Consider the following 72089-nt stretch of genomic DNA (forward strand, 5'->3'; position numbering starts at 1 on the left):
TCACGAGATTGCTATTATGTATATATATATATATATATATATATATATATATATATATATATATATTATTTTGATAGCCGAGAGGCCATTGTATATAAAAGTATTTATGTTCCCCAATGAAATATGATTTTCTTATGATTTGACTATGAATTTGATAAAACGGCATTATATGAGTATGATGAGTAGCAGAACGAGCGGTGCTGGTTGGTTAGCCTCGGGTACCCGTCACGGCCCCTAGTCGGGTCGTGACAAAAGTGGTATCAAAGCAGTTCAGTCCTAGGAAGTGTCTACGAGCCGTGTCTACTGGAGTCTTGTTTATGGTGTGTTGCGCGCCACACTAATAAACAAGTGGCTACAGGGCATTTAGGCAAAATGACCATCTTTCATCTTAAGAAATCGTGCGATAGAGCTGTCTTATAAGATTTTTTTCCCCTCCTAATAGTGTGTTATGATTTCAGAAATGCCGTCAAAAGGAAAAGCTACAACTGCCCAGAAGGGCATGACTACGATAAAAAAGCGGGTAGAAAGAGAGCCGCCCATGAATGTAGAAGAGGGAGAGTCACATAATGAGGCCCTATCTAATACTTCCTCTACCTCGTCTAATGTGGAAGAACAAGGAGGAGCTTCAGCTCCAATACCTCCACAGGTTGCTTCGGGTTAACAAGTGACCGAGGCCATACATCTATTGACACAGTTGTTTGCCGCCTAGTTATAGCGGCAAAATGTGAGTTCAGGTGATCAGGCAGCTAGTAACAGAGCCCATGATTTCATGAGTTAAAATCCTCCGGAGTTCTTCGGTCAAAGCTGGATGAAGACCCGCAAGGTTTCATTGATGAGATGTTGAGGACATGAAGATTATTCATGCCTCCAAGACTGAATCTGTGGAGTTAGCATCGTATAGACTCCGAGATGTGGCGGTATTATGGTATAATAATTGGATAGCATCGAGAAAAGAGAATGAGCTTCCTCCCGTGTGGCAAGAATTTGTAGATGCTTTCATTCACCATTATTTGCCACCCGAGGTCCGCCGAGCTAGAGCGGATAGGTTCTTAAATTTAAAGCAAGGAAATATGAGTGCCTGAGAGTATAGCCTGCAGTTTAATTCTTTGGCCAGATATGCCCCGACTATGGTGGCCGACATAGGAGATCGGGTACATAGATTTGTGAGTGGCTTAGGGCCACATTTGTAGAAAGATTGCTTGACGGCTTCGTTGCAAGACGGGATAGATATTTCCCGAATACAAGCCCATGCCCAGAACTTAGAAGGACGATAACAACCACAAAGAGGTGATCGTGATATTGATAGGAGACAAGGTAAGCGGGCCAGATCTATGGGAGCAGGCAGTGATTATAGAGGGGGATCGAGGCAGAATTATTCCAGACATTCGGGCCAGTCAGTGACTAGTGCACCTCCTCGATTTACAGGTAGAAGATTTGACCGCTCCTTCCACTCAGGACAGGGTCAGAGTTCGAGGGCCACAGATTCTCAGGTCAGGGAAGATTATAGTCAGAGGAGACCCCCTGTACCGCGATGCAGCCAGTGCGGTAGGTTACATTCCAGACAGTGTCGCCAAGGTTCGGATACTTTATTTGCCTGCAGTTAGGTTGGGTATATGATGCGAGATTTCCCGTCGATGAGCGGTAGAGTTAGGGTTCAGCCCACAGGTCAGTGGCTGGTTCATCTTCAGTGCGCCCGGTAGAGCAGATTCCTCAGATTTCAGCAGGTAGAGGTAGAGGCAGAGGGGTAGCTCTAGTTCAGGTGCCACTCAGCCCTGTGTATATGCTTTAGCCGGACGACAGGATCTCGAGTCCTCCCCGGATGTGGTTACAAGTATATTGTCCATATTCTCCCACGATGAATATGCATTGATAGATCCGGGTTCTACTTTTTCTTATATTACTCCATATGTTGCTGGTCGTATTGGGGTGAAACCCGAGCCAATTAAACCTTTTGAGGTATCTACTCCGGTTGGTGATCCCGTGATAGATAGACAAGTGTATAAAGATTGTGTAATTGTGATATGTGATCGCCAGACCGAAGCTGATTTAATTGAGCTGGAAATGTTAGATTTTGATGTGATTATGGGTATGGATTGGTTGGCATCGTGTTATGCTAGATTGACTACCGAATGAAAGTAATTCGATTTCAATTTCTGGGAGAGCCCGTGCTTGAATGGAAGTGTAATACAGCATCTCCAAAGGGTAGGTTTATTTCCTACCATAAGGCAAGGAAGATAATAGCCAAGGGCTATATTTATCATCTAGCTCGAGTTCATGACACTGAAGCAAAGTCGCCAACTTTCAAATCTTTTCCGGTGGTGAATGAATTTTCGGATGTATTTCTAGATGAACTTCCAAGTCTTTCTCCAGAAAGAGAAATTGATTTTGCCATTGATGTGTTGCCGGACACCAAGCCTATTTATATTCCTGCTTATCGAATGGCTCCAGTAGAATTGAAAGAGCTAAAGGGACAGTTCAAAGACTTGCTTGAGAAGGGGTTTATTAGACCCAGTTCATCACCGTGGGGAGCACCAATCTTGTTCGTGAGAAAGAAAGATGGTTCTCTACGAATGTGCATTGATTATAGGCAGTTAAACAAGGTGACGATAAAGAATAAATATCCTCTCCCAAGGATAGATGATTTATTTGATCAACTACAGGGTGCCAAGTGGTTTTCAAAAATAGACTTGAGATCGGGTTATCATCAAGTGAGAGTTAGAGAAGCGGATATTCCTACAACAACTTTTAGAACGAGATATGGCCACTATGAGTTCCGCGTGATGTCGTTTGGGTTGACTAATGCTCCGGTAGTGTATGAATTTGATGAATAATGTATTCAGGCCAATCTTGGACCTATTCTAATAGTATTCATCGATGATATTCTAGTGTACTCTCGCACAGAATCAGAACATGCAGATCACTTACATATTGTTTTTGGAATTCTTCGACCCCGAAAATTATATGCGAAATTTTCAAAGTGCTAGTTTTGGCTGAATTCTGTGACATTTCCGGGCCATGTTATTTCAGATGAAGGCATTCGAGTTGACACTCAGAAAATTGAAGCTGTGAAGACTTGGCCAAGGCCTACAACGCCTACAGAAGTTCGTAGTTTCTGGGATTGGCAGGTTATTATAGAAGATTCGTAGAGGGATTTTCCTCCATTTCAGCCCCATTGACGAAGCTAACCCAAAAGTCAGTCAAATTCAAATGGAATGAGCTTGTGAACGCAGCTTCCAGGAATTGAAGGACAGATTAACCTCAGCTCCAGTCTTAACACTTCCAGAAAGGCTAGATACTTATGTCGTGTATTGTGATGCTTCCGGTGTTGGGTTAGGGTGTGTATTGATACAGCACGGTAGAGTTATTGTATATGCTTCGAGACAACTGCGGAAACATGAAAAGAACTATCCAACTCATGATCTCGAATTGGCTGCAGTTATTCATGCCTTGAAAATGTGGAGACATTACTTGTATGGAGTGCATGTCGATATTTATACAGATCACAAGAGTCTTCAGTACATTTTCAAACAGAAGGAGTTAAATCTGCTACAGAGGCGGTGGTTAGAGTTATTGAAAGACTATGATGTGAATATTTTATACCACCTTGAAAAAGCAAATGTAGTAGCTGACGCCCTTAGCCGCCGATCAATGGGCAGTTTAAGTGATGTTCCTCCGGAAAGGAAAGAGATGGTTCATGAGCTCCACCAACTAGCTAATCTTGGAGTACGTGTAGTCGATTTGGGTAGTGCAGGGATTATCCTTTATGATCCCACAGTTTCGTCTCTGAATATAGAAGTGAAAGAGCGTCAGTATGAAGATCCTCGATTGTGCCATTACAGAGACCTATCTTATGAGAAAGAGAAGTCCCCATTTGAAGTTTCCACGGATGGAATTCTCAGGTACCGAGGCAGGCTGTGTGTGCCGGATGTGGCAGAATTACGCCGACGAATTCTAGAAGAAGCCCATTACTCTCGATATTCTATTCACCCAGGTGCAACCAAGATGTATCACGATCTTAAATTGATATATTGGTGGGATGGCATGAAGAGAGACATAGCAGAATTTGTAGCCCAATGTCCAAATTTCCAACAAGTAAAGATCAAACATCAAAAGCCAGGAGGCTTATTGCAAGCAATGGAAATCCCTACTTGGAAGTGGGAAGTAATCAATATGGATTTTATTGTGGGGTTACCTCATTCCCGAGGCAAGTATGATTCTATATGGGTGATCGTGGACAAACTCACAAAAGTAGCTCATTTTTTTCCAGTCCGAACCACATACTCGGCTGAAGATTATGCAAGGTTTTATATCAAGGATATTGTGCGACTCCATGGTATTCCACTATCCATTATCACAGATAGAGAAGCGCAGTTTATAGCCAAGTTCTGGAAGTCCTTTCAAGAAGGTCTAGGTACCCAGGTGAAGCTTAGCACGGCATTCCATCCGCAAACCGATGGGCAAGCTGAGCATACTATTCAGACCTTGGAATATATGCTCCGAGCATGTGTGCTGGATTTCGGTGGTAGTTGGGATGATCATTTACCCCTTATTGAGTTTGCATACAACAATAGCTACCATTCCAGCATTCAAATGGCTTCGTATGAAGCTCTATATGGAAGAAAGTGTAGATCCCCAATCGGATGGTTTGAAATAGGGGAAACTCTGGCGAACTTTTCATAGAATTTCGGAGTTTTTAACATTCGAGGACGAATGTTCCAAAAGGGGGAAGAATGTTACACCTTGGAAAATTCTCCGTTAATGTACAGTGAATAGGATAGAAAGGAACACGAGGTATACAGTGATTTGGATAAGTAAGAAATAGCATTTGATGACCTTAATCGAGATTCAAAGACATTTGACTAAAAGGAAGAAGTTTGACAAAAAAAGTAAAGGATATGTTATGTGCCGGGTAGGGATTATGGACGACGGGTTAATGATGGCATAATGATGTCTTAGAGACGAGTAATGACGTCCCTTAGATTGGTATTGAAGTGTTAAACAAGTGTCAAGAAGGTTCCATAAGGATCGGAGATCAAACGAGTCGATGAGAACAAGTCCCGGATAGCTGTACATTATACGGCCAAACATACTGGCCGTATAAACTACACAGACCATATGTCTAGCCACAGGTTCAGCCCAGAATGGCACACCTTACTGGACCAAACATACGGTCCAGACATACGGTCAGTGAAAAATATACGGACCGTATGTTGGTCCATATGTTCTGGTCGGGACAGATTTTGAATTAATATAAGGGACCTCTCTCTCATTTCATTTTAATTTCATTTTCACTCCACAAGTCAAGAAACCTCCAGAATATTCTCTCCACTCTTCATCAATAATAATCCAAAGGAAATTGATGATCAACTTCATCAAACCAATAAGAATCAAGAGTGTGAAACCTATTAAAGTCATCTAAGCCAAGAAAAACCCAAGGGTAGTGAAATAGGGTTTTGGTGCTAGAAGAGTATTTCCATTCAAGGCTTGTTTCTACACTATCTAAGGTAATTTTTATGGTATTTTCATGATGTTTGAAGTATTGATAAGTTGAAACACTTGGATTGTAGAGGAGTATAGAAAATGGGTCATAAATATGTGAATAGTATCATTGTTGAGTAGTAGTTGGAATGAATCATGAATATGGATATGTTGAGATTGTGAATACGTTATAAATGACACTGAGAACATGGAATAAGTATTATATATGAGAAAGCGCGTTAGTGAGATATAACCATAATTGTGGAGAAATTGAAGAGAAATGGTGAATTGTGGTAAATGTGGATAAATGATGATTGTTGTTTGCGATATTGTGAATGTTGTATGAACGTTTGGGAGTTGATATAGAATACGGGAAAAGTAGTATAAACAAAGGAAATGCTGCCCAATTTTCCATAGAAATAGTAACACGTTCCTATAGTCGATTAACTAACGTTAATGTGAATCCTCTTGAAGGTTGAAACGTGCATATTGGAGAGGAACGTCCAAGCAATAGAGTAGCTAGACGAAAAGGTATGTAAGGCTAGTCCTTTATTTCTAATGGCATGAATCTTATGGCATGTATTTCCTCCTTCTTCACGAATTTTCCTATCTTCAAGAAAACTAAGAGCCCTTGTTCATGAATATCCATATGAAATAAGAGATACACTATGAGTGCGATAATGATGATGATAAGTTGAGTCCAAAAACTCTAGAATCCATGATACGATGATTCTGTAAAGCTAATGAGGCTATCTATAACCCATTGATGTCGTTATTGTATACACTCACCTTATATGCTAATTCCTTCAAGGTGAGGCAGAATGTCAATGAATGCTCCATAATGAAATCGGGGGATCATGACCTTACGTCACCCCGATAAAGTATAGTTGTCCTTGAGTCATCATGCATATATTATGATGAGAATATTATGATGAGCATATTATGATGATGATATAACACCGCGCCTACATGCCCGGGCAGTCACCGCTAATGCGGGCAGCGTATACACCATGGCCAGATGGCATGGGCAGACACCACTAGTGGGCGGCATGAGATGATACCCCGGATGTGGGAGGCCTGGACGCATGCTAATGCTAATGATTATCACACCATACCTATATGAACGGGCAGCTTATACATTATCACACCGATCCGATCTGGACGGGCAGCTTGTACATTTACATATATGATATGATGATGAGTATGAGTGAGACAACATGATTTATTTTCTTTATATTTGACAATCAGACACAGATGTTCCTTATTGATGCTTCCGTTTATTTCATTGATGTGTCGTTATTGTTTATGCTTCTCATACTCAGTACAATGTTCGTAGTGACGTCCGTTTTCTTTAGACGCTGTGTTCATGCCCACAGGTAGACAGGGAGGTGAGCTTGACCTAGACTCGTAGGAGCCCGTAGCTGATTTGAGAGCACTCCATTGTTCGGATGTGCTTATGGTTATTCTTTTGTGTACATGTATATTTTGGGCACGACGGGGTCTTGTCCCGTCCTTATGTCTAGCACTCGAGTAGAGGCTCGTAGATATGCAGTGTGGGTTATATGGTCTCACGAGATTTCTATTATGTATATATATATATATATATATATATTATTTTGATAGCCGAGAGGCCATTGTATATAAAAGTATTTATGTTTCCAAATGAAATATGATGTTGTTATGATTTGAATATGAATTTGATAAAAGGGCGTTAAATGAGTATGATGAGTAGCAGAACGAGCGGTGCTCGGTGGTTAGCCCCGGGTACCCGTCACGGCCCCTAGTCGGGTCGTGACACATGTTTCATCCATATCAGTTCCTATACGCCCTAAAACTCTCTCTAAAGGGTTCTCACATAGTTCAAGAGCTCTCCTAAGGTGCTCAAAGTTAACTAGACACTAGAAACCTTGGGAGATTTGGGAGATTTCTTCATGGTGAAGTAAGCTTGAGTTGGAGCTGTTCTTGCTCATTGAAGGTGAGATTATGACTCTTCAACTCTTTCTTTGGATCATCTATGTCATAGCTATCTTGTTCTTAAAGAACTTGTATGATAAAAGGAGTAAAAGCCATGTTTGATATGTTGTAGTTGGTGGACAGTTTTGGGATATTTTTAAGCTATATTATGGTTGGAAAATTACGTATAACATCTTGGATTTGTTGTTGTTGATCTTGTTATTATGATTATAGAGAAAGGAAGGTGCTAGTTGTGGCTATGAGATGAGCTCGTAACTCATTAATTTATATTCTAGTTTTTCTTTTCGGTTACGAAAGTTCTATTGTTGTTTAGTGTTGTTGTTGCTGTGACACTGATTGACTGATTATGAACTTAATTCTAAGTTAAATTCATGGTTGTTTTACGTGGGAAGGGGGCTGGTTATGTATTGTTGGTTGAGTTGCTAGATTTGAAAGAAAATAGAAGTTAGAAACTTGTTGCTTAGTAACCTGAAACCGATCTTGTCGCTCATTACTCTGTTGTTGAGTTGCTAGTTGGTTATAGTCATTATTATGCCTATTTTAGGCTTGGGTTAAGTACTAAAATCAGGGGAGATGCTGTATCACGACCTATTTTGCCTAAGTCGTGCGGGCACTTACCTCCCACCTCGGTAAGCGAACCCTCCACCCAACAATGAATAAATACAAAAAAGGATGAAAAATAAGCAACGGAAAAGAACAAATGCGTAAGTCTCACGAATATATATATATATATATATATATATATATATATATATATATATATATATATATACACACTCTGCATTCATAAAAGAATGCAGCAAGTGCATGTCAGTACAAACAACAGTACTGGTAGGGATCATCGGCGGACTAAGCATAGCTAACACAATTCAGATAATAAAGCAGATAAGCAAATAAACCAATCAAGCATAAGATAATATAATCAATTCCAAGTATCCTTCATCGCCTATGTAAAGCATCTAATCTCAAATATGTCAAGTCAGAATATATCTGATCCAATCAAACATCACAATACAATCAGCAAGCATCTCAATCAAATCATAATGCAATGCAATGCCATGCAAATGAAGTGTACACATGTACTCCGAACGAAAATATCGACGTCTCGATAACACAACCCAGTGTGACTTGCGAAGTCAAAGTTCCACCTCTCCCGGATCTTTGCCCAACAGACAGACGGAACCCCAGATCTTTTCTTTTGGGGGTTCTCATCGGCACCACTCTGGGGGACCCGCGGAGTCCATGTACTAACAATAATTCTGGAAATAATCATCGGATATCGGCCATGCAATCCATGATTTCAGGATGAACATCGGATATCGGACTCTCACGTCACTCAAGTAAAAGAGTTGTCTCAAATATCAACTTCACTCATCAATGATTCCGGGATGGACATCGGATATCGGCCTCTCACGTCACTCAAGTAAAACTAAACCCAGCTCATCAAGTGTTTCATTCGTGTCATCAATACCACAACAATGTATCATGAAAATGAGAGTGCGTGCAATGCATGAATCGCATCAATAATCATGTTCAATATCACAAGTACCAACAATGGGTATGCCAACCATATATTCGAATCACAAATATCGACAGTGTGTATGCCAATAATATAACCGAATCACAAGTACCAACAGTAGGTATGCCGACAGCATATCCAAGTACAAATTCTAGATTAGAAATCATGAAGAATGATACTGATATTGCTACTATTTAAATTAGGTCAATTCTAGCCCTAGAAATTGGGAAAACGGGCGCACGAGGGTAAAACAGAAAATTCGAAAGCAAATTACTAATTTAAGTACTATGTGATCATAACCCAACCCCTAATTGGAGATTTAACTCAAGGATTAGCCTAATTCCCGATTTCAATCAAAAACCCCCAAATTAGGTATAAACCCTAATTCCTTGATTCTGAAATTCAACACTAGGAATGCAAGATATATGATTAATAAGCTTAGATTCATTAAAATCTAACATAAACATCATCAATTTATCATTACCAAGACTAGAGAAAGTGTTCATCCAAACCCTCTTCAACATCCATTACTAAGGGGTTATTAAAGGATAGGAGGAAGTCTAAGATGATTATGATTTAAGGAAGAGTAAAGGAATGAGCAAGATTTACCTCCAAGAATCTCCTCCAAATATCTTTAAGAACAGTTCCCTCAAGCTTAACTATCAAGATGGGAAATAATGAGGGTCTAAGGGCTTTTAACAATTCATTAATTTTACAAACTATCCATCACCCGCTTTAGCGGCACTGGGACCCCCCAGCGGTGCCTCTTCAGTGGTCACTTGACCGCTTCAGTGGTAAAGGCAAAAAGCCTTGGATTGCTCCAGCGGCAGGGTTACAGCTCTAGCGGTACCGCTGCCGCGGTTTGGCGGCACCAGACACCAGAAAACTTCCTAAGTTTCACAATTTGATCCGATTTTCCGACTAGTTTCCGAGGCCATCTTCTCACATACCATATACAAAGACACACATAAAAATGCACTACGGACGCGTCCGTGGCCTCAGAATTCCCAGTGGAGGTCTCGTTGACCGAGTCAACCCCAATGCCTTAATTCTAATCCAACCCAAGTCCCGAAATGCATCTGAGTGCATTGGGAATCGAACCATATACACACCCAAGTTCTAAACAACTATCTGAACCTCTCGAAATTAATGAAACTTCGAAAAAGGTTCGTTTACCCAAAAGTCAACGCTGGGTCAACCATTTTTCACTTAAAGCTTATATTTCACAAAGGTTGCTCGAATCCGGTCTAAACACCTCCATAAGCGTGTCAACGGTCCCCTCGGGTCAAAATTGAGATAATTAATGCTCGAAAAAGGGAAAAATGCCGAAAATACAATAATGACCAAACGGGTCGTTATATCAGATACCAATTGAACCGTCACTCGTCCTCGAGCGAAGAAAAGAAAGAAAGTAGGGAAATACCTAATTTCCAAAACAACTAGGGATATTGGATACACATGTCAAACTCGATCTCCCAAGTAGCCCCCTCCACAGGACGGTGCTTCCATTGCACCTTCACAGAAGCAATTTCATTCGACCTCAACTTCGGTACCTGCCTATCCAAGATTGCGATAGGCTCCTCCTCATAAGTCAAATTCTCATCAAGCAATATAGAATACCAACGTACAATGTAGGTGTCATCGGCATGGTACTTCTTTAGTATCGAGACTGTTACACCTCGAAAAAATTTCATGTCATCGTGTGGTAGATAGACTAACGCAGGGTGAGATGTATGCGATGTACCTACAAGTAAGGAGTGGTAATTAACAATTATAATTAAGATTCCAAAGACATTTGAGGCAAGAGAAGGAAGTTCATTGAAGAAGGTAAAGTATTAGTTGTGTTTTGAAAAGGGTTTGCAAAGTACCGAGCTAATGTGATTTAATAATGTCTTGAGGAAAAGTTATAACACTCCTTAGATTATTAATGAAGTGTTAAACAAGTACTAAGAAGGTTCCATAAGGATTGGAGATAAAACGAAATGACGAAAATAATTTCAGCAAAGTGTAGTTATACGACCACTTATACGGTCCGTATAACTTTATACAGTCCGTATAACCTTAACAGGAAGTGAAATTTCTTGATGGTGAAATACGATCCCTTATACAAACCGTATAATGTTATACAGACCGTATCAGTGTCCGTATAACATGATCGGGACAAATTTTTCCAAGATTTGCTCTTTCTATATATATATACCCCAAGCTCATACTTCTCATTTTATACATTCTCTACACCTCTCAAGAACTCTAGAATCTTCCATACACTATGCTAACATAAATCCAAGGAAAATCAAAGATCAACATCATCAATCCAAGGAAATCAAGTGCAAGGAAGCTTTCTAGGGTTGCTAGAAATCAAGAAATCTCTATGGAATTGAAGTTAGGGTTTTCTCCAAGTGAGGCATTTCCATCCAAAACCCATTCCTACACAATCAAAGTTGAGTTTTATTATCATTTCAAGTTATTTAGAATATTGAATGGTTGAAACACTTGGGTTATGGAAGAAGGAAGAATATGAAGCTCAATGTGAAAATAATGGTGTTATTGAATAGTAGCTGACATGAACCATAATTCTTGAGATATTATGAGTATAATCTTGTTATAAATAATATTAAGAATGTTGGAGAACCATTATATGTGTATGAATACGACGTTGGGTGATAACCATGGTTATGGGTGACCTTGAGTGGAAATTTTGAGAATTGAATAAAGTCGAACTTGTCGAAGTTATTGATTATGGTATTATAAATGTTGTTATTGATGTTGGGAGTTGTTATAGCATATGGAGGAAGTTGTAGAATCAAAGGAGATGCTGCCCAATTTACGTTAGCTTTAGCTTAAGCTTAAGTATGTTTTCGATTTTCTAACCTTACTATGAATTCTCTTGGATGTAGAATCGTGAACATTGGAGGGAAGCGTTTAATTGATATGGTTAGAGAGACGTAAAGATATGTGAGGCTAGTCCCTTCTTCGCTAAGGCATGATTCCTATAACGTGACTTGCTTTATCTTTTCATGACTTTCTTATATTCTGGAAACTATGAGTTTATGATTATTAAGAGCTTTTCATGAAACAAAGATAAGAGATATATTATGATAATGCTGATGATGAGTCTAAGTCTAGATATTCTAAAAGCTTATGATACGATAGTCTTATAAAGCTAATGATCTTTATATGATTTCTTGATATTGCTTATTGTTGTTGTACTCACCTTATAATGCTAGTTCCTTCGAGGTGAGGCATGATGATCATGACTACTCCATAATGGAAATCCGGGGTTCTCGACCTTACGTCACCCCCATAGAGTTATAGTTTGTACTTAAGTTCTAATGCATACTCTATGATAAGTATATAATGATTAGATTACACCGCGCCTACATGGCCGGGCCTGACACCGCGAAGGCGGGCGGCTTAAGATAACACCATGCCTAGATGGCCGGACATGACACCACTAGTGGGCGGCGTGTGATATTTACCCGGACGCGAGTTAACGATGATGGTATATTTGATATGCATTACATGTGTTTCCCTTTAAAACCTAAGCAGGTTATACCTTCGCCTCATGTTTCATTATTTCTTTACTATGTCAGTATTATTCATGCCTTACATGCTCAGTACATTTTTCGTACTGACGTCATTTTCTTTGGACGCTGTGTTTATACCCACAGGTAGGTAGGGAGACGGCCCAATTTATAGGAGCTACTTAGCAGACTTACAGGAGCACTCCACTATTCCGGAGGTGGCATTTTTGATGTATTCTTTTGTGTATATATTTGGGCACGACAGGGTCCTGTCCCGTCCTTATGTCTCAGTACTCTAGTAGTGGCTCATAGATACGGATGCGTGGGTAGTAGTTGTCTCATGGATACATCAATGTATATTTTTATTTATCATTTTACAGTCGTGAGGACTTATATATATGTATGTGTTGCCTTCATGATTGTTTATGTTCAGGCTGGGTATGATGATTAGCATAATGAGTGGTGCTCGATAGTCAGGTCCAGGTACCCGTCATGGCCCCCTAGTCGGGTTGTGACAAAAGTGATATCAGAGCAGTTCCGTCTTAGGGTGTGTGTACGAGCTGTGTCCAGTAGAGTCTCGTTTATGAGTGTGAAGCGCGTCACACTTATAAACAGGAGGTTGTGGAGCATTTATGAAAAATAACCATCCTTCCTCTTATTTGATCATGCCGTAGAGCCATGTTATAATATTTTATTTTCCCTAATTGTGCGTTATGATTTCAGCGATGCCGGTAAAGAGAAAAGCCACAGCCGCCCAGAAGGGCAAGGCTACGACAGAAAGGTGGATGGAAAGGGAGCCGTCAATGAATGTATAATAAGGCGAATCCCATAATGAGGCTCCATCCAATACTTCTCACACTCTACCTGTCCTAGAGGAATAAAGAGGGGCTTGAGCTCTGGCTATTATGCCTTCGGTTCCTCCACCGGGTGCTTCGGGCCAACAGATGACCGAGGCCATTCAGTTATTGACCCAGTTGGTTGCCGCTCAGGCTCAACGGCAAGGTGAGGGTCCCGGTGATAGAGCCATTAGTGCAAGGACCCGTGATTTCATGAGTTTAAATCCCTCAAAATATTTTAGGTCGAAGCCGGTTGAAGACCCGCAAGGTTTTATAGATAAGGTATTGAGGACGTTGAGGATCATCCATGCTTCGGATGCTGAGTTAGTGGGGCTGGCATCTTACAGACTCCAGGATGTAGCGGTCCTATGGTATAATAATTGGATAGCTTCGAAGAAGGACAATGCACCTCTCCCAATTTGGCAGGAATTTGTAAATGCTTTCCTTCGTCACTATTTTCCACCCGAGGTTTGAAGGGCTCGTGCTGACAGGTTTTTGAATCTAAAGCAAGAGAATATGAGTGCTCGGGAGTATAGTCTCTGTTTCAATTCATTGGCCCGGTATGCCCCCACTATGATAGCCGATATGGGAGATAGAGTATATAAGTTTGTGAGTGGCTTAGGGCCACACTTGTTCAAAGATTGCTTGACAACTTCATTACAAGAGGGGATGGATATTTCCCGTATTCAGGCCCATGCCCAGAACATAGAAGAGCAACAACATCCGTAAAGGGGTGAGCGCGATATTAATTGAGGCAGAGTTAAAGCGCCAGATCTGCTAGTGGTGAGCATAGAGGGGGTCAGCAGCACTATTTTAGATATTCGGGCCAGTCCGCGACTAGTACACCTCCACGGTTCGCGGGTAGAAGATTTGACCGCCCCATTTATTCTGGTCCGGGTCAGAGTTCGAGGGTTTCGAGTTCCTAATTTGGAGGTGATCCTAGCCAGAGAAGACTACCAATTCCACGATGTAGTCAGTACAGAAAATTACATTCGGGCCCGTGTCACCAAGGTTCAGATGCTTGTTATGTTTGTGGACAGACTGGGCACGTGATGCGTGATTGTCCATCGAGGTATGGTAAATTTGGGGTTCAACCCATAGGATCAGTAGCCGGTTCATCTTCATCTGTGCGCCTCGTAGGGCAGACTCCCTAGGTTTTAGCAGGCCGTGGTAGAGGCAGAGAGGTAGCATCCATTTCAGGTGGCACCAACCCTCGTATTTATGATCTAGCCGGACATTAGGATCTTGAGTCCTCCCCGGATGTGGTTACAGGTATACTATCTATATTCTCTCATGACGTTTATGCATTGATAGATCTGGGTTCTACGTTGTCTTATATTACTCCTTATATTGCTGGCCGCATTGGGGTGAGACCCGAACCAATTAAACCTTTTGAGGTATCTACTCTGGTTGGTGATCTCGTAATAGCTACAAGTGTATAAAAGTTGTGTGATTGTGGTATGTAATCGTCAGACTATTGCTGATTTAATTGAGCTGGAAATGTTAGACTTTGATATGATTATGGGCATGGATTGGTTGGCCTCTTGTTATGCTAATGTGGATTGCAGAACAAAGATAGTTCGATTCCAATTTCCAGGAGAACTAGTGCTTGAATGGAAAGGTAATACAGTGTCTCCAAGAAGTAGGTTTATTTTCTATCTCAAGGCGAGGAAGATGATCGCTAAAGGCTATATTTATCACCTAGTCCAAGTTCATGACACCGAAGCAAAGCCGTCGACTTTTCAATCTGTCCCGATAGTGAATAAATTTCCGGATGTATTTCCCGATGAACTTCTAGGCCTTCTTTGTCACGACCCAACCCCGTAGGCCGCGACTAGTGTCTGACCAGGACACCCGTACGTACCCAATAACCCAAACCAGCATATAAACGAAGTATACAGATATAGAAGTTGAACGGCATTGTTAACTATCGCAGTTAAACAGATATAGCCCGTGGAAGCCGATAAGGCTGTCACAGAATATATCAACCCAAAACATATACACAACCCACATGTATGTCTACAGACCTCTACGAATAACAACAGAATCATAAGACGGGACAGGGCCCCGTCATACCCCCGAATAACATATACATGTGCAATAGAAAAGTCTGTACCAAAATATGGGCTCCGGACAAGGGAGCACTCCAAGACAACTGAGTAGAAGTCCTAAGCGGGCGGATCAGCAAAACGAGCGTCTGTACCTGCGGGCATGAAACGCAGCCCCCGAAGAAAGGGGGTCAGTACGGAATATGTACTGAATATGTAAAGCATGGAGTACAGTAAACAGAATCATAACCGGAACAGAAAGTACAGAAAATGAGTGCAATGTCCAGAATATCAAAATGCATATTTATAAAACATAAATAATGTATGCAAAAACATATGCCATATCCGGCCCCATTATGGAACTCGGTGAACAGAACGTGGTCGCCACCCCGTCACTGGCGCCACAACACATCATACTCCAGAGTAGGGAATAGCTCCGTAACATATCATAACATATCAGATGGCCATATCATATCATATCATCAAACATCAGAATATATGTACATGGCACATCATACTCTAGAACCCATGTACATGTCATACCTGCCCCCTCACATCGAGGCACGGCGAACAATGCAGTGGATTACGCGTGATAACATATCCTGGCCCGGGCTCAGTGAAGGAAGTATTGAGGCATCCACAAGTATAGTAGTGAGAAACTAAATGAAATATGAAATATAAATTGTTTACGATGACTCGAAAGAACAATCCAAACGATAGCTCATTTAGAAGGAAATCGGACGATAGTAATAGTATATACCTTTCGGATGTCACGGTGGATTGTGTCAAAACAAAACATCTGGGTTCGTTTGTACATATCAGAACATGTCATAGGACTCAATGGAATAGGTAAAACACTTTCTTTTGATAGTCGGAACGATAGTCAAAAGTTTCCCTCGGATATCGCTCGAAAAAAAGTCAAATACGGCAATATGAAAAGGTCTCGGGAATTGTGGGCCCACCTCGGGTCAAGTCGAGGTGGCGTACGTGAATTATGGACATTGGGCCTTATGGAGTCGTCTACGAACGTTTCAAGGTAATCCGATTCTATTTGTAAAAGTTACGGACGTTTTATGGCACAAGACTCTTTTAGAAGTAAAAAGTGTTTAAGCTATTTTTCATCAAAGCATAAAGTTCATAATTCAATTGCATTGAAATGAATAAGGGTCATAACTATGCTCTGATTTCTAAGAATGGATTTTTCCCCAAGACTCGTATCATAGCCTATTATGACTAGGACATGCCAAAAGAAAGAAAGGTAGGCTTTACATACCTCGTTCACTCCTTAAGCTACTCCAAACTCAAGTTTCGGATTTTCCAAGAACTACAATATGTCCATAGATATCAACATTAGCCATAGGCACTTAGGAGTTTAATCTTAAGTTAACATTTGTCTACAGAAATTTGGGCAGCATCTCCCCTATAAACTCAACATCCCCTTCAACTCGGCCAAAACATCAACAACAATACCAACAACCATACTAATAACATCACAATCAATTTGGAACACATTATAACGTTAGTACCCTTCTTCTCCACATAGTTCATCAACATTCAGTTCAACTACGTATATTCATGTCAATATCAACGCTCACATATCCATTACTAATCCGAGATCATTCAAACACAATTCAAGAGCATTTCAAACTATCTACCCAACATTCGAACAATTCTACCAAACAACCCTACTCCACCTGAAACCTCTAATTTCCAACAAGGATAATCACAACACATTTTTACCTTCCACACTCATGAACTACGCTAACAATTCACACGTTAGCAATGTTATTCCCGTGACAACAAGAAACGTTATTAGAATTACATTGGCCTCAAAATCAGCCCGTAACAATTCCAACATCCATTTAAGTTATCAAACTCTCATTTTCATCATAGAATACATATCAACAATAACCAAATTGCTAGATAAAATAATTGGTTCATTGCTCCTACACACACACATGCACACGGCCACCACACATACACCCCTATTTTCATGATTTTCATTCTTTTCTACATACTACAACATATATGAACCATTTATAACATATAAAACAGGATTAAATCTTACCTTTTTTTCTCAACTTCACAACATAGCTAGGGTTGTGATTTTGCGACAAAGAGCGGTTTTCTTGTTTCAACAATTATACCACGTTGAAGAGGGCCTTTGAATTAGTAGGAATACTAGAAGAATCAATTTTTTTGATCAATATTTTTGATCTTCTTTCTCTCCCTCTCTTGGCCGAAAGTTGGGGTGGTCTTTTTTTCTTCAAGCTTCTTGATTTTTCTATGAGTTGAAGATGACTTAATCTTCTTTTAATTATATACACTAAACTCCCTCATGGGCCTTGGCCCATTAAGGGGCCGGCCACCCTTGGCCCAAGGTTCAAGCCCACTCTTTTTTTTTTCTTTTCTCTTCTTTTTTTTTCCCAAGCCCAATTAGTTCATGACTAGTTTTTTGTAGTTCGTGAAAACTATTTTTCAAGTTTCCAATTTTTCCCTTAGCCTTCCTCAACATTTCCGCATCAATATTTTCATGAACAACTTATGTATCAAACAAGATCAAAAATATTGCCTTATCTCTTACTAGTCGCAATTATCTCAAATTATCCGAATGTGCAAAATACGGGGTCTAACATTCTTCCAGAAAGATAAATTGATTATGCTATTGATGTGTTGCCGGAAACCAAGCCTATATCTATTCCCCCTTACCGAATGGCTCCTGTGGAATTGAAAGTGCATTGAATGATTTTCTTGAGAAAGGATTCATTAGGCTCAGTTCATCACTGTGGGGATCACTTCCCTACTTGTGAGAAAGAAAGATGGTTCCCTACGGATGTGCATTGACTATAGGCAGCTGAACAAGGTGACGATAAAGAACAAATATCCGCTTCCAAGGATCGATGATTTGTTTGACCAATTACAGGGCGCCAAATGGATTTCAAAAATTGATATAAGGTCGGGGTATCACTAAGTGAGAATTAGAGAAGAAGATATTCCCAAGACAGCTTTTAGAACAAGATATGGCCACTGTGAATTTTGGGTGATGTCATTTGGGTTGATTAATGCTCCGGCGGTGTTTATGAATCTGATGAATAATGTATTCAGGCCCTTTCTAGATCTATTTGTGATCGTGTTCATCAATGACATCTTAGTATATTCTCGGTCAGAAACGAAGCACGCAAACCACTTGCGTATTATCCTTGGAATTCTTCGGACACGAGAGTTGTATGCAAAATTCTCAAAATGCAAGTTTTGGCTAAATTCTGTGACTTTTCTGGGCCATATTATCTCAGCTGATGGCGTTCGAGTAGATGTTTAAAAGATTGAGGCCATGAAGACCTGGTCAAGACCTACAACACCTACAGAAGTCCGTAGCTTTCTAGGATTGACAGGTTACTATAGAAGATTTGTGGAAGGTTTTCCTCTATTTCAGCACCATTGACGAAGTTAACTCAGAAATCAGCAAAATCCCAGTGGACTGATGCTTGTGAACGCAGTTTCTAGGAATTGAAGGATAAATGAACTTCAGTCCCAGTCCTGACACTCCCAGAAGGGCTAGATAGCTATGTTGTGTATTGTGATGCTGGTGTTGGTTTAGGCTGTATGTTGATGCAGCACAGTACAGTCATCGCCTATTCTTCCTAGAAGTTGTGGAAGCATGAAAAGAACTATCCAACTCATGACCTCGAATTAGCTGCGGTTGTCCATGCACTAAAGATATGGAGACACTATTTGTATGGTGTTCATGTTGATATTTATACAGATCACAGGAGTCTCCAATGTATTTTCAAATAGAAGGAGTTGAATATTCGGCATAGGCGGTGGTTAGAACTGTTGAAAGATTATTATGTGAGTATTTTATACCACCCCGAAAAGGCGAATGTAGTAGCTGATGCACTTAGTCGCAAATCAATGGGTAGTCTATGTGAGGTTCCTCCGGGAAGAAAGAATTAATCCGTGAGCTTCACCAGCGAGCCAGTCTCACAGTTCGTCTAATTAATTCAGTCAATGCAAGAATTGGTATTCACAACCCAGCTATTTCATCCTTAGATATGGAGGTGAAAGAGCGCCAATATGAAGAACCCCAGTTGAGTCACTATATAGATACATTTCCAGAGAAAGAGAAGTCACCATTTGAAGTTTCTACAGATAGAGTTCTTAGATACCGACACAGGCTATGTGTTCCAAATGTTACAGGACTACGTCGTCGAATTCTAGAAGAAGCTCATTACTCTCGGTAGTCTATTCACCCAGGAGCGACAAAGATGTATCGCGACCTCAAGTTAATGTATTGGTGGGATGGAATGAAGAAAGACATAGCAGAATTTGTAGCTCAATGTCCAAATTGCCAACAAGTGAAAATTGAGCATCAAAAAGCCAGGGGGATTGTTACAAGCCATGGAAATTCTAGCCTGGAAATGGGAAGTGATCAACATGGATTTCATTGTAGGATTGCCTCGTTCCCGATGCAAGTATGACTCCATATGGGTGATCGTGGACAGACTCACGAAATCAGCTCATTTTCTTCCAGTCAGAACCACATATTCGCTAGAACATTATGCAAGGTTGTATCTTAAAGAGATTGTGCGACTTCATAGTGTCCCGGTATTTACTATCACAGATAGAGGAGTACAATTCCCAGCTAAATTCTGGAAGTCTTTCCAAGAAGGTTTGGGTACTCAGGTAAGGCTTAGCACAGTGTTCCATCCATAAACTTATGGTCAAGCCGAACACACTATTCAGACCTTGAAGGATATGTTACAGGGGTGTGTTTTAGATTTCGGTGGTAGTTTGGATGACCACTTACCTCTTATTGAGTTTGCATACAATAACAACTATTATTCCAGTATTCAAATGGCCCCGTATGAAGCTCTATATGGAAGAAAGTGTAGATCCCCACTTGGGTGGTTTGAAGTAGGAGAGATACAACTAATAGGTCAGGAGTTGATTCAACAGGAGGTGGAAAAGATCAAGGTTATCCTAGATCGATTATTGTCAGCCCAAAGTCGCCAGAAATCTTATGCGGACAACCGTCAGCGAGACTTAGAATTCCAAGTTGATGAATGGGTATTCCTGAAGGTATCGCCGATGAAAGGCATGATGAGATTTGGCAAGAAGGGAAAATTAAGTCCTCGATACATTGGACCTTATAGGATTGTCTGCAAGATAGGCCAAGTAGCTTATGAATTGGACTTACCCCAACTTGAAGCAGTCCATCTAGTTTTTCACGTATCAATGCTCCATAAATGTGTCGGAGACCCCACTAGAATCGTGCCTGTAGACGATGTTCAAGTTACAGTAAAGTTGACTTATGAAGAGATACCCATTGCAATACTAGATAGGCAGATGCGGAAGCTCAGGAACAAAGACGTAGCTTTAGTCAAGGTCTTATGGAGAAACAATAACCTAGAAGAAATTACTTAGGTAGCAGAGGACAGCATGAAGTCCAAGTACCTGCAGTTGTTTCCACCCCCAGAGGAGATTCAAGATGAGACGCCGTTATCATAAGGTATGTGATGCTTTCTTTTAATGTTTTTGGTCGTGTGTGGCCATATTTTCTTACTAGTGTGTTGTAGCCCTGTGAGGCAATGTTATTATGGGCTGTTGTGATAGGATGGTCGTGCCATGTTACGGGGGAAACTCTGGCGAAATTTTTGTAGAATTCCCTAGAACTTAACATTTGAGGACGAATGATTTTAAAGGGGGGAAGAGTGTTACACCTCAAAACAAATTCATGTCGTCGTGTGGTAGATAGAATAACGCAGGGTGAGATGTATGCAATTTCCCTACAATTAAAAAGTGGTAATTAATGATTGTAATTAAGATTCCAAAGATATTTGAGGCAAGAGAAGAAAGTGTGTTGAAGAAGGTAAAGCATAAGCTGTGTTTTGAAAAGGGTTTGCAAAGTACCGAGCCAATGTGATTTAATAATGTCTTCAAGAAATGTTATGAATCTCCTTAGATTGTTAATGAAGTGTTAAACAAGTGCTAAGAAGGTTCCATAAGGATTGGAGATCAAACGAAACGACGGAAATAATTTCAGCAAAGTGGAGTTATACGACCACTTATACAGTCCGTATAACTTTATACGGTCCGTATAAGGGTCTGTATAACCTTCCTTAACAGGAAGGTAAATTTCCTGATGGTGAAATACGGTCACTTATACTGACCGTATAATGTTATACAGACTGTATAAGTGTCCGTATAACATGATCGGGACAGATTTTTCCAGAATTTTCTCTTTCTATATATATCCCAAGCCCATATTTCTAATTTTATACATTCTCTACACCTCTCAAGAACTCTAGAATATTCCATACACTATGCTAACATAAATCCAAGGCAAATCAAAGATCAACATCATCAATCCAAGGAAATCAAGTGTAAGGAAGCTCTCTAGGGTTGCTAGAAATCAAGAAATCTCTTTGGAATTGAAGTTAGGGTTTTCTCCAAGTGAGGCATTTCAATCCAAAACCCATTCCTGCACAATCAAAGGTGAGTTTTATGATCATTTCATGTTATTTAAAATATTGAATGGTTGAAAGACTTAGGTTATTGAAGAAGGTAGAGTATGGAGATTAAATGTGAAAATAATGGTGTTCTTGAATAGTAGTAGACATGAACTATAATTCTTGAGATGTTATGAGTATAATCTTGTTATACAAAATATTAAGAATGTTGGAGAAGCATTATATGTGGATGAATAAGACGTTAGGTGATAACCATGGATATGGGTAACCTTGAGAGGAAATTTTGAGAATTGAATAATGTCGAAATTGTCGAAGTTATTGATTATGGTATTATGAATGTTGTTATTGATGTTGACAGTTGTTATAGCATATGGAGGAAGTTTTAGAATCAAAGGAGATGCTGCCCAATTTTCATTAGCTTTAGCTTAAGCTTAAGTATGTTTCCGATTTTCTAACCTTAGTACGAATTCTCTTGGATGTAGAATCGTGAACATTGGAGGGAAGCGCTTAATTGATAAAGTTAGAGAGACGTAAAGGTATGCGAGGTCAGTCCCTTCGTCGCTAAGGCATGTTTCCTATATATAATGTGACTTGCTTTATCTTTTCATGACTTTCTTATATTCCGGAAACTATGAGTTTATGATTATTAAGAGCTTTTCATGAAACAAAGATAAGAGATATTTTATGATAATGATGATGATAAGTCTAAGTCTAGAGATTCTTAAAGCTTATGATACGATAGTCTTACGAAGCTAATGATCCTTATATGATTCCTTGATGTTGCTCATTGTTGTTGTACTCACCTTATAATGCTAGTTCCTTCAAGGTGAGGCATGATGATCATGACTACTCCATAATAGAAATCGGGGCTTCTCGACCTTACGTCACCCCGATAGAGTTATAGTTTGTACTTAAGTTCTAATGTATGCTCTATGATAAGTATATAATGATTAGATTACACCGTGCCTACATGGCCGGGCATGATACCGTGAAGGCAGGCGGCTTATGATTACACCGTGCCTAGATGGCCGGGCATGACACCGCAAAGGCGGGTGGCTTAAGATAACACCGTGCCTAGATGGCCAGACATGACACCACTAGTGGGTGGCGTGTGATTGTTACCTAGACGTGGGTTTACGATGATGGTATATTTGATATACATAACAGGTGTTTCCCTTTAAAAGCTAAGCAGGTTATACCTTCGCTTCATGTTTCATTATGTCTTTACTATGTCAGTATTATTCATGCCTTACATACTCAGTACATTTTTTGTACTGCCGTCCTTTTCTTTGGACGCTGTGTTCATGCCCACAGGTAGGCATGGACACATCCCAGATTTATAGGAGCTACTCAGCAGACTTACTGGAGCACTACACTATTCCGGAAGTGCCATTTTTGATATATTATTTTGTGTATATCATTGGGCACGACCGGTCCTGTCCCGTCCTTATGTCTCAGTACTCTAGTAGAGGCTCGTAGATACGGATGCGTGGGTAGTAGTTGTCTCATGGATACATTAGTGTATATTTTTATATATCATTTTGCAGCCGTGAGGACTTATATATATATATATATATATATGTATGTGTGGCCTTAGCGATTGTGTATGTTCAGGTTGGGTATGATGATTAGCTCCGGGTACCCATCATGGCCCCTTAGTCGGGTCATGACAGAGACATGAAAAATCGGATGAACTCCCGCCAAGCCTGGTGGCAATACCAAGTCATAAGCTGCATCACCGATATAGTCCACAATCTCAAACGGACCAATATACATGGGGCTCAACTTTCCCCTCTTACCAAACCTCATAACACCCTTCATGGGTGAAACCTTCAATAGGACCTAGTCACTAATAGAAAACTTCAAATCTCGGACCTTCCTGTCTGCATGCTTCTTTTATCAACTCTGAGCTGCCAACAACTTGTCCTGAATAACTCTCACTCTATCAAGGGACTTTCTCAATAGATCTGTGCTCCAAGGTCGAGCCTCAAACCCATCAAACCAACCAATCGAAGATCTATATCTCCTACCATATATGGCCTCAAAAGAAGTCATGCCAATACTCGAATGATAACTATTGTTGTACGCAAACTCTACTAAGGGCAAGTGCTGATCCCAATGACCACCAAAATAAATAACACATGCTCTCAACATGTCCTCGAGCACCTGAATGGTCCACTCGGACTGGCCATCGATCTGGGGATGAAAAGCTGTACTAAGATCCAATTGGGTACCCAACTCCTCATTAAATGCCCTCCAAAATCGGGAAGTGAAGATAGTACCCCGATCAGATACAACAGAAATAGAGACCCTATATAATCTCACAATATCTCGAATATACATCTTAGCTAACTCCTCCGCGATATAGGAAACCTGAACTAGAACAAAGTAAGCAGACTTAGTCAACCGATCCACTATCACCCAAATAGAATCAAACTTGCCAAGGTTCTTCGGAAGACCCGTGACAAAATTCATGGTAATCCTCACCAACTTCTACTCGGGAATGGGCATCCTCTGAAGCACCCCACAGGGCCACTGGTGCTTATACTTTACCTGCTGACAATTTCAACACTTAGCCACAAAGCCAACTATATCTCTTTTCATCTTACGCCACCAATAGTGCTGTCTCATGTCACGGTACATCTTAGTCACCCCCGGATGAATGGAATTGCGGGAGCTATGAGCCTCAGACAAGATCAACTGAACCAAATCAATAACACGAGGAATGCACAAGAGTCCTTTAATCCTCAGAATGCCCTAAGAATCAATCATGACTTTCTTGGCCTCACCTATCAAAATTCTATCTCGAATCTTGCTCAACTGAGCATCCTCAAATTGATGAGTCCTAATCCAATCCAATAAAAATGATCTTGCCTCTATACAAGCGAAAATCCAGCCCGGGGCTGAACTATCAAGACGAAGGAAACTGTTGGCCAGAGTCTGAACCTCCATGGCCAACGGATGCTCAGAAACAATCAGTCGAGCTAAACTCCCCATACTCACTGCTTTGTGACTCAAGGCATCAACTACTACATTGGCTTTCCCGGAATGATACAGAATGGAGATGTCATAGTCTTTCAGGAGCTCCATCCATCGGCGCTGCTTGGAATTAAGATCTCTCTGGATAAATACATGCTGAAGGCTACGGTGATCGGTAAAAACCTCACAATGGACACCGTACAAATAATGCCTCGTAAGCTTCAAAGCGAAGACTACGACCAATAACTCCAAATCATGGGTAGGGTAATTCTTCTCATGAACTTTTAGCTGACGAGAAGCATAAGTTATCACTCTACCCTCCTGCATCAACACCGCACCCAAACCCATACGAAAGGTATCACAATAGACAATGAAATCCATACCTTCCACAAGTAAGGCTAGGATCGTAGCTGTAGTCAAAAGAAGCTTGAGCTTTTGAAAGCTCTCATCACAATCATCCGTCCACAGAAAGGGAAACATCCTTCTGAGTCAATCTGGTTAAGGATGAAGCAATGGCAGCAAAACCCTTCACAAAGCGACTGTAATAACTGGCCAAACCCAAAAAACTACGAATCTCACTACCGTAGTGGGCCTCACCCAACCCCTCACATCCTCAATCTTCTGGGTATCAACCATAATCCCCTCCTTGGACATCACATGGGCTAGGAATGCTACAGACCCCAACCAAACTCATACTTAGAAAATTTAGCAAACAAGCTATGTTTCTTCAACAATCCAAGAATAGTACGGAGATGGCTCTCATGCTCCTTTCAACTCTTGGAATACACCAAGATGTCATCAATGAACACAATCACAAAAGAATCAACAAATGCTCTAAAGATGCCGTTCATTAAGGTCATACATGTAGTCGGGGCATTTGTAAGCCCAAAAGACATCACTAGAAACTCGTAGTGGCCATATCTCGTCCGAAATGTTGTCATCGGAATATCTTCTGCGCTGATATTCAACTGGTGATAGCCCGAACACAAATCAATATTCGAAAACACCGAATCACCCTGAAGCTGGTCAAACAGATCATCAATACGAGGCATAGGGCAATTGTTCCGAATAGTGACCTTGTTCAACTGGCGGTAATAAATAAACATCTTCATGGTCCCATCTTTCTTCTTCACGAATAACACAAGAGCACTCCAAGAGGAAACATTAGATCTAATGAACTCCTTGCTTAATAAATCATGTAATTGTTACTTAAGCTCCCTCAACTCACCCGGTGCCATCCGATATGGTGGGATGAAAATGGGACGAGTGCCAGAGTCCACGTCGATACAAAAATCAAGGTCGCGATTGGGTGGCATACACGGTAGATCCGATGGGAATACCTACGAAAACTCACTCACAATAGGGATAGACTAAAGAGGTAGAGATGCAACAGTTGTATCACGAACATGTGCCAAATACGCTAAACACCCCTTACTTACTAACTTCTTCGTTCGAAGGAAGGAAATGATCTTCCTCGGAGTGGGACTAGGAGTACCTCTCCACTCAAGCCTAGGAATGCCCGGCATGGCTAGGGTAACTATCTAAGTATGACAGTCCAAGATCGCATGATAGGGAAAAAGCCAGGACATACACAATATAATATCAAATCCCATCATATCGAGAATCATCAAATCCACCCAAGTGTCGTACTACATAAAAGTAACAAAACAAGACCGATAGACTCGATCAACAATCACAGAATCTCCAACCGAAGTAGACACATGAACAAGTATATCTATGCCATCACAAGGCAAATCCCAACCAACAACATGAAATACAGATACATACGAATAAGTGGAGCCAGGATTAAATAACACAGATGCTGCTCTATGACGGACAAAAATGGTACCTGAGATCACAACATCTGAGGCCTCTACCTCCGGCCTACCAGGACATGAGTAACTGTCACGACCCAACCGGAGGGCAGCGACAGGCACCCGGTGCTAAACCACTCGAGCACCTCTTATCGTACTTTCACATTTATATCTAGATGAGCCACATAACTAAATCATACTTTCCATCCATTGTTCATACTAATTCTATTGGGCAACAATACATATATATCATCATCAATAACAATGCCTATATGGATGTACATAAGCCGACGAGGCTAACAAAATGATATCCAAAATATAGGCCGACAAGGCCAAACACATCTAACCATATACACATGTCTACGAGCCTCTAAGGAGAGTATGTCATATCATATAGGCGGGACTGGACCCCGCCATTCCCATAAATATATACACAAAATAATAAGTACCAAAAGTTGTAGCTCCGAATGAAATGGAGCTCCGCTATGTAGTCCCTGAGTAATAAAGCTATGGATCCAGCCTGTCTCCCTGGCCACCTGCGAGCATGCACAGCATCCACAAAAAAAAGGACGTCAGTACGAAGAATGTACTAAGTATGTAAAGCATGATCAACATCATTATAGAAGCATAATAAGCAACATAAGAAATAGCACAAGATGGGAGGTAGTAGATCCAACATCATAAACACTTACTTGCTTTTCATATGGACATTCCATTTCTAATGCATAACCGTGTGCATACATCCATATGTGTATCCATAATCGTATTCGTACTCATTTACATTTCGTATCCATTTTCGTATTCATATACATATTCATATTCATATATATATATATATATATATATATATATATATATATATATATATATATATATATATATATATATATATATATATATATATATATATATATATATATATATATATATATATCATTTCCATAGCATACCCAACCATGAAGGTTCAGTGTTTCACATACCTGGCCCTACCAAGGATCAGGGTCATACATACCTGGCCCTACCAAAGCTCAGGCTTGTCCGTACCCAACTTCAGTGGTGCGCGCGCAATATATATATATATATATATATATATATATATATATATATATATATATATATATATATACTCTACCCGGCCATATAAGCTCGGGGTTTCATAATAGCCATACATAGGCACACATACATAAAAGTCCATAAGCATCTTTAGCATCATTACTATCGTCGTTCATTACATCTATCCCTAGAGGATTACTCATCATAGGAGGAATTTAGTACAATCGTAACATATCGAGAATCATGAGCTTAGTAGCTCTTAAAGATAGAATCATTTTGGAAGACATTATAGGCTTATAGAAGAATAGATATTTGGCCAAATAACCATGTCTTATGAAAGAAGGGTTAGCCTTACATACCTTTCCGTTCAACTATTCTATCACTTGCACGTTTCTCCTTCAATGCTCACGTTTCTACCTTCATTAGAGTTATACTATCATTAGAAAATTGGTAGCTTAGCATACATAACTAAAGCTAGAGAAAATTGGACAGCATTTCCTTTATTTATATGACTTCCTCCATATCATATATCAACTCCCAAACATCAATAATAACATTCACAACATCATAACAATAGTCTTTATTCACCTACATTATCCTTACTTGTCAATTCACTTCCAATCATCCATATACATAGTCATAGCACACTATTACATTCATTCATATACAATGTATATCCCATGTTCGTAACATCATTTATAACATAACCATGATTGTAACCTATCAAGAATCATGACTCAATCCAAACTATTACTCAAAAATGACACTATTCCCACATTCATAACCCATTTTCTATATCCTTCTACAATCCAAGTGTTTCAACTTCTCAATACCTTAAACAACATGGAAATGCCATAAAACTTACCTTAGATGGTGTGGGAATGACCCTTGGATGGAAACACTTCACTTGAGCAAAACTCTAGTTTCACCTTCACTTGGATTCCTTGTCTAGTATGAACTTTAATGAGTTTCTTACACTTGATTCTCTTGGTTTGATGAAGTTGTTCACTAATATCCCTTGAATTCTTATGGGATAAGTGTGGAGAAGTATTCTAGAGAGTTTTAGAGAGAAGGGGAGTGAAGGGGAAATGAAATAAAATAACATTAGACCCCTTATTAATAATACTCAAATCTGTCCCGACCATGTTCTACGGACCAACATACGGTCCGTATAAATTATACTGACTGTATGTCTGGTCGTAGATTTGGTCCAATGAGGTGTGCTAATCTGGGCTGATTATACGGCCAAACATACGGCCAGTTGTTGGGCCGTATAATGCCCAGTTCTTCCTAACTCATTCTCGTCGACTCATTTGATCTCCAATCCTTATGGAACCTTCTTGACACTTATTTATCACCTCATTAACAATCTAAGGGACGTTATAACTCTTCTCCAAAACATCATTAAATCATCATTAACTTGTTACTCGTGAATCCTTTCCGATACCTATTGTCACGACCCGATTACGGGCCATGACGGGTACCCGGGACTAACCACCAAGTACCACTCATTCTATTACTCATCATACTCATTAAGTGTACATTCGTTAATTTATACTCAATCATAGGAAAACCATTTTTCTGTTGGAAACATAATTACTTTTATACACATAATCCCTTCGGCTATCAAAATAATATATACATATATAATAAGGATATCATGAGACCATACTACCCACACATACGTATCTACGAGCTTCTTCTAGAGTACTAGACATATGGATGGGACAGGACCCCGTTGTGCCCAAAATACATATATGTACCCAAAATAATGAGTCAATGGCACCTCTGGAACAATGGAGTGCTCTCAAGTCAGCTAACAGCTCCTACGGGTCTGGATCACCTCCCTGTCTACCTGTGGGAATAAACACAATGTCCAAAGAAAACGGACTTCAGTACGAACACTGTACTGAGTATGTAAGGCATGAATGAAATGAACCTAATAGAAAAATCATAAGACATAACATGAAGATATAACCTGCGTGACTTTTATGGGTGAATACATTTCATACATATATCATATGTATAATCATAGTACATGTATCATCATAACGCATATACCATGGCATCATAATCACCCTCGTTAACCCGCATCCGGGTAGCAATCATATGTCGCCCACTAGTGGTGATCATGTCCGGCCTTCTAGGCGCGGTGGAATCATAAGCAGCCCACCTTAGCGGTGACATGTCCAGCCATTTAGGCATGGTGGAGTCACAAGCAGCCCGCCTTTGCGGTGACATGTCTGGCCTTTTGGGCACTGTGGAATCGTATCGTCATATACTCATAGTAAACTTAACATTTTACTACATTGCATAGGAATATCATAAACTTACATTATTGACATCACATAGACATATCATGACTTAACATCATTATACATTTATCATCAAAACATACATTAGAACTTAAAGGCAACTATGGCTATGTCGGGGTGACATAAGGTCGTGAACCCCCGATTACATTATGGAGTAATCATCAACATCATATCTCACCTTGAAGGAACTAACATTTTAAGGTGAGGGTACACAAGGAAAAGCATCAGTGGAACCATACTTAGAATCATTAGCTTCATGCACATGTTACTCTACTCTAAGATTCTTTATACTTAAACTCATCATCATCATTAACTTGCTCGTCATATCTCTTTTCTGTATCTCATACATATATAGCTCATTACAGTCATGGACTCATAGTTCCTTCATTTAGGAAGATTATGGAAAGTTTAGAAGATTCATGTCATAGGAGCCATGCCTTAGAAAGAAGGGACCAGCCGTACATACCTCTTTCGTTTAACAGTTTTATCGCTTAATCGTTCTCCTTCGATGCTCGCGTCTCTACCTTCAAGAGGATTCAAATCAACATTAGTTAATCGATTATATGAACGTGTCACTATTGCTATAGAAAATTTGACAGCATTTCCTTTGTTTATACAACTTTCCTCATTTTACATATCAACTCCCAACATCCCTCACATCATTCACAATATTATACAAAAAAATCATCATTCATCTACGTTATCCACATTTCACAATTTCATTTCGATTCTTCCATAATCGTGGTCATAGTCCGCTATCGCGTTTTCTCACATATAATACTTATCCCATGTTCTAAATGTCACTTATAGCATACTTATAATCACAACATATCAATATTCATAATTCACCCCAAACTACTACTCAACAATGACACTATTCCCACATTCATGACCCATTTTCTATATCCTTCTACAATCCAAGTGTTTTAACTTTTCAACACCTTAAACAGCACGGAATGATCATAAAACGCACATTAGATAATGGAAGAATAAGCCTTGAGTTGAAATTCTCATCTTGCACCAAAACCCTAGCTCACTTCCCTTGGAATTTCGTGGCTCAGATTAACTTTGATATGTTTCATACACTTGAATTTGTGGGTTTGGTGAAGTTGATCATAGATTTCTCTTGGGTTCTTGTGGGTGAAGAGTGGAGAGAATTCTAGAGTGTTCTTGAGGTGTGGAGAGGAGAAATGAAATGAATTAAATGAGAGAGAGGGTCTTTATATCATTTTAAAATGTGACCCGTCACGAATATAAAGACCAACATATTGTCCGTACATTTTATACTAACCGTATGTTTGGATTGTATGTTTTGTCCAGTGAAGACCCTCATTCTGGGCAGAACATACTGTTGGACATACGGTCCGTATATTTTATACGGCCGGTAAGTTTGGCCGTATAATGCCCAGCTTTTCGAAGTTTGTTCTCGTTGACTCGTTTGATCTCCAATCCTTATGGAACCTTCTTGACACTTGTTTAATACTTCATTAACAATCTAAACATCCCTATAACTCATCCTCAAGGCCTTACCAAACAATCCTTAATGTAATAATTTATGAAACCTTCCCTAAACCCCACTTATACTCCACTTATCCTTATCAATCCTTATTTCATCAATTCATATAACTTCAAAATCTTAACGTATGCATCTAAGACCACTAAATATCCGTCTTATAGTCTTAATAACTTCCTATTACCATTAAGCTCGCATTGGTTCATTCACTACACGACGACATGAAATTTCCAAGTTGTAACACTCTTTCTCCCTTTTAGAACATTCGTCCTCGAATGTTAAGCAGTCGGGAATTCTACAAAAATTTTGCCAGAGTTTCCCTTGTAATATGGCATTACAATCCTATCACAACAACCCACAATAATATTGCCTCACAGGGCCACAACACAATAGCAATATAAATTGGCCACACACGACCCATATGCATAAAAAGAAATCATACATACCTCATAATCTTGATGTTTCGTCTTGAATGTCTTCCGGGGCTGAAATAAGTGCGGACATTTGGATTTCATATTTTATTCCGCTTCCCGAGTCATTCATCTCGTTTGTTATTTTTCCATAAGACCTTAACTGAGGCCACTTCTTTATTTCGAAGTCTCCGTACTTGCCTATCTAATATGGAAATGCGTACCTCTTCATAAATCAACTTTTCTGTCACTTGAACATCATTTACTGGCACGATCCTAGTAGGATTTCCAACATTTTTACAAAGCATCAAGACATGGAAAACTGGGTGAACTGACTCCAAATCAGGAGGTAGATCTAATTCATAAGCCACTTTGTCTATTTTGCGCACAATCTCATAAGGCCTAATGTATCGGGGAGACTAAACTCCCCCTTCATTCAGTGATCTTATTGCATTCGTAAGTTGTCACACCCCAAGGCTACCGTAGGAAGCGTATTGCATGTACTTATGTCATATTCCAAGTAATTGTCCTATTTATCCCTAACGATAATCCCAACTCAACATTTCAACTCAATTTACCATATAGTTTCCTTCAACTAACCCGGAGTATCATGACTACACTATCCTTGTTTACCTCCTACTCCTCTTTTTAAGTACCCACTTGGTTTCATTGGTGACGTATAAATACTTGCAAGTTACATAGTCGTTCTTGCGTAGTTTGTGTACATACACATCTATACGTATACATGTATCCATATCCGTATACATATTCGTGTCCATATTCATATCCATAGCATACCCGACTTTGAAGGTTCGGTGGTTTTCGCATATCCAGCCACAACAAGGCTCGGTGTCATTCATACCAAAAGTCTTTTGTCTATCTGTAGTAACTTATCTCGTCATGCTCTCTTTCTTCCTTTATTTTTCGCAAGAGGAACCCTATTCTTAACTTAGTACCGCTTGTCCTTTAGAATATACTACCTTTGTACAATCCATTCTTTGCTTCCAAAACTTATTCCGTTCATGTTACATCCGACATTTTTGTTTATTCGAAAGATTCAAGATAAATTGATTTGTGATGAATAAGGCCACAATTGGATCTTACTTGGTATGAATGTGTAGGTTATGAATTCAATGGTGTGGAATTACGAAAGGTGGCCAAGGGCAAAATTGGAATTTTGGAAACTTGCCCATGAACTACAATATTTAGCCAATAATTTGGGCTCACAAAAATAATAAGAAAATGAGGCCCAAAAGGTGGAGGCCCAACCGGCCAAGAGGCCTTTGGCCCAAGTCCATTAATTAGTCATGTGACTAATTATATATCAAGGATAACTCTTAAGAAGCTTCAAGAAATATTGAGTGAAAACAAGAGCAAAAGAGAAGGAGAGGTCACGGCTAAGAGAGAGAGAAAAGAGAAAAAAAAAGAAAAATTCTAGGAGCCAATCTCTTTGGTTCAAAAATTCAATTCTTGTGGGATTATTACCAAGCTCAAGATTCTCTACAACTTGGTATAATTATTTTGGCAAGAGGACAACTCTAGTGGGAAGTGAAGAATTTGAAGAAAAGGTAAGAATTTCATGCCTTTGTTATGTTATGGAAGGTGTATGCATGTTGTAGAGTGTGGAATTGAGTAAGAAGTATGAAACTTGTGTGTTATGTGTGTGAATATGTGTTGGCCGTGTGGGAGGTTTTGACCGTGTGTGTGTGTGTGTTGTATACTTGTGATGAGTTGAATTTTTGTTGAAATCTTGTTGTAGTTATGGAAGAAATGGTATTAGAAGTGAAGGTTGAATGAATTAGTGAAAGTTGAAAATTATAAGGTATGGCCGTGTGGTGCTATGTGTAGGATGGAATGTGAACTAAATTCCGTTAGTATGTTAATTGTGTTATTGTGAAATGAATGGAAATATAATAGTCCTTGTTGTCATGGAAAAATGGTTACTAAGTTGTTGAAGGAAACTATGCAACCTTGTTATTGCTTATGTAAAAATGGAAATGGAAGTTGGGGGATATTGCATGTTGGCCGTGTGGTGCCTTGTATGAAAGTGGATGGATTGAATTTATTTAATGCAATACTTGTGTTGTTATGACTTTGTGAAGTAGATGGAAGGATAATGGTTAAGCTAAAATGAAGAATTTGTTGGTTAGGTTGTTGTCGGAAAGTATGTCGCTTTAGCGTGATTTCTTGAAATTATGATTAATGATAATGAACTTGGAATATGGAAATGTGTTTATGAACTTGTATGTTGAAAGTTAGGAAAAGATTGGAAAAGTAGTGACTTAATGGAAGGTTTGAATGTTTGGGTATCTTATGAATATTATGTGAAAATGGTATAGATGCCTCCGATGTATGTCGTAATGATTTTGATGGATAATGGATATGAAAATAATAAGTTTGGTTTGGAAATGCAAGTTTGAAACGAAAAATGTTTCGTTATGTCGAAAGATGGCTAATGATGCCTTAGTGTATGTCTTGATGTTTGTTGTTGTTTGGATGTCATTTCTGGGTTGTTGTGTTGATGAATTGAGCCGAGCTAAGTCTCGGGGATGTCGTATATACAGAGGAAATGCTGCCGAAATTTCGGTAGGAAAGTATGTGTAAAGTTGGAATATTGAAAGAATGAAACTAACAAATGGTAAACTTGACCATTTCCAGATTTTGGACGAAATTTGGATTGATGCTAAGCGAGCATAACGCGTCATCGAGGTATGTGAAGCATTTCCCTATGTTCCTAGGCATGTTCTGGATGTGATAGGCTCGGCCGCGAGCCTTAAGTACGACTCCGTTCCCCGAAATTCGTGATGGAAAACCGCTCCAATTCCTTCAATTCAATTGAAGCTATTTTTCTTACAAATTGCCTTTAAAGTGAATGTTTGTACAAAACTTCCCTAAACGGAGTCGGAACACTTCCAAACGACTATGGATGACCTCATAAGGTCTATTAGCAATAATTTACCTATGTAGCCTCGAGTTGGTCCGAGGCGGGTCCACAAGGCCCGATATCTTCTGTAAAATTTTAAATACTTCCGTTTTGGTCCGATTTTCTCTAAAAACTTCTGGACTATTATTTTGTGTATTATATGGCTATTTTTGCGTAATTCATACAAATGATTTTGGAACATCTGAGAATCCGATTCCGATGATAATCTGTCGTACCTTCCCAACTAGGACATAGGCGCGTACTATGCATACTATCTGGATATTCTGATTTTGGCTCGCCATTTGGCACCCTTCAGTTTGATCGATTCTGTATGTTGAGTCTGTATGTAAGTAGTTTCTCATTTATCGGTTCGTGTCTGTCCCAATGCATTCTTTCACTGCGACCCGGGCCAGGTTCTGTTATCGTGCATATTTCTCTGCATTGTTCACCGCGTCCCTCGGCGTACGGGCCGGGCTCTGTATGTCTGTATGATATTATGATTTGTGTATGGGGATGGCGGCCAGGATGGCATATGATCTGATCTGATTCTGTCTGTCCACCGCATCCCGTACTAAGAGGGCCGGGTTCTGTTACCGCGCCCCCAGACAGGGCCGGGATCTGTATGAATGTATGCGTGTGCTATCTATATTTATATAAGCACATGCCTCTGTATGATTCTGTATGACTCTGTACTACTCTGCATGCATAATTCTGTTCGACATACTTCTGTCTGTCCGTATGAAAGACGACTACGTCTGTATGTCCGTATGGATTCTGATTCTGTATGTCCGTATGGATTCTGATTCTGCTCGTCTGTCCGTATTATGATTCCGTTTGTCTGTCCGAACCATAATTCTGTTTATTTGTATGGTACACGGTTCTGCATGTCTGTCTGGATCATGACTCTGTCAGTCAGTCTGATTTATGGTTCTGTTTGTTATATTTCTGTGACTCCGGTTCGGACTATGTTTATATCTGTTATGTTCTGCTTTACATACTCGGTACATTTTTCGTACTGACCCCCGTTCTTCGGGGGCTGCGCTACATGCCCGCAGGTACCGACGCACCAGGTGATACGCTGCCAGCGTAGGTGTCTGATTCAGCTGTTTTGAAGAGCTCCTTTGATCCGGAGTGTATATTTTTGGTATATATCTCCTGTCTTCTGTATACTCTGTATGTATGGATATTCTGGGTACGGCGGGGCCCTGTCCCGTCATATGACTCTGTATGTCTGTAGAGGCCTGTAGATAGATGTGTGGGTTACGGGTTTCGTCTGTATGCTTGCCTTATCGGCTTATATGCAAATTTCTGTATATTCAGATATATATATGTTGGCGCGCGTGCCGTAGTTGTATCGACCTACTTTTGTAACTTTTGTTTTAAAAAGAAAAAAAAATCCGTATGATTTGAAATTCGGTTGGGTAGGTATGTACGGGTACCCAGTTGGGGTACCAGTCGCGGCCACGGGGTTGGGTCGTGACAAAAGTGGTATCAGAGCGGTTAGTCCTCGGTATGTCTACAGGCCGTGTCTAGTAGAGTCTTGTTTATCGATGTGTTGTGCACCACACCTATAAACAGGAAGCTATAGGGCATTTAGGATGTTACCCTTCTTTGGATTCTTAGATCGTGCGATAAAGCTATATGATTAGGATGATTCTCCCCTACGAATTGCTGTATCTACAGCAAGGCTCCAGAAGAGCAGAAGTGTCGGTATTTGGGGAAAATGTTTCTGACCCTCTTCGTGCAGGTGATCGTAGGTTGATAAATAATGAAGAGGAGCGCTTCGGATTATGGGGATGGGGGTGCTAATAAGGCCCCTAGGACATCACCAGGACCGAGTAGGCAGATCCCCAGCTACTCGATTGAGACAGATCCTTCGGAGGATCCAGAGACAATTCCTCCAGAGTTTTTGATCCCCAGAGCAGAGGCTCCCAGGGAAGACAGTTATGACACCGACCCTTCGGAGGACCCAGCGACGATACCTCCAGAGTTTCTTACTCCCAGGGAGGAGGATAGCCCCGAGGCTGAGCCACTAGAGCACTCCTCTGGGACGCCGGAGGAGGAGATTCCCTAGGATGTGCCAGCAGCTCCGGTAGTGGAGCAGTATGTTAGACAGGCTTCCCCAGAGAGTGTCACGCCCTATTCCAGCCCTTTGTCCTGGCCGTCGGTGAACCAGGAATTGCCAGGCTACCTACACTCCTCCGATTCAGATGCAGGTAACAGTGGGGGCCATACCGACGACGATGATGAGGGACACAGCTCCCACGGCAGCTCCCCAGGTTTGACCCGAGTTGATCAGTTATGAGTACGTAAGTTTCCTAGAAATTTCGATATGTGTATGATATCTGTAAAACGTTGTTCTATGAAGACGACGGAAATTTAAAAGGATTAGAGACCTAGTGACCAAAGGCAAGGGCGACTGAGATGTCCCCACCGTCAATGTGAGTCTAGAAATCCCGGATGAAAGTAAACACGAAAAGTGCCTCCGATGCTGTTGAGTTGGGCACGTGTGGTAAGTGTCGACGACGTTATAATTCTTACTTGAGGTTATCAGCCCCGTGTGGCTGCGATACGACATGATATGATATGTATGTGTGTGTATATGTGTTGGCCCTATGAGGCATAATTGGTATTTCTGGTGTACAGGTTTTGGATAGTAAGAAAAACAGAGGAACCTCTGCCCAAATTTTTCCAGAAATATGGAAGTAAATATGTAGACTAAGTACAAAAAGGTCCCGCAATACTTGTCGGACTTTAGTTTTCTTCTGCCAGTGGCCGGAGAACACCTTACGGTGATATTTTATCAGATTCCACCGATTATTTGGAGGCGGAATTCGTGGGACGAAGACTTAAATCCGTGGGTTATCCGTAATCACATGTATATGTGTATGAAGGTGAATGTTTAAGATTCAGAAAGGCGACATGGTAATGGTATGACTTAGCCAGGGGTGGGACCCGCTACAACATTTTTTCCGAAAATTTGCTAAGACCCCGATCTGCCCTAAAATTATGTGACAAAGGCCCTGCGGGGTAATCGACGGAATTATTTTAGCCCTAACGCGTCAAAATGCATGAAAGTTTCGGGGTTAAGCGTGCTCAAGCCAGAGCAATTCTAGGATGGGTGACCCCCTGGGAAGTAATGCAAAGTTTTGCACAAGTGTAAGTATGATAGATGTAAATGAAAATTTGGGGTAACCAAAAAGGACAAATGGAATGTGTGGAGTGATTAGTGCCCTTACAGGAGTCGCGCAGAGCGAGGCGGACTAAATGGGCAAAGAAAAGGTACAACACCGCTCGGGAAATTGAGCGAATTTGAATAACGGTTGGAGACGTTCGCAAATAAGATATTAGTAAATGTATATGTATGTGCATGATTTTCGTCTGGTGATCATATGGGTTAAGAACCGAGTCCCGGCAACTAATATTGTGATCGGCGAAAGGTTTTACTAAACCGAATACATGAAGCGAAGCGGGGGTGAGGACACAAATGCTGTCAAGGACTAGAAAAACCCCTATTCCATTATAATTTAGTCTGGTGTGACGATGTCTGAAAAAGTAAATGAGTAGGGATGGTAGGAAAGATGAAAGATAAGAAGTGTGAATAAGCGGAATCTTTGGAAGAGTCGATAAGCGACACGCAAGACGATCTGTATGACCACTTGGCGAACAAGTTTACGAATAAAGGGAAATTTTCATAAATTACTGGAGCCTTAATAGGAGTGATCTGATTCTAATTCAGATTCTATCTGTTATACTTCTGCACTTCCGATTCTGATAGGGCTCCGTCTATCACGCCTCTATGCTTCTGAAATCGATTATGTTTCCAATCTGATAAATCTTTGTATGTCTGATTCTGAATATGTTCCTGGTTGACATACCTCTGTATGACCGATTCTGAATACGTTTCTGTCTGACATATCTCTGTACGATTAACTCTGATTACGAATCTGTCTGACACACCTCTGTATGTCTGACTACGGATATGAATCCGTCTGATATGCCTCTGTATATCTGATTTCGATCACACGTCTGTCTGATACATCTCCGTATGTCTGATCTTGATTACGACTCTATCTCATACATTTCTGTCTGTCTGACTTTGATCATGATTCCGTATGATACATTTTTGTACGTCTGACACCGATCTCAAATCTGTCTGACATACCTCCGTACCCCTGACTTTGACTACGAATCCGTCCGCCATGGTTTAGTACGTCTACCTCCGATTACGAATCAGTCCGATATGCTTCTACGCGTTCGGTTCCAGTTCTGAATCTGTTTGGTATGATGTAGGAATATGATAATGTGGTAAGGAACCGAGGAGTGTAACAAGAAATGATATTGACTATGATATCTGGGAAGCGTTCGTCTGTTACAAGAATATAGTTTATGGTCCGATAATTATGTGGGGTATAAAAATATAGATTATGAAGTTATTTGAATCAGTGACGAGAAGAATTACCCCCTCATGTAGGTGAAGAAGCCATGTCGGGAAGTCCACGAAGGACAATTATAAAGAGGACCCTCCCAAAGTAGTATGACGCCCCATAAGGTCAATTTAACATTCGAGGACGAATGTTTCTAAAGGGGGGGAGGATGTTACATCCGACATTTTTTTTTATTCGAAAGATTCAAGATAAATTGATTTGTGATGAATAAGGCCACAATTGGACCTTACTTGGTATAAATGTGTACGTTATGAATTCAATGGTGTGGAATTACGAAAGGTGGCCAAGGGCAAAATTGGAATTTTGGAAACTTGCCCATGAACTACAATATTTAGCCAACAATTTGGGCTCACAAAAATAATAAGAAAATGAGGCCCAAAAGGTGGAGGCCCAACCGGCCAAGAGGCCTTTGGCCCAAGTCCATTAATTAGTCATGTGACTAATTATATATCAAGGATAACTCTTAAGAAGCTTCAAGAAAAATTGAGTGAAAACAAGAGCAAAAGAGAAGGAGAGGTCACGGCTAAGAGAGAGAGAAAAGAGAAAAAAAAAAGAAAAATTCTAGGAGCCAATCTCTTTGGTTCAAAAATTCAATTCTTGTGGGATTATTACCAAGCTCAAGATTCTCTACAACTTGGTATAATTATTTTGGCAAGAGGACAACTCTAGTGGGAAGTGAAGAATTTGAATAAAAGGTAAGAATTTCATGCCTTTGTTATGTTATGGAAGGTGTATGCATGTTGTAGAGTGTGGAATTGAGTAAGAAGTATGAAACTTGTGTGTTATGTGTGTGAATATGTGTTGGCCGTGTGGGAGGTTTTGACCGTGTGTGTGTGTGTGTTGTATACTTGTGATGAGTTGAATTTTTGTTGAAATCTTGTTGTAGTTATGGAAGAAATGGTATTAGAAGTGAAGGTTGAATGAATTAGTGAAAGTTGAAAATTATAAGGTATGGCCGTGTGGTGCTATGTGTAGGATGGAATGTGAACTAAATTCCGTTAGTATGTTAATTGTGTTATTGTGAAATGAATGGAAAAATAATAGTCCTTGTTGTCATGGAAAAATGGTTACTAAGTTGTTGAAGGAAACTATGCAACCTTGTTATTGCTTATGTAAAAATGGAAATGGAAGTTGGGGGATATTGCATGTTGGCCGTGTGGTGCCTTGTATGAAAGTGGATGGATTGAATTTATTTAATGCAATACTTGTGTTGTTATGACTTTGTGAAGTAGATGGAAGGATAATGGTTAAGCTAAAACGAAGAATTTGTTGGTTAGGTTGTTGTCGGAAAGTATGTCGCTTTAGCGTGATTTCTTGAAATTATGATTAATGATAATGAACTTGGAATATGGAAATGTGTTTATGAACTTGTATGTTGAAAGTTAGGAAAAGATTGGAAAAGTAGTGACTTAATGGAAGGTTTGAATGTTTGGGTATCTTATGAATATTATGTGAAAATGGTATAGATGCCTCCGATGTACGTCGTAATGATTTTGATGGATAATGGATATGAAAATAATAAGTTTGGTTTGGAAATGCAAGTTTGAAACGAAAAATGTTTCGTTATGTCGAAAGATGGCTAATGATGCCTTAGTGTATGTCTTGATGTTTGTTGTTGTTTGGATGTCATTTCTGGGTTGTTGTGTTGATGAATTGAGCCGAGCTAAGTCTCGGGGATGTCGTATATACAGAGGAAATGCTGCCGAAATTTCGGTAGGCAAGTATGTGTAAAGTTGGAATATTGAAAGAATGAAACTAACAAATGGTAAACTCGGCCATTTCCAGATTTTGGACGAAATTTGGATTGACGCCAAGCGAGCGTAACGCGTCATCGAGGTATGTGAAGCATTTCCCTATGTTCCTAGGCATGTTCTGGATGTGATAGACTCGGCCGCGAGCCTTAAGTACGACTCCGTTCCTCGGAATTTGAGACGGAAAACCGCTCCAATTCCTTCAATTCAATTGAAGCTATATTTCTTACAAATTGCCTTTAAAGTGAATTTTTGTACAAAACTTCCCTAAACGGAGTCGGAACACTTCCAAACGACTATGGATGACCTCATAAGGTCTATTAGCAATAATTTACCTATGTAGCCTCGAGTTGGTCCGAGGCGGGTCCACAAGGCCCGATATCTTCTGTAAAATTTTAAATACTTCCGTTTTGGTCCGATTTTCTCTAAAAACTTCTGGACTATTATTTTGTGTATTATATGGCTATTTTTGCGTAATTCATACAAATGATTTTGGAACATCTGAGAATCTGATTCCGATGATAATCTGTCGTGCCTTCCCAACTAGGACATAGGCGCGTACTATGCATACTATCTGGATATTCTGATTTTGGCTCGCCATTTGGCACCCTTCAGTTTGATCGATTCTGTATGTTGAGTCTGTATGTAAGTAGTTTCTCATTTATCGGTTCGTGTCTGTCCCAATGCATTCTTTCACTGCGACCCGAGCCAGGTTCTGTTATCGTGCATATTTCTCTGCATTGTTCACCGCGTCCCTCGGCGTACGGGCCGGGCTCTGTATGTCTGTATGATATTATGATTTGTGTATGGGGATGGCGGCCAGGATGGCATATGATCTGATCTGATTCTGTCTGTCCACCGCGTCCCGTACTAAGAGGGCCGGGTTCTGTTACCGCGCCCCCAGACAGGGCCGGGATCTATATGAATGTATGCGTGTGCTATCTATATTTATATAAGCACATGCCTCTGTATGATTCTGTATGACTCTGTACTACTCTGCATGCATAATTCTGTCCGACATACTTCTGTCTGTCCGTATGAAAGACGACTACGTCTGTATGTCCGTATGGATTCTGATTTTGTATGTCCGTATGGATTCTGATTCTACTCGTCTGTCCGTATTATGATTCCGTTTGTCTGTCCGAACCATAATTCTGTTTATTTGTATGGTACACGGTTCTGTATGTCTGTCTGGATCATGACTCAGTCCGTCAGTCTGATTTATGGTTCTGTTCGTTATATTTCTGTGACTCCGGTTCGGACTATGTTTATATCTGTTATGTTCTGCTTTACATACTCGGTACATTTTTCGTACTGACCCCCGTTCTTCGGGGGCTGCGCTACATGCCCGCAGGTACCGACGCACCAGGTGGTACGCCGCCAGCGTAGGTTTCTGATTCAGCTGTTTTGAAGAGCTCCTTTGATCCGGAGTGTATATTTTTGGTATATATCTCCTGTCTTCTGTATACTCTGTATGTATGGATATTCTGGGTACGGCGGGGCCCTGTCCCGTCATATGACTCTGTATGTCTGTAGAGGCCTGTAGATAGATGTGTGGGTTACGGGTTTCGTCTGTATGCTAGCCTTATCGGCTTATATGCAAATTTCTGTATGTTCAGATATATATATGTTGGCGCGCGTGCCGTAGTTGTATCGACCTACTTTTGTAACTTTTGTTTTAAAAAGAAAAAAAAATCCGTATGATTTGAAATTCGGTTGGGTAGGTATGTACGGGTACCCAGTTGGGGTACCAGTCGCGGCCACGGGGTTGGGTCGTGACAGTTCATTCTGATCATCCCCTCTCATCCTTATTATGTTGATCCTTCTCCTAACAATCGTCCTATTTCGTTATTCATCTTTCTGTAGTCTTGGTCTTTTACATCCAGCTAAAGATATCACTCATGATCTTGATTATAAAAATCACAAACTACTACTACTTTCCCATATCACATTTCTCTGATTCCTTTTTCAAGCTTACTTGCTATCATTTCTGTCATTGCGAAACCTATATGCTGGATTTTTCTAACAAGGTCTTATAAGCTTTCTCATCTACTGCCCCATGGCTCGCTTGTTGGTTTCACACCTGCACTCACTCTTTACTCATATTGAACATGTCACATCTTTAGTCGTTTCCTCACTATACTTTGTATTACATTTCTTGTTACGTTCTCATTATACCCTGATCATAATCAACTCTATAGAGTGACACTTCTTGATCTCATTCGCAATCCCGCTTATGAAATAGAATAAACCTCGTGAATTAAGCATACTTAACTTATTACTCTTTCTGATCAGCCCTATTACACTTAGCACATAAATTATCTTACCAATGTACTCACATTTGTTATTACCCTTCATATTCGTACCTCTGTCTCCATGATGCTGTTACCTTATTTTGCTAATAGACCTGTCGTATTTTACTTGTACTTATCCACCCAATCAATACTTCAGTATCACACACTATTGGAGTTACCCTTTCTCTTCTATGTCATGCTTTAGTACTACCAGTCTCCTTAATTTACTCTAGTATTTCTCTTTACTATATCATTGTCGATCTTATAATTGCCGCTACTATCAATTCAATAATATTTAACTCATCTCTTGTAGTTGTCAACAATACTCCTAACTTAATCTCGCCCTGCCATTACTTTTTGCACAACATCTTTTCCCGTTAGGACATATTACAAGCTTATATCTTATCTCCTTTATATTCTAGGAAAATTTCGACAGAGTTTCTCCGATGTCTCAATAGGACATATATCGGGACACACATAATACGCAACTCAGCAACAGAAGATCACTTACCATTAAAGGATATAAATAATAGCGCTTATCTCATAAGTTGTGCCTGCACACTCGGTCTAGAATTCCAATATATATATATATATATATATATATATATATATATATATATATATATACATACACATATTATTTATATTCACTCACTGTCAATCAACTTACTCGTAAATCACGATTCTGGCTATCACTAGGTCACTAACAAATATAGTCATCTCAAATTGTTGGATTGGCTCAGATTTTTCACCTCAACGCAATCATCACAACAGGAGTGATACACGACAGCATAGGATCCGAATCAATCGATGCACACATATCATAAGAGGACACTAACAATATACCTGGGACAATACCGGGGGAGACTTATGGATATGATGCCAGGATCCACTTGGACTGGGCATTCCTCTTCAGTCTCTATCACCGCCTACTAACATCTGTGGCCTTGGCCTTGGAAGGCGTACTGATGATCAAAAGCCAGCTACCACTCCCGTAGTCCGAACCTTATCTTTACCACGTAGCGATAGGCAGTCGCGCTTTAAATGGCCTGACCGAGCCCAGGCATAACAAACATCCAAGCCCAAGCTGCACGGTCCCCAATGTAACCTAGAACACTGAGTACATCGTGATACCGGGGATCTTGTCTGACTAGAACTACTCCGAATCCGAGAACTGGAAACTCTGAGACTCTGGGGTGACCTAGAATAAGTAGATCCATCAAACCTGGGTCTAGGAAACTGTGGAGGAGCACTACTTTTTGAACGAACTGAGTGCCTAGAGAATTGTTACCTTGGAGCGCCCCTAAACCCATGATCAAAACCTGAAGAACTAACTCTCTTTCTCCAACCCCTATTATCGTGGCCCACATTCTGCCACTGGGCTTGAGTAGCTACCAATTGAGTCAGTAAAAGAATGGCCAGTCTTATCTCTTGGCCCGAGGCAACTGGTGGGGGAACGGGGGGTGCTAGAGCTAAAGTTAAGGATCCCCTTTGATCCTCTAAAGTGGGCAAAGTATGGGAAAATCGAGATAGGGCCTTATTCTAGGGTTCGCTCTCCTCTATATCCATAGACGGCTCCCTTTCAAGCCCTTCTTCAACCACTATCTTTCCCTTCTGGGCTGCCGTAGCTTTTCCTTTCATCAGCTTTGCTGAAATTATAACGCATAATTAGGGAGTGGATAATCTTATAATACAACTCTATTGCACGATCTCTCAAGATGAAAGATGGCCATTTTTCCTAAATGCCCTGTAGCCTTCTGTTTATTAGTGTGGCGCGCAACACACCATAAACAAGACTCTACTAGGCACGGCTCGTAGACACTTCCTACGACTGAACTGCTCTAATACCACTTTTGTCACGACCCGACTAGGGGCCATGACGGGTACCCAGGGCTAACCACCAAGCACCACTCATTCTATTACTCATCATACTCATTAAGCGTACATTCGTTAATTTATACTCAATCATAGGAAAACCATTTTTCGGTTGGAAACATAATTACTTTTATATACATAAGCCCTTCGGCTATCAAAATAATATAAACATATATAATAAGGACATCGTGAGACCATACTACCCACACATGCGTATCTACGAGCCTCTACTAGAGTACTAAACATATAGACGGGACAGGACCCCGTTGTGCCCAAAATACATATATGTACACAAAAGAATGAGTCAATGGCACTTCAGGAACAACGGAGTGCTCTCAAGTCAGCTAACAGCTCCTACGGGTGTGGATCACCTCCCTGTCTACCTGTGGGCATGAACACAACGTCCAAAGAAAATGGACGTCAGTACGAACATTGTACTGACTATGTAAGGCATGAATGAAATGAACATAATAGAAAAATCATAAGACATAGGATGAAGATATAACCTGCGTGACTTTTATGGGTGAATACATTTCATACATATATCCTATATATAATCATAGTACATGTATCATCATAGCGCATATACCATCGCATCATAATCATCATCGTTAACCCGCGTCCAGGTAACCATCATATGCTGCCCACTAGTGGTGATCATGTCCGGCCTTCTAGGCGTGGTGGAATCATAAGCAGTCCGCCTTAGCGGTGACATGTATGGCCATTTAGTCACGGTGGAATCACAAGCAGCCGGCCTTTGCGGTGACATGTCCAGCCTTTTGGGAACGGTGGAATCGTATCGTCATATACCCATCGTAAACTTAACATTTTCATACATTGCATAGGCATATCATAAACTTACATTATTGTACATCTGATAGGCATATCATGACTTAGCATCACTAGACATTTATCATAAAAACATACATTAGAACTTGAAGGCAACTATGGCTATGTCGAGGTGACATAAGGTCATGAACCCCCGATTACATTATGGAGTAATCATCAACATCATAGCTCACCTTGAAGGAACTAACATTTTAAGGTGAGGGTACACAAGGAAAAAAATCAATGGAACCATACTTAGAATCATTAGCTTCATGGATATCTTACTTTACTCTAGGATTCTTTATACTTAAACTCATCATCATCATTATCTTGCTCATCATATCTCTTTTCTGTATCTCATACATATATAGCTCATTACAGTCATGGACTCATAGATCCTTTATTTAGGAATATTATGGAAAGTTTAGAAGATTCATGACATAGGAGTCATGCCTTAGAAATAAGGGACCAACCTTACATACCTCTTTCGTTTAACAGTTTTATCGCTTGATCGTTCGCCTTCGATGCTCGCGTCTCTACCTTCAAGAGGATTCGCATCAACATTAGTTAATCGATTATATGAACCTGTCACTATTGCTATAGAAAATTGGGAATCATTTCCTTTGTTTATATAAATTTCCTCATTTTACATATCAACTCCCAACATCGATCACATCATTCACAATATTATACACAAAAATCATCATTCATCTACGTTATCCACATTTCACAATTTCATTTCGATTCTTCCATAATCGTGGTCATAGTTCGCTATCGCGTTTTCTCACATATAATACTTATCCCATGGTCTAAATGTCACCTATAGCATACTTATAATCACAACATATCAATATTCATAATTCACCCCAAACTACTACTCAACAATGACACTATTCCCACATTCATGACCCATTTTCTATATCCTTCTACAATCCAAGTGTTTTAACTTTTCAACACCTAAAACAACATGGAATGATCATAAAACTCACCTTAGATAATGGAAGAATAAGCCTTGAGTTGAAATTCTCTTCTTGCACCAAAACCCTAGCTCACTTCCCTTAGGATTTCTTGGCTTAGATGAACTTTGATATGTTTCATACACTTGAATTTGTGGGTTTGATGAAGTTGATCATAGATTTCTCTTGGGTTCTTGTGGGTGAAGAGTGGAGAGAATTCTTGAGTGTTCTTGAGGTTTGGAGAGGAGAAATGAAATGAATTAAATGAGAGAGAGGGTCCTTATATCATTTTAAAATCTGACCCGTCACGAACATACGGACCAACATACGGTCCGTACATTTTATACTGACCGTATGTCTGGATCGTATGTTTGGTCCAGTGAAGACCCTCATTCTAGGCAGAACATACAGTTGGACATACGGTCTGTATGTTTTATACGGCAGTATGTTTGGCCGTATAATGCCCAGCTTTCCGAAGTTTGTTCTCGTTGACTCGTTTGATCTCCATTCCTTATGGAACCTTCTTGACACTTGTTTAATACTTCATTAACAATCTGAACAGCCCTATAACTTGTCCTCAAGGCCTTACCAAACAATCGTTAACGCGATAATTTACGAAACCTTCCTTAAACACCACTTATACTCCACTTGTCCTTATCAATCCTTATTTCACCAATTCATATAACTCCAAGGTGTAACACCTATCGTATATCTTGCCTCCTCATTGGGAACTTTCTCCTCCTACCTGGAATGTCTTTGAAATCTTAATTAGGGTCATCAAATGTCATTCCTTAATTATTGAAATACCATATACTTCATGCTCTTCGTTAGTCTATTCACTGTGCATCAACGGATAATTTTTTGAGGTGTAACAGTAACAATGGGCTCCACCATACCAAATCTGAGATCCCCCTCTCATACTTTAGGAACCACCTCTAGCTAGCTGGGACCCACATCTAGAACTATGGGAAGTACCGTGGCCTGACTGAGCACCACTTCTCTGAGAAGTCCCACCTCAACTACCAGATGATACAGAAGTCCTCGGCGGCTAATAACCCCGCCTGGGTCGAGAACACCTCCTAGCAACATGCCCAACCTCTCCACACGAAAAGCAGGTGAGAGGAGTCGAATACTGAAAAACGGAAGCTAAAGACCCGGATGAAGCAACCTTGTCCATTGGTCTAGAGAACGAACTCTCCGGAGTTCTCTGCCTAGGTAGCTCACTAGGGGAAGCCGGTAATGCTGAATGCACGGGACGACCGGAATAGGGCTGAGGTGGCCTCGAAAACTGATCGGCGCCCTTCAAACCAGAACCCTCAAAACTGGCAGTCTGACGTGGCCTTTTGTAACCACCACCAAAAGCACTGGCCATAGTGCCCTCAACCATAGAAGAATGCTCGATAATGGATTGGAAAGAAGCCCCATAGACTCCATCTGAAGACAATGAATCTTTAGAGAGCCCACTAGCCCTCCAACAAAACGCCTGATCATATCGGCCTCAGTAGGGATGAACAGAGTAGAAAATGGGACAGATAAAGAAAACGGGTCACATAAGACTCCAAAGACATGCCCCTTTGCTCAAGGTGTAAAAACTGCTCCCTACGCACCTTTCTCAAAGATCGGGGCACATACTTCTCAAGGAAGGCCAGTAGAACTGAGTCCAAGTCAAATGAGGAGAACCCTCAGGTCTGCACGCTACAAAATACCTCTACCACGCCTTCGCGTCGCCGCGAAACTGGTAGGACACATAATCAACATCGTGGGTCTCCACTATCCCCATACGATACAGCAACTCATGCATATCAAGAATAAACTAATAGGTATCCTCAGACGAGGTACTAGGAAACCTCGGCGGCTCTAAATTTTTGAATCTCCCAACCAGGTCCTCATAAAAAGTAGTCATAATAGCACCCTACATGGGCATAATCTCAACACCAAGAGCAGGTATTGTATCAATGCGAGGAGCCATAGCTACAGCGGGATATGCTGCCCGCGTAGGTCTCTGCTCAAGGGTCTACGCCCTAACCCTAGTCTGTGAACCCCCCGGTGTAGTAACACCGGCTGCCGCCTACTGGGTATCAAGATGAAGTAATACTCTGGCCATAGTATCATGCATGGCCTGATCAAAAGTAACTTTAGGCTGTGTTTGAGCTGGAGCCATATCCTCGAGCTCGGGGGACGGATATCTCTCTCGGTGCTATCCTACTGCCGGAACTCTACCCCTGGCTGGGCCAGCCCTACGGCCTCTTGCTCTGTTGTACCCTCTAGCTGTCGCTCGCCCTCGGACGCTAGCTTTAACTGAGAACTCTGGCACCTGACCTCAGGTTATAGTAGCTCGAGTCCTCACCATCTGTGAGAGAAGAGATAAGATTTAGATACCAATTTGATCTTTCCAGATACCAATTTGAAATAAGTAGCACGAAAGAACGTAATAAAGTGAGATTTCGTAAATGTTCTATAGCCTCCCGTAGATAAGTACGGAGCTCATCGTACCGATCCGCGAGACTCTACTAGACACGCTCTTGTATTAAAGATCATGTAACCTAGGGCTCTTATACCAACTTGTCACGACCTATTTTGCCTAAGTCGTGCGGGCACTTACCTTCCCACCTCAGTATGCGAATCATTAACCCAACAATGAATAAATACATAAAAGGATGAGAATTAAGCAACAGAAAAGAACAAATTCATAAGTCTAATATATATATATATATATATATATATATATATATATATAATAGTAGAAAGGTGTGGAATGACGATAAACACCCCCAGGGTCTACTCTGAGTAACACAAGAGCGTCTAAAGGGAAATAATATAATCTGGAATACTAATACATAAAGTGCCTATGTCTCTGAATAAAATAGGACAAATGATACGAAAGTCTTCAAGGTTAGCGGACGGCCATGCTCACCCTGGAAACTCGAGAGAAAGCTGAAGCATCGATCAGCCACGGGTCACGAAAGTGGATTCAACCTGATACTCTGCATTTATAAAAGAATGCAGCAAGTGCAGGTCAGTATAAACAACAGTATTGGTAGACATCATCGGCGGACTAAGCATAGCTAACACAATTCAGATAATAAAGCAGATAAGAAAATAAACCAATTAAGCATAAGACAATATAATCAATTCCAAGTATCCTTCATCGCCTATGTAAAGCATCTAATCCCAAATATGTCAAGTTTGAATATATCCAATCCAATCAAACATCACAATACAATCACCAAGCATCTCAATCAAATCATAATGCAATGCAATGCAATAGTGGTATGAATGCAATGCAATGCCATGCAAATGAGGTGTACACATGTACTTTGGACGAAAATATTGACTTCTCGGTAGCATAACCCAGTGTGACTCGCGAAGTCTAAGTGCCACCCGTCCTGGATCTTTGCCTAACAGACAGACGGGATCCCGAATCTTTGCCCACGGGGGGTTCTCACCTACACCACTATGGGGGACCCGCGGAGTCCAAGTACTAACAATAATTCCGGAAATAATCATTCGATATCGGCCATGCAATCCGCGATTTTGGTATGAACATCGGATATCCGACTCTCATGTCACTCAAGTAAAAGAGTTCTCTCAAATATCAATTTCACTCATCAATGATTCTGGGATGAACATCAGATATCGGCCTCTCACGTCACTCAAGTAAAACTGAGCCCAGCTCGTCAAGTGTTTCATCAGTGTCATCAATACCACAACAACGTATCATGAAAATGGAAGTGCGTGAAATGCATGAATCACATCAATATTCATGCTCAATATCATAAGTACCAACAATGGGTACGCCAACAATATATCCTAATGATAAATACCGACAGTGGGTATGCCAATAATATAACCGAATCACAAGTACCGCCAGTGGGTACGCCAACAACATATCTAAGTACAAATACCAACAATGGATATGCCAACTATATCATAATCAAGATGATAAAACAGAATCCAATATCTTCCAACTACTAATGGCATCAATCCGGCCCAATAGAACAATCAAAGCACACATAACGGGGTGACCAGTCCCAGCACACATGTTATATCCCGTATTCCATACATTCGGACAATCCGAGAGGGTCGTGGTAAGTTAAGGACAAGGTCATTTTCGAAAGTGATTTTAATGTACAAGTTGCTATGAATATTATTTATGACTATTATTAGGATGGAAATATTGAGAAAGGACAAGGGTAAAAAGAGAAATTTGCATAATGGCCAATGGAAATAATATGGAAGACAAAGGGCAAAATGGTAATTTCCCAAAATGCTAGAAAAAAAAAAGGGAAAAGAAAAAGAATGAAAAAGATGACAAATAAGTCATCTTTGTTTTAATTTGAGAAATTTCTAGAGAGGGGGCATGTGCCCCTCACATGCTTGTGGGAAAATATATATAGAGAAGTGGTGGAAAAAAATGAGACAAAGTCATCATTTTACAACTCTAGAAAATTCAAGAGAACAAAAAAAAAAGAAGAAGAGAGCAACAAGAAGGCTAGGTTCGGCCAAGAGAGGAGAAAAAGAAGACCAAGAAATCTTGTTCCAAAAATTTGGTTCTTCATGTGTTTCTACTAATTCAAGGATGCTCTTCAACATGGTATAGTTGTTGAAGCAAGAATCTCTCTCTTTGTTGCAAGTTGACAACCTAGCCAAGTTGAGGAATTGTGAGGAAAAGGTAAGGTTTAATCCTTTTTATGATATTATAAAGGCTTGTTTATATTGTAGTATGAAGGAATGGATAGAATTCATGAACTTGTGGAGATTTGCATGGTGTGGCCGTGAGTATGCATGTGTGGTGTAGGCAAGATTAGTTGATTTTATGTTGTATTCTAGTTATGGTTATTATGAAAATTTTAATGGAAATGAAAGTTGAATGAAAATGGGATGAAGTTGAAAAATTGCATGTTGGCCGTGGCCTATAAGTGGATGAGATGGTGATAGATTTATTTTGTTTCACATGTTAGTTGTGTTGTTGTGATCATTACAATGTAAATGAAGCATAGATGGGGTAAGTTGGCATGAAAGCGGAATGTAGAGAATTATGTCATATTAATATGATTTTATGATATTAAGATAATGAAGTTGTTAAGGGGTAGATTGTTGTTGCTGGAGATGAATTAGTAAGTAGAAAATGTGCTGGAATGGTTTTGTTGCATATATAAGGATTTTGGATTGAATATGAAAATTGATGGAATTGTTGAATGTTGGATATATAGCTTGGAATGCTCTTAGTTTATGTTGGAAGGATCTTAAATTAGTATGTGGATATGAAAATATTGACAATGATTTATAAATGCAAAGTTAGTTTGGAAGTTGTTGCTTTATGTAGAGAAAAGACTATTTGTGTTAGAAAGAGATTTTAGGTGATAATTGATGTTGTTGGCATGGTTGTTGTTGACATTTGAGCCGAGTTAAATTCTCAGGGTGTCATATTTATAGGGGAGATGCTGCCGAAATTTCAGTAGAAAAGTACTAAACCAAAGTTGGAATTTTGAACTTCATGAATAGTAATTGGCAAATGTGACCATTTGTAGGTTTTTGACGAAACGGCATTGGAGTTTCGACGTGCTTAAAAAGCAAGAAAGGTATGTAAGGCTTCCCCTTTCCTTCTTTGGCATGTCTTAGACGTAGTAGGCCTGAATACGTGTCTCGGGGGCCACTCTAATTCTAGAAATTCGAGTTTGAATTTGACTACTATTCATTCAGTAGAATTGAATTAAATGCCTATGAATAGTTGAAAGAATCGTCTAAATACCTAGAACTTGCATGAATAGGGTCCGACCATCCTAAAACTCTCGTAAGTGATGTCATGAAATGTAATATACGTACATTGTATACGCCGCCTCAGTTGACCTGAGGTGGGCCCATTGGTCTCAGATTTTCCTTTACTGTCCTGTTCGCCAAACGATAAGTGTTGTAACCATACTAATGAGGATACTTCCATGATGTTAATGACAATGATATTAAGAAAGAGAGTATGTATATGACAAGTATGATAAGAATGATTCCATGACTAAGAGTTTCAAGTTAAGAATTTAACATGAGTATGAAAGTGTCAAGCTAGTTTTGATTCTTAATCCTATTTCTTGGACATGACACTAATTTCTAAAAGACTTCAAAGTGTATGAATTATCGTCTTATGAAGTTTATGACTTCATTCTACGTTCTTCCTTAACGCTATTCTTTGTTGACAGTCTCGCCTTATAATGCTAGTTCCTTCAAGGTAAGACATAACGATCATGACGGTTCCATAATAATGAATCGGAGGTTACCGACCTTACGTCACTCCGATGGGGTTGCAGTTTTCACTTGGGCTCTCATGCATGCTTCATATATATGTATGATTTATTTTATGACACCGCGCCGCCCAACGGGCGGCCGGGCAGACACACCACTGCAGTGGGCAGATTATACCCCGGACGCGGGAGGCCTGGACGCGGGCTTATACACCGTTCCTATATGGGCGGGCAGCTATACACCGATCCTACGTGGTCGGGCAGTTTACTTACAGATATTTACATGGTTTTTTTTAGAAAGCTAGCATGCATGGCATCCGCCCCAAGGGGCACTCAGATGACAGATTACTCCTTTATTTCATGGTCTACTCAGAGAGTGTTACACCGTACCTATATGGTCGGGCAGTAATCCACCGTACCTATATGGTCGGGCAGTAGTCCACCGCACCTTCATGGTCGGGCAGTTACACACAGTACCCACACGGTCGGGCAGTTTACTTGCAGTATCTATACATTACCCCAGAAGGTAAAGTTAACTTGCATAACATCTATCATGGTAGACAAACAGCGATACAGGTTATACCCCTCTCCCATGTTGTGTTTTATGTTTTCTATCATGATCTCATGATATTACTCATGCCTTACATACTCGGTACACTTTTCGTACTGACGTCCCTTCTTGCGGACGCTGCGTTTCATGCCGCGCAGGTAAGCAGGTTGACGGACTCGACTCCTAGGAGCTCTCCAGCGGTACATTGAAGTGCTCCAGTTGTTCCGGAGCTCCAGTTTAGTGGTATTACTTTCGTGCACATACTTGGGCTTGGCGGAAACCGGCCCATCTTCTTATCATATGTATTATGTTAGAGGCTCGTAGACAGTTATGTACAGTTAGATGTTTTATGATCTTGTTTGCTCCCGTTCCCGTATATGAAGTTAGTAATGTATATTAATATATGTTTGTAATAATGCAGTAATTAGTAATGTTAACTTGAGGGATGACAATAATCAGTATCACGACCCACTTAGCATAAGAAGATGATACGAGATAAGGGGTGCTCGGTACAAGTATCGGGTACTCGTCGCGGCCCCTAGTCGGGTCGTGACAACACAACAGGGCCGAACCTAAGGCAATATCCAACCCGACTTCATACCTGAAGGTTCACATGCTGTGCCCGATAATATAATTTAAATATGTTCTTCGCTATACGAAGTCTCACCAAAGGTAAGCCATAACCTACCTGGATAGCCGAACCACAACACCAACAACTCACTCATTTTCCTTGCCTTTCCATTGAACCTCAGAACCAAAGTAGTCTAAGCATAATTGAATTATAGATTAGAAATCATGAAGAATGATACTAATATTGCTATTATTCAAATTAGGTCAATTCTAGCCCAAGAAATTGGGAAAATGGGCCCATGAGGGTAAAACGAGAAATTCGAAAACAAATTACCAAATTAAGTACTAGGTGATCATAACCCAACAACTAATTGTTGATTTAACTCAAGGATTAGCCTAATTTTGTATTTCAATCAAAAACCCCCAAATTAGGTATAAACTGCCGAAAAGACTATAATGACCAAACAGGTCGTTACATGCTGCCCATTTTAATATAGAATAAGCTTATCATTCATTATACGATAGTTGTATCTTTCGTAGTTTAATGATAGCATCATTATTGTTATTGTAGATTAAGGTGCGATGAGTTGAGTTCAACATGGTTATTAAAAAGATTGTTATAAGGTATGTAATGGCTATCCCTTTTCTTTCACTGGCATGAATCCGTTGTAAGTAAGCGTTGGGTTAATCTTATACGAGAAACACATATTGTATAACTCGTGTCTCAATAGGTTTTACATTTTCCATATACTTCCATCGTATCTTATTGAGAGGGGTTCTCAGCCGTTTTATGTCATTTCATGATATTGAATAGAGGTAGAGAGTTACATACGCACGTTTATATATTCTACTATACACATGATATACAACATTATATACATAGGTTTTTTGTTGCCTAGTCACTTGGTCTATGTGAGATGTTATTGCTTGGACACATGGTCAGTGCGATATACTATTACCTAGCCTTATGGTCAATGAGAATGTTCTATTACCTGGCCACTTGGTCAGTGAGAGTGTTCTATTACCTGGCCACTTGGTCAGTGAGAGTGTTTTGGTTACCTGTCCACTTGGTCAGTGAGAGATATACTCTTAGCGAACCTTATGTCAGTGAGAGCTTTCTGCTGCTTGGCCACTTGGTCCGTGAGAGATAGTACTGCTTGTCCACTTGTTCAATGAGATACACTATTGTCTAGCCTTACGGTTAGTGAGATTTTTCTGCTGCCTGGCCACATGGTTAGTGAGAGATATTGTTGCCTGGCAAGTTGGTCAATGAGATATACTATTGCCTAGCGTTACGTCAGTGAGAGTTTTCTGCTGCTTGGCCACTTGGTCAGTGATAAATATAATTTCCTGACCACTTGTCAATGAGATATACTATTGCCTGGCCTTACAGTCAGTTAGCGTTTTCTGTTGCCTAGCCTTACGGTCTGTGAGAGATACTTTGAGCCCTATATGTACCTGGCTAGCTATGATATTACTATATTGCATTGTACTTGAGTCAAAATAGGTAAGTATACCACAGAGCATTCCTTGGCTTCCAGATTACTATGTATTAAGTTCAGTTTCAGCTTTCAGTTATTCTATTGGCTTACATACTCGGTACATTATTTCGTATTGATGTCCCTTTTACTGGGGCATTGCATTTCATGCCTGTAGGTTCTGATAGATAGCCGGATAAACGTTCCTAGTAGGCAGAGCCAGACATTACCTTGATTGGTAAGCTCCATTCATCCGGAGTTATCAAGTTTAGATTTTTGTGTCCTTTTTGTGTATACAGACTTGATGGGTAGGTCGAGACCCTGTCCAAATCATGATACTGTTTTGTTATCTCTAGAGGCTTATATACTCGTCTTGTATACTTTGTAAGTTTGTTTAGTGGCATTGCCAACCCTTCTATATGTCTATTCTGGTAGTACTATTTGTAGATGTTCGTGGTGGCCTCATCGACCTGCACAATCATATAGACATAGTTTTGAGTGTGATTACCCTTCAGATGAGATAGATGTGATTCACAGATGATTCAAAATAGGGCCTTGTCGACCTAGATTGGTATTTTCTATTTGCAGGTAGGCCTTATGTTACACCTCAGAAATTTGTTCGTGAGCGTACAATGAATAGACCAACGAAGAGTATGAGTGTACGGTGTTTTACTAAGAAGAGGATGACTACTTATGAGTTTTGAAAATGCGAAAGTTGCAGATTTGCACTTCGACCCAGTTGGTCGTAAAATAGAATACGCCGTAAAGTGGTTTATGGACCGTAAACTTCTATCGTCTTTCAACATTCCAAAACTTCAACTTTCTGCCAAATGTCTAAATGGTTAAATACGACTCAGAATACGGACCGTAAATCGAAATACGACCCGTAAACTGTGACCGTAAACCACCATGAACTCCAGCAAACCTTTCTGGTTCTGTTATGCTTAAATACGGTCGTGAAACACGGACCATAAACCAGAATACGGCCCGTAAACTGGGTTTACGACCACTGTGCACTTTCGACGACTGTTCACTTCAGATCAGATTTTGGGTTATTAAAAAGGGGACCAAGTTTATTATTTCATTTCACTTCACTTCTACATGACACCCCTTCTCTCTAAACCATCTCTATACATAAATTCCACAAGAATTAAAGGATATTTGGTGATCAACAACATAAACCAAGTGAATCAAGTATAAGAAAACCCATTAAGGATCATACAAGTCAAGAAATCTCATTGGAGATAAACTAGGGTTTTGCTCAAGTGTAGTATTATCAACCAAGGCTTGTTCCTACAACATATAAGGTAAGATTTATGATGTTTCTATGTTGTTTAAGGTATTTAAGAGTTGAAATACTTGGATTATAGAGAGGTATGGCAAAATGGGTCATGAATGTGGAATAGTGCCATTTTGAGAAATAGTTTGAATTGAGTTATGAGTCTTGATGTATTGTAATGTAAATGTGTTATAAATGATGTTGACAACACGAGATGAGAAATGTACGTGAATGAACATAGTCGTGCATTATGGCCATGGATATGGATGATTGAAAAGTGAGTCTAGAATATGGATAATGTGGATGAATAATGACTATTATTGTAGTATTGTGAATGTATTGTTGTCGTTTGAGAGTTGAAATATACTATAGAGGAATGTCGTATAAATAGAGGAGACGTTGCCCGATTTTCTCTAGTTAAGTCATGTATGCTAGCTATCGATTCAAATGATAGTATGACTTTAATGAAGGTAGAAATGTGAGCTTCGGAGGAGAACGTACAAGTGGTATAATAGTTGAACTGAAAGGTATGTAAGGCTAACCCTTCTTTCATAAGGCATGGTTCTTTGGCCAAATATCTAAATCTTCTATGAGACTGATATCTTTCAAATGATTTGACCTTCCGAGCTTGTAAGCTCACGATTCTTGATCCGCTACGATTGTACTAAATCCCTCGTATGACGAGTAAGCCTATAGAGATAGATGTGGCGAATGACGATAATAGTGATAATGATATCGATGATAATGGTAATAACAATGACGATAACGATGACGATTATGATAATGATGTGAATAGTAAAGAGGCTTATGAGCCATGATGTATATGTATCTATGTACGACTATTATGGAACCCCGAGCTTATGAGGTTGGGTAAGATATGTAAATAAGTATGTATATGATTACGTAACGCGCGCACACCTCTGCAGATGGTACGGATAACCCTAACGCCTTGGTAGGGCCAGGTAGATGTAACCCTAAAGCCTTGGTAGGGCCAGGTATAAGTAACCTTGAGCCTTGGTTGGCCAAGTATGTGTGAAACACCGATCCTACATGGTCGGGTATGCTATGTAAATACTATGTATATGATATGATTATGTGTATGATATGGTTACGAGTATGAATACGAATATGATACGATATGAATGTGAATAAAGTTATGTATACGAATACGAGTACGAATATGGAACGGAAAGATCCTATGCACGACAAGTAAGTGCCTATGACGATGATATTACTGTCTCCCATCTTGTGCTATTTCTCATGTTGGTTATTATGCTTCTATATTGATATTGATCATGCTTTACAAATTAAGTACATTCTTCGTATTGACGTCCTTTTGTTTGTGGACGCTGCGTCATGCCCGCAGGTGTACAGGGAGACAGGCTCTATCCATAGTGGTATTCTCAGAGACTACCTAGCAAAGCTCCATTTCATTCGGAGCCATAGCTTTTGGGTACTTACTATTTTGTGTATATAATTATGGGCATAGCGGGGTCCTGTCCCGCTTATGTGATATGTTATACTCTTCTTATAGGCTCGTAGACAAGTGTATATGGTTAATGACGTCTGGCCTTTTCGGCCTATATTTTGTATATCATTTATATAGCCTTGTCGGCTCATGTACATTGACGTGTTATAGATGCCAACCATGATATGAAAGCATTGTCGTCCAATGGGACTAGCATGAACGATGAACAGAAATGTACGTTTAATTATGTGGCTCACCTAGATGTAAGTATAAGTGTAAGCCAAGGGGTGCTCGGGTGGGCTAGCACCGGGCACTCGTCGCGGCCCCATAGATGGGTCGTGATAAAAGTGGTATCAGAGCAGTTCAGTCCTAGGGTGTGTCTACGAGCTGTGTCTAGTAGAGTCTTGGTTATAGGTGTGATGCGCGCCACACTTATAAACAAGAAGCTGCGGACATTTTAGAAATAAATGACCCTCTTTCTTCATAAGAATCGTGCGATCGAGCTATGGTACAAGAAATTCTTGTCCCTTAATCGTGTGTTGTGTGTTTCAGAAATGCCTGTAAAGAGAAAGGCTACAGCAACCCAAAAGGGCAAGACGGTGGCAGAAAAGTGGGCTAAAAGAGCACCGCCACCGGTAGTAGAGGAAAGTGAGTCCCAGAGTGCGGCTCAATCTCAGTTCTCCCGTTCAGTACCTATATTAGAGGAGCGTGAGGGAGCCTCAGCCTCAGCTCCAGCTCCCCCACCAGATGCTTCAGGCCAAGATGTGAAAGAGGCCATACATTTGCTTACCCAGTTGGTTGCTGCTCAGACTCAGCAGCAAAGTACAGGGCAAGGTGACAGGGCTGTTAGTGCAAGGGCCCGTGACTTCATCACTTTGAACCTTCCGGAATTCTTTAGGTCAAAGCCAGAGGAGGACCCTCAGGACTTCATTGATGGTATCTTGAGGGCGCTTCGATTAATACATGCTTCGGACACCAAGTCGGTGGATTTAGCGTCGTATAGATTGAGAGATGTCTCGATACAATGGTATACAGTCGTATAGATTGATGCTTTCCTCCGACACTATATGCCTCCAGAAGTTCGGTGAGCTAGGGCCGATAAATTCTTAAATTTGAGGCAAGGTAGCATGAGTGCTCTAGAGTATAGCCTCCGCTTCAATTCTTTGGCTAGGTATGCTTCGGCCATGGTAGCAGATATATGTGACCGAGTGCACCGATTTGTAAAAGGCCTAGGGCCACATTTGATGGATAGATGTTTGACTGCGTCCCTTCAGGATAATATGGATATTGCACGCATTCAGGCTCATGCTTAGAACTTAGAAGAAAGTTTAGAACAGCAGAGAAATGAACGCGAGTAGGATAGGGGTCATAGCAAGAGGGCCAGATCTTCAGGTCCGATGAGTGAGTTCAGAGGCGGCCACAGGCAGCAGATGTCCAGGCACTCAGGCTATTCTATGACTGGTGCGCCTCCACAGTTTTCAGGCCAGAGATTCGACAGATCTACTCGTTTCGGGCAGAGTTAGAGTTATTCGATGTCTCAGTTTAGAGATGATTCGGGTCAGGCAAGGCCACCCGCACTATGATGTTCCCAGTGTGGGATGTTGCATTGGGGTCGATGCCGAATGGGCTCAGATGTTTGCTATTCATGTGGTCGACCAGGCCATATTATGCGTGATTGCCCCTCAGTTCATGGTACAGGTAGGACCCAGCCTTCAGGGTCGGTAGCCTGGTCTTCAGCATCTGTACGCCCTATGGGGCTAGGTTCACATACGCCAGTCATCCATGGTAGAGGCAGAGGGAGAGTTCCCAGTTCTAGCGGTCCTCAGCACCGTGTTTATGCTTTGGCTGGACGCCAAGATCTTGAGTCTTCTACTGACGTGGTCACAGGTATATTGTCGATATTCTCTCATGATGTATATGCCTTGATTGATCCGGGCTCCATATTGTCATATGTTACTCCATATATTGCGGGTCGATTTAGAGTCGAGCCGGAGTCGATTAAACCTTTTGAGGTGTCTACACCCGCTGGTGAATCGGTAATAGCTAGCCGAGTATATAGAAATTGTGTAATTGTGATTTGTGATCGTCGTACCATGATTTATTTGCATGAGCTAGAAATGGTGGATTTTCATGTTATTATGGGCATGGATTGGTTGGCTTCTTGTTATGCCAATGTTGATTGTAGAATGAAAATGGTTCGTTTCCAATTTTCGGGAGAACCAGTCCTAGAATGGAAAGGGAATACGGCGTCACCAAAAGGTAGGTTTATTTCCTATCTGAAGGCAAGGAAAATGATCACAAAAGGGTGTGTCTATCATCTAGTTCGGGTTCAAGATGTAGAAGCTGAATCGCCGACTCTTCAGTCAGTTCCCGTAGTAAATAAATTTCCGGATGTGTTCCCGAAAGAGCTTCCAGGCCTCCCTCCCGAGTGGGAGATTGATTTTGCCATTGATGTGTCGCCTGGCACTAAGCCCATATCTATTCCTCCTTATAGAATGGCTCCCGTAGAATTGAAAGAGTTAAAGGAGCAATTGAAGGACTTGCTTGAAAAGGGCTTTATTAGGCCTATTTCATCCCCATGGGGAGCACCCGTATTTTTTGTCTGAAAGAAAGATGGCTCCTTGAGAATGTGCATTGATTACCAGCAATTGAATAAGGTGACAATTAAGAACAAGTATCCTCTTCCGAGGATTGATGACTTATTTGATCAGTTGCAAGGTGCCAAATGGTTTTGAAAGATTGATTTGAGGTTCGGGTATCATCAAGTGAGAGTTAGGGAGAAAGATATCCCTAAAACATCCTTTAGAACAAGATATGGTCATTTTGAGTTCCGGGTGATGTCATTTGGGCTAACTAATGCGCCGGCGGCATTTATGGATCTGATGAATAATGTGTTCAGGCCTTTTCTCGATTTATTTGTGATCGTATTTATCAACGACATCTTGGTATATTCTAGATCCGAGGCAGATCATGCGGATCATTTGCGTACTGTCCTCGGAGTCCTTCGAACTCGAGAGTTGTTTGCAAAGTTTTCCAAATGCGAGTTTTGGTTGAACTCAGTGGCATTTCTGGGGCATATTGTGGTAGCCGATGGTATTCGAGTGGATAGTCAAAAGATTGAGGCCGTGAAGACTTGGACAAGGCCCACAACTCCTACGGAGGTTCGTAGCTTTCTGGGCTTAGCAGGTTATTACAGGAGATTTGTTGAAGGTTTTTCTTCTATTTCTGCACCACTCACAAAGTTGACCCAGAAATTGGCAAAGTTTCAATGGACACATGCTTGTGAGCGTAGCTTCCAAGAGTTGAAAAGTAGATTGACTTCCACACCCGTCTTGACACTTCCTGAGGGATTGGATGGATATGTTGTTTATTGTGACGCTTCAGGTGTTGGGCTAGGCTGTGTATTGATGCAACATGGTAAGGTGATTGCGTATGCTTCAAGGCAATTACGGAAACATGAACGGAATTATCCAACCCATGATTTAGAATTTACTGCAGTGGTTCTGCGTTAAAGATATGGAGACATTATTTATATGGTGTCCATGTGGATATTTACACAGATCATAAGAGTCTTCAGTACATCTTCAAGCAGAACGAGTTGAATTTGCGGCAACGACGATGGTTGGAATCGCTAAAAGATTATGATGTTGATATCTTGTACCATCTCGGAAAGGAAAATGTTGTGGCTGATGCTCTTAGCCGCAGATCTATGGGGAGTCTATGTGATGTACGACCAGAGAGGAGAGAAATGACTCGTGAGCTCCAGCAGTTAGCTAGCCTAGGAGTTCGAGTAGTGGACTCAGGTAGCAGGGGGACTACTGTCCAGAATTCAGCAGTCTCGTCGCTAGTAGCAGAAGTGAAAGAGCGACAATATGAAGATTCCATGCTAAGGCATTACAGAGATATACTCCCTCAGAAAGAGGAGTCATCATTTGAGCTTTCAGGAGACGGAGTTCTCTGATGTCGAGGCAGATTGTGTGTTCCCGATGTGGCAGGTCTACGCTACCAGATATTGAAAGAAGCTCATTGTTCCCGTTATTCTGTTCACCCCGGAGCGACGAAAATGTATCATGACCTTAAGTCTATATATTGGTGGAATGGAATGAACAAAGACATAGCGGAATTCGTAGCTCAATGTCCCAATTGTCAACAAGTGAAAATCGAGCACCAAAAGTCGGGTGGATTGTTGCAAGCTATAGAAATCCCAACTTGAAAGTGGGGAGTGATTAACATGGACTTCATTACAGGATTACCCCGTTCTCGCCGTAAGTATGACTCCATATGGGTGATTATGGATAGACTCACCAAGTCAGCTCATTTCTTACCAGTCAGGACGACGCCTGTGGCAAAAGATTATGCAAAGCTTTATCTTAAAGAGATATTAAGACTCCATGGTGTTCCAGTATCTATTATCTCAGACAGAGGAACTCAGTTTACAGCCAATTTTTGGAAGTCTTTCCAAGAGGGTCTTGGGACCCAAGTGAGCCTTAGCACGACATTTCACCCGCAGACCGATGGGCAAGCTGAACGCACCATTCAGACTCTTGAAGATATGTTACGGGCATGTATGATAGATTTCGGAGGTAATTGGGATGATCATTTGCCACTCATTGAATTTTCTTACAATAACAGTTATCATTCTAGCATTCAGATGGTACCGTACGAAGCTTTGTATGGGCGAAAGTGTAGATCCCCGATTGGGTGGTTCGAAACAGAAGAGGCTAGATTGATAGGGCCAGACTTGGTCCAGCAAGCCATAGAGAAAGTCAAGCTCATACAGGATTGGTTGTTAGCAGCCCAAAGTCGTCAAAAGTCCTATGCGGATAATCGTCGAAAAGACTTAGAGTTCCAAGTGAAAGATTGGGTATTCTTGAAAGTGTCACCGATGAAGGGTGTAATGAGATTTGGCAAAAAGGGGAAGCTTTGTCCCCGATACATTGGACCTTATGAGATTGTGCGAAAGATAGGCAAAGTGGCCTATGAGCTAGACCTACCTCCGGATTTGGAATTAGTCCATCCAGTTTTCCATGTCTCGATGCTTCAAAAATGTGTTGGAGATCCTACTACGATCATGCCAATAAGTGATGTGCAAGTGACAGAAAAGTTGAATTATGAAGAAGTGCCCATTGCCATACTAGATAGGAAAGTACGGAGGCTAAGAAACAAATAGGTGGCCTCAGTTAAGGTTCTATGGAGGAGCAGTAAACGAGAAGAAATGACATGGGAAGCGGAAGAGAGTATGCGATCCAGATACCCGCATTTATTCCAACCCCCAAAAGAGATTCAAGATGAAACTCTAACGACATAAGGTGTGTATACTTACTTTTCATGCTTTTGGTCGTGTGTGGCCCTAGATATGTTGATATTGTGATGTAGCCCTACGAGGTGATGATATTATGGGTTGATGTGACAAGATGGTAGTGCCATATTATAGGGGAGACTCTGGCGAAATTTTTATAGAATCCCGGAGACCTTAACATTCGAGGACGATGAATAGACCAACGAAGAGTATGAGTGTACGGTGTTTTACTAAGAAGGGGGTGACTACTTATGAGTTTTGAAAATGCGAAAGGTGCAGATTTGCACCTCGACCCAGTTGGTCGTAAAATAGAATACGACCCGTAAAGTGGTTTACAGACTGTAAACTACTATCGTCTTTCAACATTCCAAAACTTCAACTTTCTGCCAAATGTCTAAATGGTTAAATACAACTCAGAATACGGACCGTAAAAACAAATACGGCCCGTAAACTGTGACCGTAAACCATCATGACCTCCAGCAAACCTTTCTGGTTCTGTTATGCTTAAATACGGTCGTGAAAGATGGACCGTAAACCAAAATACGGCCCGTAAACTGGGTTTACGACCACTGTGCATTTTGGACGACTGTTCACTTCAGATCAGATTTTAGGTTATTAAAAAGGGGACCAAGTTTATTATTTCATTTCATTTCACTTCTACATGACACCCCTTCTCTCTAAAACATCTCTCTACATAAATTCCACAAGAATTCAAGGATATTTTGTGATCAACAACATAAACCAAGTGAATCAAGTATAAGAAAACCCATTAAGGATCATACAAGTCAAGAAATCTCATTGGAGATAAACTAGGGTTTTGCTCAAGTGTAGTATTATCAACCAAGGCTTGTTCCTACGACATCTAAGGTAAGATTTATGATGTTTCTATGTTGTTTAAGGTATTTAAGAGTTGAAATACTTGGATTGTAGAGAGGTATGGCAAAATGTGTCATGAATGTGGAATAGTGCCATTTTGAGAAATAGTTTGAATTGAGTTATGAGTCTTGATGTATTGTATTGTAAATGTGTTATAAATGATGTTTAGAACGTGAGATGAGCAATGTACGTGAATGGACATAGTCGTGCATTATGGCCATGGATATGGATGATTGAAAAGTGAGTCTAGAATATGGATAATGTGGATGAATAATGACTATTGTTGTAGTATTGTGAATGTATTGTTGACGTTTGAGAGTTGAAATATAATATAGAGGAATGTCGTATAAATAGAGGAGACGTTGCCCGATTTTCTCTAGTTTAGTCATGTATGCTAGCTATCGATTCTAATAATAGTGTGACTTTAATGAAGGTAGAAACGTGAGCTTCGGCGGAGAACGTAAAAGTGGTAAAATAGTTGAACGAAAAGGTATGTAAGGCTAACCCTTCTTTCATAAGGCATGGTTCTTTGGCCAAATATCTAAATCTTCTATGAGACTATGATATCTTTCAAATGATTTGACCTTCCGAGCTTGTAAGCTCACGATTCTTGATCCGCTACGATTGTACTAAATCCCTCGTATGACGAGTAAGCCTATAGAGATAGATGTGGCGAATGACGATAATAGTGATAATGATATCGATGATAATGGTAATAACGATGAAGATAACGATGACGATTATGATAATGATGTTAATAGTAAAGAGGCTTATTAGCCATGATGTATATGTATCTATGTACGACTATTATGGAACCCCGAACTTATGAGGCCGGGTAAGATATGTAAATAAGTATGTATATGATTACGTAACGCGCACACACCTCTGTAGATGGTACGGATAACCCTGACTCCTTGGTAGGGCCAAGTAGATGTAACCCTGAAGCCTTGGTAGGGCCAGGTATGAGTAACCTTGAGCCTTGGTTGGCCAAGTATGTGTGAAACACCGATCCTGCATGGTCGCGTATGCTATGTAAATACTATGTATATGATATGATTATGTGTATGATATGGTTACGAGTATGAATACGAATATGATACGATATGAATGTGAATAAAGGTATGTATACGAATACGAGTACAAATACGGAACAGAAAGATCCTATGCACGGCAAGTAAGTGCCTATGACGATGATATTACTATCTCCCATCTTGTGCTATTTCTCATGTTGCTTATTATGCTTCTATATTGATATTGATCATGCTTTACATATTCAGTACATTCTTCATATTGACGTCCTTTTGTTTGTGGACGCTGCGTCATACCCGCAGGTGCACAGGGAGACAGGCTCGATCCATAGCGGTATTCTCAGAGACTACCTAGCAGAGCTCCATTTCATTCGGAGCCATAGCTTTTGGGTACTTATTCTTTTGTGTATATAATTATGGTCATAACGGGGTCCTATCCCGCTTATGTGATATGTTATACTCTTCTTAGAGGCTCGTAGACATGTGTATATAGTTAGAGACATCTGGCCTTGTCGGCCTATATTTTGTATATCATTTTGATAGCCTTGTCGGATCATGTACATTGACGTGGTATAGATGCCAACCATGATATGAAAGCATTGTCGTCCAATGGGACTAGCATGAATGATGAACAGAAATGTACGTTTAATTATGTGGCTCACCTAGATGTAAGTATAAGTGTAAGCCAAGGGGTGCCCGGGTGGGCTAGCACCGGGCGCTTGTCGCGGCCCCATAGACGGGTCGTGACACCTTATCGGCCTAAGTTGAGTTTTACCTTAAGAGTTCATAGTTACAGAGTGGTACGCTCGAGGTCAAGTAAGGCACTGGGTGCCAGCTATGCATCCCAGGTTTGGGGCGTGACATCAGGACAATCATTCCAATGACCGTCTTGACCACCACATATATTACAAACATGTTACTCAAAGGATTGGGAATGTGCACACAACCCGTTCCCGGAAATATTATGATAGTGTTGCCATAGATGGGTTCTCCACAATTCAGACAAGGATCACGAAAATAAGAACAACCAACATTCGACCAATTTTCGCTCCAAGATGTCATGTCAAGAATAATAATAATCAAAATATTAAAGTAAAACAAAAATAAAATAAAAAAATTGAATAGACCAAAAAAAGTTTAATATAGATTAACTTGTTAATTTCTAAGTCCCCGACAACGTCATCAAAAACTTGTTGCTCTCAAAGACGCAAGCAAGCGTACGTAATCGTACAAGTAATATAGTTATTTTAGAAATCGGATGTCTAACCCACAGAGATTTATGATTAACCGTCAGCTAAATGAAATAATCCGAATTATCTACACAAAAGATGAAATCTAAAGGTTGTAATTATAAACTAACTAAAAATAAAAGAAAGAAAATAATGAATTTCAACCAAGAAACAGAGGATTTTTATTTTATCAATGAGATGAAATATGTTAGAGGCTGTGCGTCTACCAAAAAAATATGTGAGGGACCTGGTTGTGTACCAATTCACTAATACAATGCAGTAAGTAAAGAAGGCACTGTTTTTACCTTAGAAAACAGCTTGCTCAAGAGATTAAAAATCACGACCTACCTCAGTAGGATTTCAACTCCACTACACGAGAAACTTCAGATTACAACCTATTGTAAGCTAGGAACTAACTCCTATAATCCCTCAACCCTTACAATAGTAGCAACCTAGGAACTAACTCTCATAGTCCCTCTACCTTTTCAATACATCGATTGCAAGTACCTCCTTTTGACTAACTCTAGCCAAGGAACCTAATACACCTAGACCATTCCAGCCTAGTGTACCACTCAAAGGCACTCATTGAGATTTTACCGTGACTAACTCTAGCCACACACTAATACAACTGAGCTAACTCTAGCCTAGTGTACCACTCAAGAGCTTGTGGAAGAAACCTTAAGAATTTAGAACATCAACAAATAGCTTCCTTTTTAGGAAGAGTAGGTTTACAGTTTAAGCACAAGTAAACAAAGACTCACAACAACCTAAAGAACATAGACAATATATTGTGTCAGGATCAGGTTCTTCAGCTTGTAGATGACTTTATTCTTGAGAGAACTTGAGAAACTTGCGTCGGCGGATTTTGCATAATTTAGATTATGTTTTTCAAGTCTATAAAATATGTTGCCATCATGTTGTATATATTGTGGAAGCATGGGGGTGAAAAGAGACCACTCTTCAATTTTGACATATAGCATGGGCAAAATCACTGCTGTACTTGTGTGCAGCAAGTGGCACAGCTTTACAGCTGTCTCTGCTGACAATGCAAGGTGCACAGAGAGCAGATTACAGACCAAGTCTCTATCTGGTTCTGAAACAGTTGACAATCATCAAAACACGAATGCACTTGGAACTATCAATTTCCCCCTTTTTGATGATGACAAACTCATAGAATATGTTCCCCCTGAGAACCAGCTTCCTACTTGTTCCCCCTGCGAAGAACCATAATTTTCAAGGCACCTAAAACATATTAGCAACATAATGCATTCACTCTGTGAACCAGAAGACGAGGTCACCCACTAAAAGGTCTTTCAATTTTGGTACATATCAATCTTCCAGTTCTTTCACCTCGATTTTAGCCCATTCATTTCATCATCAATATATAAATCTCTCAATATCTTCCCTATTTTGGCATAATAAAAAACAATTACTCAACACCGAGTCACTGGAGTAGGATACCAGTGAGAGCAAGCCAGCAAAAAGGTGCAGTAACTGTCATGACCCGGCTAGGGGCCGCGACGCGTACCCGGGACTACCACCGAGCACCGCTCATACTATCATTTACCTAACCCATTTAACAATCATTCATATATTTCCGGTTAACTTTAAAAAGAGGATTTGTTTTTCATTACAAAAATATAACGCGTTGATACAAAAACATATTTCAATATACGTATACACATGCGTACTACCCATGTTGTGGAACCACACAACCCACATCGAGCATCTATGAGCCTCTATTGAGTGACATACAAATATATACACAAAAGGAACAATGAACTAGCACCTCCGGAAGATGGAGTGCTCTTCAGCTCGGCTAGTGACTCCTATCAGTCTGGATCGCTTTCCCGTCTACCTGTGGGCATAAACACAACATCCAAAGAAAAGGATGTCAGTACGAACATTGTACTGAGTATGTGAGGCATACATCAAGAAATAAGTAAGAATAAGAAAGTAAAGTAAAGTAAGAACAAGGAGATAATCGATAACTGCTTGCCTCTTAAGGCGGATCCATGCATGCATACTCATAAAGCATCATATAGTAAATTTTTGCGGAACGCGCAGCCCGATCCATATGTCATCATATGTTAGTGCCGAGGAACGTACGGCCCGATCCATAAACATAATAAGCTAGTGCCGAGGAACGTACGGCCCGATCCATAAATATAATAAGTTAGTGCCGAGGAACGTACGACCCGATCCATAAATATAATAAGTTAGTGCCGAGGAACGTACGACCCGATCCATAAATATAATAAGTTAGTGCCGAGGAACGTACGGCCCGATCCATAACCCATATATCCCGCGTCCGGGCATCCCGCATCCGGGATGGAATCATGATATGCCAGCTGTACAGGTAGCTATGCGTCTATAGCGCCTCACCTTTCCCCCTTTCCCCTGAAAACATTTTCATATCATATATATATATATATATATATACATAATATACATAGCATGCTGGAGAGCCCAAGGAAAAGCTGTAAGTACGTTGGAGTGACGTAAGGTCGAAAGCCTCCGATTGTGTTATGGAGTAATCATCGTCGCTTTGTCTCACCTTGAAGGAACAATTATTATAAGTCGAGACTATCAATGAAGAATAGAATTAAAAGAAAGCATAGAATAAAATCATAAACTTCATAAGGCATCCATTCATATACTTTGGAAGATTTAGAAATAAAGTCACCATCCATGAATAAATTGAGAAATCAGTAAATAGCTCGACGTTCTCATATAGTCCTTGAAATCGTAAACTTGAAACTTTTAAACATAAGATTTGCTCTCAACATGGTCAGCACAATAATACTTTCACTTTTGACATCATCATTGTTATTGAAAACAATATCCACGGTCGTTATCATAACGCTCACATAATCGCAACCTTTGGTTTGGAAAATAGGAGTACTTTGGAAAACATTTATGAAATATCAAGAAGGAAATCGTGCTTCGGAATCTTAGATTATTTAACCTTTGATAGCAAGGAAAAGATGGGAGCATTTATGAAATCGTAAGCTAGGGATCATTCCTTGAAAGAAAGGGAATAGCCTCACATACCTTCGACGTTTACAATTCTTATTGCTTGCTCGTCCTCCCCTAATGCACTCGTATACCTTCAAGAGAATTCATTTCGTCGTTAGCTAAGTAATTACAAGAACGGACTACCATTTCTAAGGAAAATTGGGTAGCACTCCCTTCATTTCTAATACTTTCCCCATGTTTCATTTCCACTCTCATACATTCATACCGACACTCACAATATTACTTTCAACAATCATCACTAATACACTTTGAGAAAAATCTACCATTTTCCTTCAATTTCTCCACATTCATGGTTATAGCTCGTTATCACGTTTTCTCTTATATAATACTTATTTCATGGTCTAGACGTTATTTATAACATATTCACAACCGTAGCTTATCAACATTCATGACTCCATTCAACTACTATTCAATTGTGCCACTATTTACCCATACAAGGCCCATTTTCTATGTTCTTATACATTTCAAGTATCTAAGCCTTCCAATACCTTGAACCATATGGTATAGTCATGAAACTTCCCTTGGATGATGGTGGAACAAGCCTTGAGCAACAATACTCTTTTTATACCAAAACCCTATTTCAACCCTTTTGAGATTTCTTGAAGAAGATGACTTCCAATAGAGTCTCATGCACTTGCTTTCATGAATTAGATGTTGATGATCTTGGTTCCCCTTTGATCTCTTGAATTTTGTGGATGAATATTTGGAGAGCTTCTAGAGTGTTCTTGAATGGTGTAGATGCATAATGAAATAAAATGAAGCCTTGGTCCCTTTTATTAATTCGAAATGTGGTCTTTAATGAATTCCAGACGGGGTGAACAGTGGTCGTAAACCACAGTTTACGAGCCATAAACTGGTTTACGAGCCGTCCTCCCTGGTCGTATTTAAGCATGTCCAAAACAGAGAAGTTGGCTGAAGAATATTGCAGTTTACGATCGAGGTTTACGGTCCGTAAACCAGTTTACGGGCCGTATTCCAAGTTGTATTTAAGCATTTCACCGCTTAACAGAAAGTTGAAACATGAAAGGCTGGAGGACGATGGTGGTTTACGGTCCGTAAATCACTTTACGGGCCGTTTACCACTTCACGACCACTGTGCTGAATAAAATTCCATAACTTTTTCATTTCCAAAAATTCACGAATCATCACCCCTTGCTTAGTAGGCAGTATTTTGCAGAGGGAAAGAGGTGTGAAGCGATGTGAACCAGAGAAGGTGTTATGTAAGAGAGAGATTGATGGTGAAAAGAAAAGAGAGAGCCTATATTTGTTGTTAAGGTGTCAGAGATGACTGTTCAGAACGGATATAAGAGAAGGGGTATTAGTTCAGAATTGAAGCATCAATTCAGGGGATTCGTTTTTTTTTTTTTTTTTTTGAATTTTGAATTTTGAAGTGAGAGACGCTTGACCGACTTGGTACTATAAGTAGTTGAGAAAGCATATGAAAGTGCTGAGAGAACTACTAACCCGTGTCACAGGAAGACCGGGTCTCTGGACAATTTGACAGTGCTGAGCAGCAATTCTAAAAACTTGTTCATATGATGTACTGCACTTCCCATGTGTGCATACCCCCTTTCCTGTCACATCCATCTTTTGACCCAACATTTTTACATTCTTCTTTTTCATCTTACTTATCTTCCCTTCTTGCTTCCCTTGGAGTGATTGAATTTTGAACTACGGCTTTTGATATTGACATGTGTCCTTTCCATTAGATAACAAAGACACACATCCTAATGTAAAGACTTTGAGGCAAGACTTCTCAAGTTAACTCAGGAGATTAATAAACTATTTCCTTTCTTCTCTCTCTTCTCAGCCTACACATGATGTTAGGGTTTGCATTTGGGACCCCAAACCAGCTTGGGTCCCTTATAATTATAAAAAGGGTGGATCAGGCTTCTTTTCGCCCAAACAGGAAGCACATTCCCTTTCTCCTTCTGAGGTCCTTTCTTTTGAGAACCAGTTTCTTTTGTACCTAAACTTACTCTCCTTGCTGTTATAGCCCGTACTTTGTACGTTTGGATACTTCGAGGTAGTC

The sequence above is a fragment of the Lycium barbarum genome, chromosome 2 (assembly GCF_019175385.1).
Source record: "Lycium barbarum isolate Lr01 chromosome 2, ASM1917538v2, whole genome shotgun sequence".
In the NCBI taxonomy this organism is placed as follows: domain Eukaryota; kingdom Viridiplantae; phylum Streptophyta; class Magnoliopsida; order Solanales; family Solanaceae; genus Lycium; species Lycium barbarum.